Source organism: Mytilus edulis, chromosome 1 (assembly GCF_963676685.1).
Source record: "Mytilus edulis chromosome 1, xbMytEdul2.2, whole genome shotgun sequence".
NCBI lineage: Eukaryota > Metazoa > Mollusca > Bivalvia > Mytilida > Mytilidae > Mytilus > Mytilus edulis.
Genome location: NC_092344.1, coordinates 27573800 through 27645888, shown reverse-complemented (window position 1 = coordinate 27645888; position 72089 = coordinate 27573800). Strand labels below are relative to the sequence as shown.

General features: G+C 34.5%; 1 protein-coding gene across 1 annotated transcript; it reads right to left on the bottom strand.

Moving 5' to 3' along the window:
• Positions 1-39575: 39575 nt before the first annotated feature.
• LOC139528733 (uncharacterized) lies at positions 39576-42422 on the bottom strand. Its single transcript, XM_071324878.1, has 3 exons — positions 41790-42422; positions 41030-41222; positions 39576-40422 (listed from the first exon to the last, which is right to left on the bottom strand). Exons 1-3 carry the CDS (start codon positions 42279-42281, stop codon positions 39668-39670), a joined length of 1440 nt encoding a protein of 479 aa, XP_071180979.1. The 5' UTR covers positions 42282-42422; the 3' UTR covers positions 39576-39667.
• Between the last annotated feature and the right edge of the window lie 29667 nt (positions 42423-72089).

The following is a 72089-nucleotide window of genomic DNA, read 5'->3' as shown; positions in this document are numbered from 1 at the left end:
GAAAAGTGAGGTTCCTTGCAGTATGCTCAGTTTGTTTGATAATATTTCTGTGGTGAATTGGTCTTTGCCCAGATCTCGCACGATTTTGTGTTTGTGTAGAAAGTGCATGTAGCTGTAGCGATAGGTCTTTCAAATGTTTCTGTTCTTCTAACTGACTCTTAAATTGCTAGCTCCTTAAAAATAGATCTAAGATTACCAAGAATCCAATCGGTTGAACCGTGTTCACTTGTTAAGTTTTTTCCTATTTCACCAGGCATTTTATTGAGTATGACTGGTACTTATAACGAGCCGTACGAGTCTTGAGCTTGTCCAAGTGATTTTAGTCCTCGTATGTGTGTTTCGATTCTATCGTAGTAGTTCTAAGGTGCGTACGCGTATACTTTGGTGCAGGTGTCTCTAGTAGTGCTTGCATGTACGATTGAATGATCCAATGCTTTTGTCCGAATCTTTCATGTATAAGTTTAATAGCTTTGTTGTAGTTTGTGTGCGTAAGAGCAAATCCGGCAATGGTGTATGACGCTTCTCCCTCTAGTTAAGACTTTAGGTAATTGAACTTTTGAACGTCGGTTAGTGTGTTGTTGTGGTGAATTGCCGGATCAAAAGAATCCAAAAATATTGCCATTTAAGTACGTTTCCATCAAAAGTAGGTAAATTCAATTTCGGTATTTACTATTGACGCTTGAATTTGAACGTAAAGAGTTGAAATTAGGGCCAGTATTTTGTGAGTCATTTCTAAAGCTATATGCGGGGCCAACAATTTGAATGAGTGGCAGTGTCCCATTATTTGGCAAAAAAAATTCTAGCGGCTGCATTCAAATCAGATATTTCAACGTTAATGAATTTACGAATTTTGAGAATTTTCGTCTCTAAGTTAAATTTATATTCATCTTTGTCAAGTATCTCTTGCTCTATATCCTCCTCCTGTACACTTTCTAAAATGTTCTTATCCAAATCCTCCAGAATATCTTGCTTCTCCTTCAACGTATCAAAATGTTTCCAACTCGTTCTCTTCCGGATTTTCTTCTGATTCACTCCTTTCGTCAAATCTTGTTAAAATTCTAAAAACTGCGCTTCTGTGTCCCGCTCGGATAGATTTAAGATTTGTAGTCATCTTCTTCTAGTCACGGTACCTACATCGTTAAATGGTTTTACTTAAACTGCATATGTAATAAGAAAGACGTCTAAACTGTATGAATTTGTATTGATGACTGAAGTACAAGATAACGTCACAAGTAAACGATGTTGGATATACAATAATGCCGCGTTAAGTTGACGTTCTCTTCTGGGCGTGATTTCCAACAAAAACATTCAACAGGCCTTGTCTACTTGAAATACACATCATCTCTACCTCAAATACAGACTGATTGAATTTAGTTTAAACATATTTAATTATAGTGGATTGGGAAACAAGTTTTGCAACTTATATTAATCCCTTTCCACTTTGCGGGTGCGAGTGCTGCCTTGTAGCGTCATTAGCCTGCTCTTTTGCGAAATCTTACAAGGGTGTCTTTAACGTGCAAGAGATATGGCTCTCTCTCTTAACACTGGTCAGCCATTTATCGTCCCCTTCCGACGGACTATCATCGTTTCATCAAGACCATACTCGCAAATGGTGTCAAGGGAGTGCCGAAAATTCAGCCCCTGAAATTTTCATCCCAGACGGGAATCGAACCAGGAACCTTTGTGTTAGTAGATCGATGCACTAACCACTACACCACGGCGACTGATTGAATCGACATACAACCAACGCTGATGAATACTGATAATCGTTACCATTAACACTCTCGACAGGCTTGGTCTACTTGAGGTAGACATCAACTGTACCTCAAATACAGACCAATGCAATCTACATAAACCAAAACATAATGAATACTGATGTTTATTACCATCAAAACTTTCGACAGGCTTTGTATTCATCAAATGAAAACATTAATCTTGCTTTAAATGGACAACAAATTATAGAAAGTACATGTGAAAAGGTTCTAGGTGTTTTTATTGATGCATCTCTATCTTGGTCTTCTCATATCGATTATATAATCAAAAAAGTTAACTCTTCTTTAGCTTTACTAAAAAGGATAAAGAAATATTTAAATCTCAAAGCTAGACAAATGTACTATAACGCTTACGTTTTACCTCACTTAGATTATTGTTGTTCAATATGGGGTAACTGTAATAACTTTCTATTAGATAGTTTACTAAAACTGCAAAAAAGGGCAGCAAGAATAATTTTAGACGAACATGATTACACCAAACCTTCAAAAGAATTATTTCACGAATGTAACATTGTGCCAATCACACAAAGAATACTATATCACAAATCATTACTAGTGTATAAGGCAAAACATGGCTTAGCTCCAGAATATATGTCCAATCTTATTGTATCAGCTTCTGCAAACCAAAAATATAATACCAGATTTTCATCCTCAGATAATTTTATTATTCCAAAACCAAATTCACAGTTGTATAAGTCTAGTTTTTCGTACACTGGACCAAAAGTGTGGAATGCTCTTCCTAATTCAATAAAGAAATCAAATACAGCATCCGAATTTAAACATAAATACAAATCTATGTACTTTTAACATTTATACCATCATATTTGTACTGTAATGCCATATCATAATTATTGTTTATTGTATTTTAAATTGTATATAATCTTTATTTATCATTATTATTGATGCATTGCTTATTTTTAATGTAATTATTATTGTATTAAGAGAGCCTTATTGAAAATTGGTGTAATCCAAATAAGTTACTCTCTCTAAATAAAGATATTATTATTATTATTATTATTATTATACTGGAGGTTAACATCAACTGTGCATCAAGTACAGACCAATTCAAATCTATATACACCCAAATATAATGAAAATTTATGTATATTACATCAAAACTTTTCACAAGCCTGGTCTACATGAAGTTCACATCATTTGTACCTCAAGTGCAGAACAAAACAATCTTCATACACTTGAATCAAATGAACAGGAATTTCAATTACCAACAAAGACCATCTACATTTAGATAAACCAAAATCTAAGAAATATTAATGTGTATTACAATAAAAAAAAATATCGACAGGCTTTGTTTTTTGACGCGTACACAATAACTGTAACTCAAGTGCAGACCGATTTATTCGACATACAACCACACCTTATGCATACTAATGTGTGTGACCAATAAATCTTTCGAAAGGGTTTGTCTTTCTGAGGTTAACATCACCTGTATCGCAAGTACAGACCAATTCAATCTACATACACTCAACCTTTACGAATGTTAAAGGCCTTACTGTGACTTTCAAATTTTAACACCAGACTGTTTCTACATGATCACTGCGAACAAATTTAGTCATTTAATCAGTAACCAACAGAAAAACAATAAATATTTTCGTGACTATATGCTCTTGAATATTGTTTTTTAATCATAGAAAAGCATCTGTAACATTTATATTCCATGAAGGTTTGACACAATTATTGAAGACTAATAAACTTTAACCCGAGACTTCATATAAATGTTAATTGCAAAAAACTAAGTCAATTTATCAGTAAAATATGGAAAATTCGTAAGGGTTCCCCGGAACACATGCAGCGTCTCGCCTACTTTTGCTATTAATCGCACACTAAACAAAAATGAGGGGAAAAAATCAATAAAAATATTTTTCTCGATACTCTCTTTGTAAGAAGCTTCAGTGCAAGTTTGGAAAAAAATCTGGGATATTTTCTGAATCTTATAAATGTTTTAAAAACTTTAATTCCAGACTGTATGTAATGTTTAATGAAAGAAAAACTAAGTCCATTTATAAATAAAATACGGAAAAAAAGGATTTTTTTACAATACATTTGTATTTACTACTGGATACTATCTTATGATCAGAAACAACCCGGCTCTTTAAGTTTGGTAAACAATCCAGGATAGTTTAAAAAAGTTATTAAGATTTTAAAAACTTTAACAAACAAAGTGAATGTAATGTTTCCTGGCAGAAAAACTAAGTCCAGTTATAAGTAAAATACGGAAAAAATGGAAAACTATTTTTACAAAATTTAGATACTATCTTATGATCATAAAAAAGCTTCTGTCCAAGTTTGGTAGAAATCCAGAATAGTTTAAGAAAGTTTATCATTTTAAATTTTTTAACCACAGAGTGAATGTAATGTTTCGTGGCAGAACAACTAAGTCCATTTATAAGTAAAATACGGAAAAAAGGAATTTTATTTTTATTTTTACAAAATTTACTTCTGAATACTATCTTATGAACATAAACAAGCTTCTGTCCAAGTTTGGTAGAAATCCAGGATAGTTTAAAAAAGTTATTAAGATTTCAAAAACCTACACCACAGAGTGAATATTTGTGGACGCCACCGCCGACGACGACGATGACAGCGACGCCGACGGAATGTAGGATCGCTATGTCTCGCTTTTTCGACTAAAGTCAATGGCTCGACAAAAATGAAAACAAAAATGTTTTAATATTACTGTCTTTTTGGACATAAAAAGCTTCTGTAAAAATTTAATAAAATGAAGTTTTGCAAAGTAAATGATGTCTGAAAAACCTTAATCCACAGACTGAGCATAATGTTGACGCCGTCACTGACGATGATGGAATATAGGATTGTTATGTCTCGCTTCCGCTACATAAATGTTGCAGGCTGATCAAAGGAAAAGGTAATATCTGTACATTTACATTACTGACATGAATTGTGTCTATGTTGAATCCCAGCTGATTATCATATGAGTAAAATAAATGCTCAAATTAATGGCTTTCTCATCTATGGAATGAGACAATAAACTGTCTTAAATTGGTATAAATCAAATCTGGTTTTGGCACCCAATTTGAGTCGAAGAATTCCTGTAAACCCTTATGGAACCCTGTTTAGAAGATATAAACAACAACCACCAAGGAATCTTCTGACTAAAAGTTCAGAAATGATTATTTATGAAAAGATTATTAAACAAGTTCTGTGTTGGATAAAAGTATAGAATTTCAAATTAATCACCAGAGTTGCATTCTAAAATTGGGAAAACTCTTCCATGTTGATCTCATCAAGTTACTGTAATGCCATGAAATAACCCAGAAGGAAAAAAAAAGAAAAAAAAAGGAAACATCTTAAAGTATTACTGTAGCACTATAATTATATAAATATGACACATTCCACATGTATCTACAATTGGTAATATGCATTTTGTAACATAATCTCTTATTCAAAATAAAATACATCATTAAAAAACCATCAGTCCTAAAGGTCTTGAACATATCATTTTACATAATAACAATCATTTAGATAGCTTCTTTATATATACATTTATGCATTTAATTTAATATGTTAACAAGTATATGTTACATACAATTATGACAAAATTATAATCATTTATAACATGTACAACAAGATACAAAATAGCCCACAACTGATGCTTACAGTAAATCAATGCAATACAAATGACGTATTGTTAGCTTTGACAAATGCTGTGTCATTTTTTGGTTCAAATAGTTGTGTAGCAAAAAGTAAGAACTTCATATACTTTATTATTTCCCTAGAGCATAAAAAATAAAAGCTGCCTTCACAAATGTCATTTAAAACACTATTATTATCTGTTTCTACGTTTGTTTATCTTACTTCTTATTTTTCATAACCGAAAATTGAAAAAGAACCAAGGACATTCGTTTATCTTGTATTGTATTTTTATAGTATATTTCTTTTTTTACATTTAGGCAGAATATAAATACAACTAATGCTCTTTATGGTGTATGCCTTTTATCTATTTATCACATGAAGAGATATTTCTTGTGTCATACTACTGCATGGAATGTGATACGAAAATTGTGTAATTTGATTGACTTATTCAGCATCTTGAAGCAATATTGCGGCATTTCTATTGGCTATTCATTGGGTCATTAATGACTTTGAAAGGTCAAAACGATCCACATATCCTCCATGGCAAAGGAGATATGCGATTTTCCATCATGTACAAAATACTCGCACTTTTAACCTGCAAATATTATTTTTGTCAAATTTTATTACATTCTGAAGGGTACAAAAAGTTTTAAAATGTCAATAGTTCAAGTTTGATGCCAGAACAGGATATATGATGTAATGTTGGTACATCAATTATGTGCAAAAAACTATCTATATATTAGGGTTGTCAACGAGTACTCGAGTACTCAAGTATTGCTCGGTAGTACTGACCATCGAACACCAAAAAGGATACTCTACTTATCAGTTTCCTGTTAGAACACCCGTTTTATATAAAATTAATTTTCCTGTGAATGCCCATCTGACAATTAAATAGTAATCAAAGATTATTCATAGTTAGAATACGTTTTGTTAAGCATGTTTGTGCTTAATTGTCATTTAAAATGGCCCCAAGAAGAAGTCGTCTATACACAAGGACAGTTTCCCTAACCTAACATTTTAGTCAAAAATGTTGACCTTTGCCTATCCGCTACAACCGTGCAATTAAAGCAGACATTTTCGTCTGCAGGACTGTTTGTTCAAAAATTGTGAACCAAGCTTTCAGAAATAGTTGGCAATAATATTACTTAATAAACACAAATTTGTAGCACCCTCTTGTGGCCCCCAATGAATGTATAATCACACATTTTTTAAATGATCAAAGATTTTTCTTTATGGTTACCAAATACTGTTGTTTAATCTGGTTTGACTTTGACCCCACCATGTATACATTTTAAATTGGTTATTTCAATTAAACGTTCAAGCAATCTTTCTTAAATAACCACCACCCACTAAATTGTAATAACAGTGCCGTCCTTCCTACCCCCCCCCCCCCCCATACAATTAATTCTTGTTTTTTTTTGCCTAAAAAAGTGGATATACCTTATATCTAAATAAAGTATGTCCATCATTAAAATGGTCTGAATAAGCTGTTTTTTAGGCATCAATTATATTATTGTAATCAATTGCATTGCACCAAGTAAATGCTAACACACAATGATAATGCACATGTACCAATACACCGTATATCATGTTACTTTTGCATCAAATTGTGTATGCAGTTTGGGCCTTTGAAAAGTTAAATAATCACTGCTTTTATTTTTTTCTCCTTTCATGGCCAAGTACAATCCATTTCAATGAACAAAAACATTGGGGTACAATAACTACCGATTAAGTTGCACAATATTTCCAGATATACAGTATAATTTTATATTATTTGGTGAAATAAAAACATGTCTATTTCTATTCAATATTGTTTAATCTCATAAAGCAGTCAATTAAAGTGTTTCTATCATTAACATACATGATATCAAAAGGTCTGGAGTAATAAATAACAGCTTTGTCACTTTCCTCAATTCGTTGTTGATTTTTTAGTTTATCAATTTAAGTGATCCTGCGACATTTCCAACATGTTAGTATCACCTGAAACAAAATAACAATAATCAATATATATGTACATTTCAAAAAAAAAATATGAGGGTAAATTTGGTAAATATGAATAACATTTTTATAGGTCCAAGGGCAAAAACTAAAAAACAATTTATTTTTTTGTACTTTAAAACGTTTTGTAAATATCTTATAGAAATGTAAGCTTTGGAATGCTTCAGTGCAATTTTCAATGTAATTGATATTTTCAAGAGGCATAACTCTTTTAAAAACAATTGATCGGCACTGATTATCGAACTTATCTGAGACATTGCTAATATAAGTTTCATAAAAATCTGGCAAGAATTGTATACAAGATAGCGCTAACAATGCAACTTTCCATGTAATTAATTCCAAGGGGCATACTTCTTTTAAACATAGTAGATTTTCAAACTTGTCTAAGACATTGCTGATATAAATCTATGATATAAGATTCATAAAAATCTGGCAAGAATTATACACATGAGAGTGCTAGCAATGCAATTTTCCATGTAATTAATATTTCCAAGAGACATAACTCTTTTAAAAATAGTTGATCGGCACTGATTTTCGAACTTGCCTTAGACATTTCTGATATAAACCTATGATATAAGATTCATAAAAATATGGCAAGAATTATACACATGAGAGTGCTAGCAATGCAATTTTCCATGTAATTAATATTTCCAAGGGACATAACTTTTTTTTAAATAGTTGATCGGCACTGATTTTCGAACTTGTCCTAGACATTTCTGATATAAACCTATGATATAAGTTCATAAAAATCTGACAAGAATTGCACATGTGAGAGCGCTAACAAGACCTGACAGACAAACGGAAGGACAGATGGACAGACGGACGCCCGATATTTCTATGTCCATTAATACAACCAATTTTTCAAAGTGTCATCTCTGATTAGTGAGCAATAAAGCTACAGTAAATTAAAAGAATATTTATTAAATTCAGGGCCAAACCCTTGAATTTAGGTTAATGGAATAGCTTTTGCAAGAGGAGCAAGGCAAAACTTGCATATTGTGTATGCCATGAAAGGGGGGGGATGAAGCCACCCCTGTATTTTTCTGATACAATATCCAGTAACTTTTAGAAATTATTTAGAAATAAACCATGAGCAACACAAAATTGAAAATGTATGTGGCTCTTACAAGGTGATGCCTTCAAACATTTGTTGCTATTATTCACATGTCTCGAATGTGTCAAGCAATTTTTAGGATTTTTTTTAATAACATTTTATACTGCATATCTTGCTGATCTGATTCATATCTTTTATATGTCATTGAAGGTGTTACCTAACACTACAGGGATATAACTCTGTAAAATCAGCTAAACATTTATTCACGTTGTGTTGTTAAGGAAATATTTAGCTTCTCAATGATCAAAATTATTGTTTGTCAAACTGCTATGTAACCATTGCATTTTTCTGATAAAATGGTTGGTTCAATTTTTTATTTTTTTTATGTTTTTGTCAAAGAGTCAAAGTAAATGCTTTGTCAAAATTTTATGACAATTAAACGAATCAAATTAATTTTAGTGAAGGTGTTGGGTATCACCATTAGGTGTATACTTAATATTTACATCTGTTTTGTTTACTTTAAGGCGGTATGGGTGTCTTCCTCCATCTTGGATTGTAAAAAACAGAGAATCAAAGGTCCAGATTTTCCATCAAGTGAGAAAATTTGATGCAGGAATGCAGATGTTTAATGTATATTTTATTTAAAAGTACCAATTTATAAGAATATAACTTCTAAATATTGATATTTTTTGCAAATGTTAATTATTTTTGGTTGTTTTTATTTTTTTTCAAATTGGCATTTTAAGGGGAGGTAACTCTAAAAAAGTGCATTATCTGAAGGATTCTGTATGGAATTTTCCTATTTTGTATTTTAGCCGGAAAAAACGTACGGTGACCCTATCTTTTCTTTTGATATTCTCAAAGCAGTGTCTGAAAGCTATCTTTTCCTGAAGTATTTATCAATTCTATCATTTTGTTTAGTTTCTAATCACAAAATGGTGTTTTTTCCTGTATAATCCATACAAAATGTGTCATTTTGTCCCGTCCTGTAGCTTGAGAAATGCGCGGTGACCTATCATTTTTATTATATTTTTCAACATATATCAATAGATACAACGTTTTGGCAAAGTATGAACAAATTCTATCATTTTTATTTTAGACTCCCATACCACCTTAATTCCAAGTATCGTAAGTTTTGTCATTTTTAAGGTCTTTCCTCTACGCGAGGAAAGACCTTATTGTTTTTCTAATGTTTTTTTTTTTTTTTTCTTTTTCTTTTTTTTCTTCCAACATTTTTTTGACATGCCCGCATCTTGTTTATTTTGAAGTTATGAATACCAAATAGTAACCATCGATAGACCTCATCATGAAGTATTACCAGATGACATTGTTAAGGATTTCATCATCCCCTTATGAAGGTATCTCCCTTTTATTGATTTTTTTTCAACATAGCCCCCCCCCCCCTCGTTGTTTTTAAAGATATCATGACCTTATTTGTCTCATCATGATGTATTACCATATGAGGCTGAATAGGATTTCATCTTCCCCTATGAGAGTTATATCCCCTTGAAACGATTTCTTTCCTTTGCATTTTTCTTAAAAAGTATTAGAGATAGAATCGATTTGTAAACGGCAACATGTACAGGAACAGAGAGCAATGTTAATGCACATATACAATTATTTTGTTATTAACCCTTATAAGGAGTTATTTCCCTTGATAAATTGTACACAATTTTAGAAAAAATCTATTTCGAGAACCGAAAGTCGTAGAGACTTGGGACCTTCACCAATAATCTTAAATGCATGTGACCTTCAATAGGCACCCAAGGTCAATTTATAGCTTACATATTAGGAAAACGATAAGACTTGGCTGCCTACATACAGCGTATAAAATGTTCCTCTCGACGAGCTCTACATTTTATATAATTCGTCCAAAAATGTCCGACCGTCTGTTCAAAAGTTACAACGGCATGATTCTTATAAATATAGTATTTTGTGTATATCTTTTTAAAGGTAACAGATATCAACCTACTACAAACTGCAAAGATGATCAGTAATTCAAGACCTTCAATTTGAGGTCGATGTCAGGTCATGCTGAAATTTCACCTTGACCTTCACATTAGACTATGACATTGACCTTGTAATATTTGAAAGGTCAAGTGGTCCTGAGTTGAATGGTGATAGTCCCATGTCTCTACGATTTCCGGTTCTTAAGTTTTGTATTGCATCATATAGTTGATGGTTAATTGTGACCTTGGTGAACTTTGAAATTTTCCAAATTCTTTTTCTATAATGTTGTCATTTAACTGTAGAGCATTTACCATTTAACAGATTTGAGATATCTATTGTCGTTTTAGAGATAATGCAGTTTGAAATTTTGCAAGCGGCGGCATCTATTTCTGAATCAACAACAGTTTACCACTTAAAATGTTAAAGAAATGGAAGAGGTTCACATATTTATATGTTTGACCAAATACCAAAAACATTCCATGGAAAAAACACCAAAAAATCATTTTGAAATTTTCATGTTTTGCATTGACTTTGTAAGTTTCATAACTTCTATTTATATCGTTGATATTGCATCATTTTTGACACTTTGTCAAATGGGGTCAACTGATATATCAAATTGAAGGTCTCAATAAACTCTGCTTAAAAATGAAAATTTTAAACCTCTTTTTCATCCCAGGGGGAAGGGTGGGGTCATTTAGTGCAAAAATTCAAATTTCTCAGATGGAAAAGTTGTCGCATATCAAATGAAAGAACATAAAGCATACATTTCAAATTTCAAATTGACGTACCGGTAAAATTGGTATGATGGGGTCATTGAGTGTAAAAATTAAAATAAATCTTTTACGATTGGGTTGTTGTTTATCAAATAAAAGGTCATGATGTGTACATAAGAAATATCAAATTCCCGACCTCCAAAAATTTAGTGGATGGGGTTATTAAGTGCAAAAATCAAACTTTCTAGAACATGGCGTTGTCGCATATCAAATTAAAGCTCATCTATACTGTGTTACATACATCATACTTCCGATCTCAAAAATGTAGGCTGATGAGGTTATTAAGTGTAAAAAGTGAAAAGTTTCAGAAGGTATGCTTGTCGTATATCAAACGAAAGGTCGTACAAAGTACATTACGAAAACATAACTTTTACAGGAAAGACCTTTTAATTGTTTTACAAACAATTGAGATACTAGTATCACATTTCTTTGTTAATTCGTGTAGATTCAGAAGTAGTTCCCCAGCATGCTGTCCAAAGACTCTTGGATGAAAATACTCCTCAATTCTAGTTGTGTTTTTACTTTTGAAATAGGTAAAAGAGTCTGAATCTAGACTGGTACTTTCAAAATTATCAGTCATGGAATCAATACCAGATAATGAAGAGTCTTTGTTCACCTAAAAATTAAATAAAAATGTGGTAACTATGAAATCTATATTTGAAATTTCTAAACAAATGTAATTAATGAAAAAGTTTGTGAAAAATTATCCAACTCCAACCTATCTTTAAACCCTAAATTAAATAACTCACACCAAACGACCCAGAATTAAAATGCAAACTTAAAAGCCCATACTAAAATGTTGATCTTACATCATAGATAATTTCAATTACAAATGTTTAAATTACGGCAGGTTAGTGAAAAAACAAATCACAGAAAAAATTATACACTGAAAACCATCCACAATAGGTAATTATACATTTGCCATTATGCCATTTGCAAAATGAAAATAAGTATGTCAAAATGGGGCAGCTCTGATATACTGTCACCCATATGTCTGATACCTCATTAATCGTACACCCTAGTTGTAATCTAACAGCACAACAGACCATCACTTATATAAAGATCAAGGATTTAAAAATAGTATGACATTTGAAACAGAATGCCCTCTCCATTGTCTTAACAGTCAACACAAGTTATCAAGTAAATGTGAATTTATGAATTAGTGCTAAAATTGGATTTCATCCCCCTCTCAACACATAGTATGATAGAGACACTGACCTCATGTCAATGTGACTAAAAACAAATATAATTGGTGTCATTGCTAATATATCTAGAGGCTCTAAAGAGCATGTGTCCTTCATTACCTAGGTTTATGTAAATCTTCAACAATGAACACTCTTCAACATTGTACACTATAATATAATACATGACAAAAATCTTTTTGTTGATCTTCTATTGCTGATAATTTTTTCTGTTTACATTTCATCTCTATATTCAGTGTTTGCCCAAAACACAAGAAAGGGTGAAAAAAATTGTCATTTAAGTGCAAAAACTCCTATAAAGAGTCAACTCACAATTTCGGCATACTTTGACTTATTTGCAGACCTCTTCTTGCTTACCATTGCTATTTAAAGTGTCTATCTATCTTACATAGTTATCATTAGACTTACACATATATTAGACTTAAATGCAAAGAAATGGCAAAAATCATCATTTCAGAGCTCCCGCATGAAAAAATGGCGTCTGAATTCTGTCTGACCAGTATTCTTATTTTTTCTTATTTTTTTCTGAATAATGTCTGAATGGCTAAAATAATGTACATTTACGAAAATGTCTGAATTTTTGCTGGATTTCGGACTTTTAAGGAAAAATTCAGAATTGTCATACGAACATTTAGACAAAAAAAACAGAATAGCATTCAGACAACATCAGAATAATGGAAGAATGATTTAAGTCATTATTTAGAATGAATTCAGAAAAATTCTGAACTTAATCAGAAAGATTAAGAAATAATCAGACAACATTCAGAAATATCAAGAAATATCCAGACAACATTCTGATGGATTCAGATGGATTCAGACAGATTCAGGATGATTCAGATACATTCAGAAAACATTCAAAATGATTCAAAATGTGGATATCCATACAAAACTTTAAAACTTATTACAACAGAAATTCCCATAAAAACATAAAATAAAGTTCTTGAAGTTGAATGGAAATCAATGTGCTTACACATTGATGATGGTCAAATATCCATAGCCTCTAAACAATAATAAAAAAATTCACATTTTGAGGAAGTTTGTAAATTAATAGTTTCAATAACATAAAATTCAAACTTTAAATTTTCGATTCAATTTTATTATCTGATATGGGTCTGTGATTGCCTATTATTTTCATTTCCTGCCTCTTGGAGTCTCTAGCTTCCTTTTCTGTATGGGTAAATTTCCTTCAAAATAGAATGGGATCATTTCACATGAAAAATTATTAGGTACAGGTATCTTGTGACCTGAGTAAATAAAAAAACGATATGTATTTTATTAAAATATGGTTTGAATTGCACATATGGTAATATGGTAACACTTAAAAGACAAGATCGACAGCAGCTCATTATTTCTATGTCTCCTAGCAATGCATCACACAGTAGAAAACAAAACATTTGAGTGGAACTTTGCTGACACCAAATATACAACATCCCGTACCAAAAAAAATCATATTTGAGTTAACATTAATTATAAATGGCCATATATCTAAGCACTTGGTCAATCCCATAAAAGAAATACATGTTTTTTATTAAGCACTTGGAAACCACTTTTTTGAACTAATTATGTCTATTTTTAAAATCTTTGACCTTGACCTCAAAATTAGTTGTTGGGAATGCTTAAGGAATCTATAATCACATGGTATGCGATTTTTTTATTTATAGTACAATGTATTATCATGTATATGCAAATACTGTAGGAAGTCATATGTATTCTAGTGTTTTATATTGTCATCATGTGTAATGAATGTGTTGGCGTTATAGCTAAATTTAAGGTATTGGCTTTGCTTGTTATTAAATTTAAAGAATGTATGGTGACCTATAGCTAGTATTGCTCTCATCTACATTTGTAAGGCATTTATATAGTAGATAGTTGTCTCATTGGAGATCATTCCACACTTATAGCTTATTTTTATACTATCAAAACTACAGCTTTTTTTTTACCAGATTTTGTATAAAAGTGACACCTAACATCCACGTATTCCATCATCAATCCGAATTCCGATAGCAAACAATCTTATTCGGAAAACTCCGTAGACATATTATAAGAACTTCATTGTAAATATTACAAAATATTGATCACATGATGCTAGTATTACTAGACTTGCAATTGCTGTACATCAATCCGACACTAATTTAGTTTTTCTGCGGTTTTTGTATTATATGCTAATGATAAATGTATAACATTTATGAAAGGGTTTAAGCATTTTATGCCCGCCATCATCAGGGATTTACCTATATCAATTTATTTCAATGTTGTCGTTGTCAATAGGTCTGCAATATTTTTATGTTTTTTATAAGCTATTATTGGTTTGCTTGAAAATATTTCGTTGCAAACTGCATCCTGTTTTAGTAGATCTCAATGTTTACTAATGCATTGTTTTAATTTATGAATGCATGGATTAAATTTCGTTGCCAATACTAAAGGAACTTCCATTTTGTTTTGTTTGGCCTTTTTTTCTGACTAAATCAGATCTATTACATGATAATGCCTCAGTTATGTACTTTTCGATTGCAATATCCTTGTATCCTCTCTTTATTAAGGTCAATCTTAACTGTAACAAAATATATTGTAAATCAACATCATGATTTGTTGTTCTAACGTATCTGATAACTTCGCCCTTGATAAACCCTGCAAACACATGTCTACTGTGACAGCGTTTACGATCTAGATAAAGGAAGGCATTTGTCGGTTTAAAGTGTGTTTTCACATCCAAAATAATTTCATTAGAAAATTTTGTTCCTTTGAAAATATTAACATCAAGAAAAATTTATTTTTTCTATGTTCAAACTACGAAAGAATTTCTTTCATAATTTTATACATGAGTATATTACAGATTTCCGTGCTTGGCACTACTCCTATCACGGCTCCTATTTTTTGCTTATAAAGCCGTCCATAATTTTGTTCTCTAAAATTGATCTAAGGAAATAGATTAAATCATCCGTAGGTGGGCATTTGATTTTGTAATCTGATTTATCAAACTGATCATACGAAATTCTAACTGCCGATAATAATTCATCAATCGGGCAATTAGTGTACAGTGAAACTACATCAAAACTACACAGCCAGCAATCTGCATTAGGCTTAACTCTTTCCAACTTGTATATTAGATTAGACTTATCCTTTATATACGTATGTTGTTTTTGTACCATAGGTACTACAACATAATCGATATCGCATCCAATAGATTCTGTGACAGTACAAATCTGAGATATGATTGCCCGACATGGTGGCATTATGTTATCAATGTTAAACCCATATTTATTGATTTTTACTTATCCCGATTCATTTAATAGGTGTATTTTAGGCAAGATATGCATATACCCAGGCCCATACTCAATTTGATTACCATTATTAAGGTAACTAAATGTGGCGTAATCTATAACACCTTTGGTGTACATCCCTTTGACATATGTATTGATAATACATTTAAGTGCTTTTAGGTCAAAGTTTTCCAATTTGGTGTAATGTTGCGTATTTGATTGGCGATCGCCTTTAAGATGGGAATTGACCTTATCTAAAATAACATCATTGTTACTTTTATCGGCTTTCTTTATGATTAATGCCTCATCATTTTACAGAGAAAAAATGCCGAACCTCTGTGAAAGATTGTTTCGAAATTTTCGAATTTGCATTGAAGATAGTTCGTGCTTACCCTTACAGATAGGTTAATAAAAACAATGTTCTACGCAATACTTTTGTCCGCACTAGGTGCAAAGGGAAGCTGGATAGCTGATGTCTACTTGATAAATAATCCAGGGTGTTGTTCGGCTTAATTTTTTTTTAACTAGGTTGAAAGTTGAGGTCGGACACCCTATCCCCCCATCCTTATGGAAAAGTTAATAAAACATGTTCTACGACAACACTTTTGTCTGCACTAGGTGCAAAGGGAAGCTGGGCAGCTTAGGTCTACTTAAAAAAAAAATCCAGGGTGTTGTTCGGCTTAGTTTTGTTTGTAAGTAGGTCCACAGTTGGGGTCGGACACCTTTACCCACCCTTACAGAAAAGTTAATTAAAAATGTTCTACTGCAATACTTTTGTCTGCACTAGTTGCAAAAGGAAGCTGGGTAGCTGATGTCTACTTGAGAAAAAATCCAAGGTGTTGGTCGGCTTAGTTATGTTTTTAAATAAGTCCACAGATGGGGCTGACACCCTAACCCACTCTTACAGAAAAGTTAATTAAAAATGTTCTACGGCAATACTTTTGTCTGCACTAGCTATATAGGAGCAAAGGGAAGATGGGCAGCTGAGGTCTACCTGAGAAAAAATCCAGGGTGTTGTTCGGCTTAGTTTTTTTTTTTTAAATAGGTCCACAAGTGGGGTCGGACACACTAACCCACCCTTAGAGAAAAGTTAATTAAAAATGTTCTACGGCAATACTTTTGTCTGCACTAGTTTCAAAGGGAAGCTAACTAGCTAAGGTCTACTTCAGAAAAAATCCAGGGTGTTGTTCGGCTTAATTTTATATTTTTTGACTAGGTCCAAAGTTGGGGTCGCACACCTACCCAACCCTCACTAAAATTTTTAATAAAAATGTTCTACGGCAATAATTTTGTCTTCACTAGGTGCAAAGGGAAGCTGGATAGCTGATGTCTACTTGATAAAAAATCCAGGGTGTTGTTCGGCTTAATTTTTTTTCTTGGTCCAAAGTTGGGGTTGGACACCCTATTCCACCCTTACAGAAAAGTTAATAAAAAATGTTATATGGCAACACTTTTGTCTGCACTAGTTGCAAAGGGAAGTAAAGTAGCTAAGGTCTACTTGAGAAAAATCCAGGGTGTTGTTCGGATTAGTTATGTTTTTAAGTTGGTCCACAGTTGGGGTCTGACACCCTAACCCACTCTTACAGAAAAGTTAATTAGAAATGTTCTACGGCAATACTTTGGGCTCAACTAGGTGGAAAGAGAAGCTGGGTAGCTGAGGTCTACTTGAAAAAAATCCAGGGTGTTGTTCGGCTTAGTTTTGTTTGTAAGTAGGTCCACAGTTGGGTCTGACACCCAAACCCACCCTTACAGAAAAAGTTAATTAAAAATGTTCTACGGCAATACGTTTGTCTGCACTAGTTGCAAAAGGGAAGCTAAGTAGCTGAGGTCTACTTGAGAAAAAATCCAGGGTGTTGTTCGGCTTAGTTTTGTTTGTAAGTAGGTCCACAGTTGGGGTCGAACACCCTAACCCACCCTTACAGAAAAGTTAATTAAAAATGTTCTACGACAATACTTTTGTCTGCACAAAGTGCAAAGGGAAGCTCAGTAACTGAGGTATACTTGAGAAAAAATCCAGGATGTTGTTCGGCTTACTTTTGTTTTTAAGTAGGTCCACAGTTGGGGTCGCACACCCTAACCATACCTTACAGAAAATTTAATTACAAATATTCTACGGCAATACTTTTGTACGCACTAGGTGCAAAAGGAAGCAGGATAGCTGATGTCTACTTGATAACAAAAATCCAGGGTGTTGTTCGGCTTAGTTTTTGTTTTTAAGTAGGTCCACAGTTGGGGTCGGACACCCTAACCCATCCTTACAGAAAGTTAATTAAAAATGTTCTACGGCATAACTTTTGTCTGCACTAGTTGCAAAGGGAAGTTAACTAGCTGAGGTCTACTTGAAAAAAAATACAGGGTGTTGTTCGGCTTTATTTCTTTTTTTAACCAGGTCCAAAGTTGGCGTCGGTCACCCTATCCCACCCTTACAGAAAAGTCAAAAAAACATGTTATACGGCAATACTTTTGTCTGCACTAGCTATATAGCTACAAAGGGAAGCTGGGCAGCTGAGGTCTTCTGGAGAAAAAAATCAAGGGGGTTGTTCGGCTTAGTCTTGTTTTCAAGTAGGTCCACAGTTGGGGTTGGACACCCTAACCCACCCTTACAGAAAAATTAATTAAAAATGTTCTACAACAATACTTTTTTCTGCACAAAGTTCAAAGGGAAGCTAAGTAACTGAGGTATACTTGAGAAAAAATCCAGGGTGTTGTTAGGCTTAGTTTTGTTTTGAAGTAGGTCAACAGTTGGGGTCGGACACCCTAACCCTACCTTACAGAAAAGTTATATACAAATATTCTACGGCAATACTTTTGTACGCACTAGGTGCAATAGGAAGCAGGGTAGCTGATGTCTACTTGATAACAAATTTAGGGTGTTGTTCTGCTTAATTTGCTTTTTACTAGACCCAAAGTTGGGGACGGACACCTTACCCCACCCTTACAGAAAAGTTAATAAAACATGTTCTATGACAACACTTTTGTCTGCACTAGGTGCAAAGGGAAGCTGGGTAGCTGAGGTCTACTCGAGAAAAAATCAAGGGTGTTTGTTCGGCTTAGTTTTGTTTTTAAGTAGGTCCACAGTTTGGGTCGGACACTCTAACCCACCCTTACAGAAAAGTTTATTAAAAATGTTCTACGGCAATACTTTTGTCTGCACTAGTTGCAAAAGGAAGCTGGGTAGCTGATGTCTACTTGAGAAAAAATCCAAGGTATTGTTCGGTTAAGTTATGTTTTTTAAGTTGGTCCACAGTTGGAGTCGGACACCCTAACCCAACCTTACAGAAAAGTTAATTAAAAATGTTCTACGGCAATACTTTTGTCTGCACTACGTGCAAAGGGAAGCTAGGTAGCTCAGGTATACTTGAGAAAAAATCCAGCGTGTTGTTCGGCTTTGTTTTGTTTTTCAGTAAGTCCACAGTTGGGGTCGGACACCCTAACGCACCCTCACAGAAAAGTTAATTAAAAATGTTTTACGGCAATACTTTTGTCCGCACTAGGTGCAAAAGGAAGCTTAGTACATGTAGCTGATGTCTACATGATAAAAAATTCAGGGTGTTGTTCGGCTTAATTTTTTTTTTTTTGACTAGGTCCAAGGTTGGGCTCGCACACCCTAACCAACCCTTACTACAAAGATTATTTATAATGTTGTACGGAAAAACTTGTGTCTGCACTACGTGCAAAGGGAAGCTAGGTAGCTGAGGTCTCCTTGATAACAAAATCAAGGGTGTTGTTCGGCTTTTTTTTTTTGTTTTTAAGTAGTTTCACAGTTGGGGTCGGACACCCTAACCCACCCTTACAGAAAAGTTTATTAAAAATGTTCTACGGCAATACTTTTGTCTGCACTAGTTGCAAAAGGAAGCTGGGTAGCTGATGTATACTTGAGAAAAAATCCAAAGTATTGTTCGGTTTAGTTATGTTTTTTAAGTAGGTCCACAGTTGTGGTCTGACACCCTAACGCACTCTAAGAAAAAAAGTTAATTAAAAATGTTCTACGGCAATACTTTTATCTGCACTAGGTGCAAAAGGAAGCTTAGTAGCTGATGTCTACATGATGAAAAATTCAGGGTTCGGCTTAATTTTTTTTTTTTTTACTAGGTCCAAAGTTGGGGTCGCACACCTACTCAACCATCACTAAATTTTTTTATTAAAAATGTTCTACTGCAATAATTTTGTCCGCACTAGGTGCAAAGGGAAGCTGGGTAGCTGATGTCTACTTGATTAAAAGTAAAGGGTAATGTTCGGCTTCATTTTTTTTTTTTTGAAAATAGATCCGAAGTTTGGGTCTGACATCCTATCCTACCCTTACAGAAAAGTCAATAAAAAATGTTCTACGGAAATACTTTTGTCCGCACTAGGTGCAAAGAGAAGTTGGGTAGCTGATGTCTACTTGATAAAAAATCCATGATGTTGTTCGGCTTAATTTTGTTTTTTAACTAGGTCCAAAGTTCGAGTCGGACATCCTATCCAACCCTTACAGAAAAACTAAAAAAAAAATGTTCTACGGCAATGCTTTTGTCCGTACTAGGTCCAAAGGGAAGCTGGATAGCTGAGGTCTACTTCCTAAAAAATTCAGGGTGTTGTTTGGTTTAGTTTTATTCAAAGTGGGTCCAAAGGTTGGGTCGGACACCCTACCTTTACCCTTTCAGAAAAGTTAATAAAAAATGTTCTGCGGCTAAACTTGTGTCTGCACTAGGTGCAAAGGGAAGCTGGGTAGCTGAGGTCTATATCAGAAAAAATCCAGTTAGTTCATCGCTTAGTTTTTTTTTTAAAGTAGGTCCAAAGTTGGGGTCGGACACTTTACTCCACCCTTACCATGCTTAAAGTAAAGTTTAAAACAAAATGATCTACGGCAATCCTTTTATCCGCACTAGGTGCAAATTAAAGCTGGGTAACAGAGGCCTACTTGAGAAAAAATCCAGGGTGTTGCTCGGCTTATTTTTTTTTAAGTGGGTCGAAATTTGGGATCAGACATCTTACCCTACCCTTACAGAAAACATAACAAAACATGTTCTACGGCAATACCTTTGCCCGCATTAGATGCAAAGGGAAGCTTCGTAGCTGATGTCTACTTGATAAAAAATCCAAGGTGTTGTTCTGCTTAATTTTTTTTTCAACTAGATCCAAAGTTGGGGTCGGACACCCTAACCAACCCTTACTAAAAAGATTATTTATAATGTTGTACGGAAAAACTTGTGTCTGCACTACGTGCAAAGGGAAGCTAGGTAGCTGAGGTCTCCTTGATAATAAAAATCCCGGGTGTTTTTCGGTTTAGTTTTGTTTTTAAGTAGGTCCACAGTTGCGGTCGGACACCCCACTCCATTCTTACAGAAAAGTTAATAAAACAAAATGTTCTACGGCAAAACTTTTGTCCGCACTAGGTGGAAATACAGCTGGATAGCTGAAGTAAAAAAAATCTAGGGTGTTGTTTGGCTTAGTTTTTTTTTTCTTTTAAAGTAGGTCCAAAGTTGGGGTCGGACACCCTACTCCGCCCTTTCAGAAAAGTTAATAAAAAATGTTCTACGGCAATACCTTTGTCCGCACTAGATGCAAAGGGAAGCTGAGTAGCTGATGTCTACTTGATAAAAAATCCATGGTGTTGTTCGGCTTAGTTTTATTCAAAGTAGGTCCAATGTCGTGGTCGGACACCCTACCACATCCTAACAGAAAATACAATAAAAAAATGTTCTACAGCAATACTTTTGTCCGCATTAGATGCAAAGGAAAGCTTAGTAGCTGATGTATCATTGAGAAAAAATCAAGGGTGTTGTTCGGCTTATTTTTTTTTTAACTAGGTCCAAAGTTTGGGTCACACACTCTACCCAACCCTTACTGAAAAGTTTATTAATAATGTTGTACGGAAAAACTTGTGTCTGCTCTAGGTGCAAAGGGAAGCTGGGTAGCTGAGGTCTACTCGATAAAAAAATCCCGGGTGTTTTTCGGTTTAGTTTTGTTTTTAAGTAGGTTCACAGTTGGGGTCGGACACCCCACCCCAACCTTACAGAAAAGTTAATAAAAAAAACTGTTCTACAGCAATACTTTTGTCCGCACTAGGTACAAAGGAAAGTTGGGTTGCTGATGTCTACTTGATAAAAAATCCAGGGTGTTGTTCTGCTTAATTTAATTTTTTTTTAACTAGATTCAAAGTTGGGGTCGGACACCCTACCCACCCCTTACTAAAAAGTTTATTAATAAAGTGTACGGAAAAACTTGTGTCTGCACTAAGTGCAAAGGGAAGCTGGGTAGCTGAGGTCTACTTGATAAAAATTCCAGGATGTTCTTCGGCTTAGTTTTGTTTTTAAGTAGGTCCACAGTTGCGGACGGACACCCCACCCCAACCTTACAGAAAAGTTAATAAAACAAAATGTTCTACGGCAATACATTTGTCTGCATTAAGTGCAAAAGGAAGCCGGGTAGCTGAGATCTACATGAAAAAAAATCCAGGGTGTTCATCGGCTTAGTTTTTTTTTAAGTAGGTCCAAAGTTGGGGTCGGACACCCTACCCCACCCTTTAAGAAAAGGTAATAAAAATATGTTGTACGGCAAAGCTTTTGTCCGCACTGGATGGAAATGCAGCTGGAAAGCTGAGGTCAACATGAGAAAAAATCTGGGGTGTTGTTCGGCTTAGTTTTTTTCTTTTAAAGTAGGTCCAAAGTTTGGGTCGAAAACCCTACCCTTACTCTTTCAGAACAATTAATAAAAAATGTTCTGCGGCTAAACTAGTGTCTGCATTAGGTGCAAAGGGAAGATGGGTAGCTTAGGTGTATATCAGAAAAAATCCAGTTAGTTCATCGCTTAGTTTTTTTTTAAGTAGGTCCAAAGTTGGGGTCGGACACTTTACTCCACCCTTACCATGCTTACAGAAAAGTTAAAAACAAAATGTTCTACGGCAATCCTTTTATCCGCACTAGGTGCAAATGAAAGCTGGGTAACTGAGGCCTACTTGAAAAAAAATCCAGGGTGTTGCTCGGCTTAGTTTTTTTTTAAGTAGGTCCAAATTTGGGAGTAGACATCTAACCCTACCCTTACAGAAAACATAACAAAAAATGTTCTATGGCAATACCTTCGCCCGCAATATTTGCAAAGAGAAGATGGGTAGCTTATGTCTACTTGAGAAAAAATCCAGGGTGTTCTTCGGCTTAGTTTTTTGTTAAAGTAGGTCCAAAGTTGGGGTCGGACATCCTACCACACCCTTACAGAAAAAGTTAATAAAAAATGTTCTACGGCAATCCTTTTGTCCGCACTAGGTCCAAAGGGAAGCTGGGTAGCTGAGGTCTACTTGATAAAAAAATCCAGGGTGTTGTTTGGATTAGTTTTATTCAAAGTAGGTGCAAAGTTGGGGTCGGACACCCTACCCGAACCTTACAGAAAAGTAAAAAAAAATGTTCTACGGCAATATTTTTGTCTGCACTAGGTGCAAAGGGAAGCTGGCTTGCTGAGATCTACTGGAGAAAAAATCCAGGGTGTTCTTCGGCTTAGTTTTTTTTTAAAGAGGTCCAAAGTTTGGGTCGGACACCCTACCCCACCTTTAAAGAAAAGTTAATAAAAATATGTTGTACAGAAAAACTTTTGCTTGAACTAGGTGGAAATGGAGCTGGATAGCTGAGGTCAACATGAGAAAAAATCCAGGGTGTTGTTCGTCTTACATTTATTTTTAAGTAGGTCCACAGTTTGGGTCGGACACCCTACCCCACCCTTAGAGAAAAGTTAATAAAAAATATTCTACGGCATAAATTGTGTCTGCACTAGGTGCAAAGGGAAGCTGGGTAGCTGAGGTCTACTTGAGGAAAAATCCAGGGTGTTTTTCGGCTAAGTTTTGTTTTTAAGTAGGTCCACAGTTGGGGTCGGATACCCTACCCCACCCTTTCAGAAAAGTTAATAAAAAATGTTCAACGGCAAAACTTTTGTCCGCACTAGGTGCAAAGGGAAGCTGAGTAGCTGATGTCTACTTGATAAAATATCCATGGTGTTGTTCGGCTTAGTTTTATTCAAAGTAGATACAAAGTCGTGGTCGGACACCCTACCCCACCCTTTCAGAAAAGATAATAAAAAATGTTCTACAGCAACACTTTTGTCTGCATTAGATGCAAAGGGAAGCTTAGTAGCTGATGTCCACTTGATAAAAAATCCAGGTATTGTTCTGCTTAATTTTTTTTTTAACTAGATCCAAAGTTGGGGTCGGATACCCTACCCAACCCTTACTAAAAAGTTTATTTATAATGTTGTACGGAAAAACTTGTGTCTGCACTACGTGTAAAGGGAAGCTAGGTAGCTGAGGTCTCCTTGATAAAAAATCCCGGGTGTTTTTCGGCTTAGTTTTGTTTTTAAGTAATTCCACAGTTGCGGTCGGACACCCCACCCCAACCTTACAGAAAATTAGATAAAACAAAATGTTCTACGGCAAAACTTTTGTCCGCACTAGGTGGAAATACAGCTGGATAGCTGAGGTCAAAATGAGAAAAAATCTAGGGTGTTGTTCGGCTTAGTTTTTTTCTTTTAAAGTAGGTCCAGAGTTGGGATCGGACACCCTACCCCGCCCTTTCAGAAAAGTTAATAACAAATGTTCTACGGCAATACCTTTGTCCGCACTAGGTGCAAAGGGAAGCTGAGTAGCTGATGTCTACTTGATCAAAAATCCATGGTGTTGTTCGGCTTAGTTTTATTCAAAGTAGGTCCAATGTCGTAGTTGGACAGCCTACCCCATCCTTACAGAAAAGATAATAAAAAATGTTCTACAGCAATACTTTTGTCCGCATTAGATGCAAAGGGAAGCTTAGTAGCTGATGTGTCCTTGAGAAAAAATCCAGGGTGTTGTTCGGCTTATTTTTTTTTTTTAACTAGGTCCAAAGTTTGGGTCACACACCCTACCCAACCCTTACTGAAAAGTTTATTAATAATGTTGTACGGAAAAGCTTGTGTCTGCTCTAGGTGCAAAGGGAAGCTGAGGTCTACTTTATAAAAAATCCAGGGTGTTTTTCGGCTTAGTTTTGTTTTAAAGTAGGTTCACAGTTGGGGTAGGACACCCAACCCTAACCTTACAGAAAAATTAATAAAAAACTGTTCTACAGCAATACTCTTGTCCGCACTAGGTACAAAGGAAAGCTGGGTTGCTGAGGTCTAATTGATAAAAATTCCAGGATTTTTTTCGGCTTAGTTTTGTTTTTAAGTAGGTCCACAGTTGCGGTCGGACACCCCACCCCAACCTTACAGAAAAGTTAATAAAACAAAATGTTCTACGGCTATACATTTGTCTGCACTAGATGCAAAAGGAAGCTGGGCAGCTGAGATCTACATGAAAAAAAATCCAGGGTCTTCATCGGCTTAGTTTTTTTTTTTAAATTAGGTCCAAAGTTAATAAAACTATGTTGTACGGCAAACCTTTTGTCTGCACTAGGTTAAAAAGGGAAGCTGGGTAGCTGAGGTCTACTTGAGAAAAAATCTAGGGTGTTGTTCGGCTTAGTTTTTTTCTTTTAAAGTAGGTCCAAAGTTGGGGTTGGACACCCTACCCTGCCCTTACAGAAAAGTTAATCAAATATGTTATACGGCAATACTTTTGTCTGCACTAGGTTAAAAAGGGAAGCTGGGTAGCTGAGGTCTACTTGAGAAAAAATCTAGGGTGTTGTTCGGCTTAGTTTTTTTCTTTTAAAGTAGGTCCAAAGTTGGGGTTGGACACCCTACCCTGCCCTTACAGAAAAGTTAATCAAATATGTTATTCGGCAATACTTTTGTCTGCACTAGGTTAAAAAGGGAAGCTGGGTAGCTGAGGTCTACTTGAGAAAAAATCTAGGGTTTTTGATTTAGTTTTTTTTCTTTGATAGTAGGTCCAAAGTTGGGGTCGGAAACCCTACCGCAGACTTACAAAGAAAGTTAATAAAAAATGTTCTACGGGAATACTTTTGTCCGCACTAGGTGCAAAGGGAAGCTGGGTAGCTGATGTCTACTTGATAAAAAAAACATGGTGTTGTTCGGCTAAGTTTTATTCAAAGTAGGTCCAAAGTCGGGGTCGGACACCCTACTCCACCCTTACAGAAAAGTTGATAAAAAAATGGTATTCGGCAGTACTTTTGTCTGCACTAGGTTAAAAAGGGAAGCTGGGTAGCTGAGGTCTACTTGAGAAAAAATCTAGGGTGTTGTTCGGCTTATCTTTTTTTCTTTTAAAGTAGGTCTAAAGTTGGGGTCATACACCTTACCCAACCCTTACAGAATAGTTAATAAAAAAAATGTTCTATAGCAATACTTTCGTCCGCACTAGGTGCAGTGGAATGTCTACTTGATAAAAAATCCAGGGTTTTGTTCGGATTATTTTTTTTTTTATAAGTAGGTTCAAAGTTGGGGTCGGACACCCTTTTACCACCTTTACAGAAAAAGTTAATAAAAAAATGTTCTGCAGCAATACTTTCGTCCTTACTAGATGCAAATGGAAGCTGGGTAGCTGAGGTCTACTTGAGAATAAATCCAGGGTGTTCCTCGGCTTAGCTTTTTTTTAAAGTAGGTCCCAAGTTGGGGTCGGACATCCTACCCCAGCCTTAGTGAACAGTTAATAACAAATGTTCTACGGCAATACTTGTGTCCGCACTAGGTGCAAAGGAAACTTGGTAGCTGGGGTCTACTTGATAAAAAATCCATTGTGTTGTTCGGCTTAGTTTTCTTCAAAGTAGGTTCAAAGTTGGAGTCGGACACCTAATTTCACCCTTACAGAAAAATTGATAAAAAATGTTCTACGGCAATACTGTTGTCCGCACTAGGAAAAATGGAATCTGAGTAGCTGAAGTCTACATGAGAAAAAAACCATGGTGAATTTCGACTTACTTTTGTTTCTAAGTAGGTCCACAGTTGGGATCGGAAACCTGATCCCAACCATACAGAAAAGATACTAAAAAATGTTCTACGGCAAAACTTTTGTCTGCACTAGGTGCAAAGGGAAGATATGTAGACGAGGTCTACTAGAGAATAAATCCATGGTGTTCTTCGGCACTCCTTTTTTTAGGTCAAAAGTTGGGGTCGGACACCCTACCCCACTGTTACAGAAAAGTTAATAAAAAATGTTTTACGGTAATGCTTTTGCCGCACTAGGAGCAAAGGGAAGCTGGGTAGCTGAAGTCTACTTGAGAAAAAATCCAGGGTTTTGTTTGTCTTAGGTTTTTTAAAGTATATCCACGTAAAAAACGCAAATGGTCTTCCTCGAAAAAAAATCGCGGAGATTTTTTTGTTTCTATAATATAGTGTATGCATCTTTCGTTTAAACAAAACAATTAAGCAATAGGTCTAACACTTCTGTCCACAGGATTCCACAATGTAATGGATGATGAAAAAGACTGGAGTAGTTGATAAATGGTTTACGGGAATTGTGGTATTCTGATTGTTACTCAAATTATTATAATTAATATCTGATACAAAATTCGGAACCAAATAATCTGGAGCTTGGTTTAATCTTATAAAAAAAGCTAGTGTTTTAACCTCCCATCTTCTGTTATTTTTTTTCAAATTACGCCTCATTAAGGATACTGTTACCATTATCATTATTTGTTGATCCCGTAACTATTCGAGCAGCCTCGATGTGGTTACACTCCAATCGATCAGAATTTACTTTCTCATTGTTATCCCTAACTTGTGATAAATACACCAGAATTGGACAAATACAAGTGATGTAATTATTCTCCAAATATTCCCTTCTTACAATGTCTAAGTGTAAATTTCCTTTTTTGTTAAATATTAAGCTACTTTGAAGGTTTTTTCCTCAGTTTATCATCATGATTACCCCATTCAAAATCATTACTAAATATGACACCGAGATACTTATGCGTATGAACTGTTTCTAATGTAACATCCTCAAATTAAAAAGAAAAATTACTCTGTATAGTATCTCATATTGAATATCATAACTATTAATAATTCTGTTATATTTGGATAAACTTTACCAGCCTTCTTTTTGACCACTTCCTTAAACAATAACAAAATATTAAATTCCTTAGGTACATTATGATCTATAGGCGTATTATCTGTAAAAAGCCTTTCGCCTCCAGAGTCACCATCAACTCATTGTCAAATCAACCCATATCATTAATATATTTTAAACATCATAACGGCCCTAACACCGAATACTGAGGCACAAATGTGTGTTACTTTTGAAAACATAGTTGTTAATATATTAAATCAAGCCTGTACGAAGAGGGTAATGATTTGTTATTACTTTTAAAAAAGGAAATAACATATGCAAAGTTCTATTGATCGGGAAATAGTGGTTTGGATATTTCATTTCTAACAACAAGTGACATTTTGTCGCTAACGATCTCTTGTCTCACACTCTCATTTGCATCTAGCGTGAACACAAACACATTTAAATCGTGGTCACCTGCAATAAGTAGTGAAAGAAAACAACATAGCGATCTTTAAATTTAGGTAAATCTTTACTAGTATGATCAAATTGAACACTTCTTTTAGTAATAGTAAAAGTTCAATGATAAGTTAGTATTGATATTAAAATACCTCCAAACAAAAAGGGGTGTTTAGGGATTTGAACAGCCCTTTTTGTGAGGAGGTCCTTTAATGTCAATATTAACTTAATCATTGAACGTTTGCTGACTTACAAACCGGCAAAAATATAAGAAAAGTACATAAAAAGCACTTGCATAAACCTAATTCCCCTGAACTGGACGAGTCTATATATGTTCAACTTGAATGATAGTTAAACAGTACTCAGACGGATATATGCAATTAACAGTAACAAAATTGAAATGAAAACGGACGGATTTAATGGCATAACATCATATAACTATTTATTTATGATAAAAAAAATAGCTTCTAAATAACAGCAAATGATAGTTTTATAAAATTAGGGGGTAAATTTATACTTTTTTTGCCAACTTTTCAAAATAACGATTTCTTATTTAATAAATCACGCAATCAAAACCCCATACAAACCTCATTTATAACTGACCAATGAATCATAGTATGCCTCACAACTTCATGCTATATATACTTGATGTTTTTTATCTGTCAGTAATCATGAAATAGATTCATAAAAATCATACCTTATAAAACAGTAAGTAAACTCTTCCAACAATTAGCTTTTTAGACAGCTTGTTTCAAAACTTCTAATCGGACAGACCTAGATGCATAAGGTCCTTCACAACATTCATCCGGTAAATGTTCCTTTTGTTTCTGATTTGGTAATTTAGTAATTTTCCTACATTTTTACATTACGTTAAAATGCAAAATAATTAGTTTTGTCTATTCAGTCCAATTAATTAATAGATCTTACTTTATTTGTGTTTTTTTTAAAATAAAAACTATGTATGCAAACTTCAATGAATAAAACCGTATTAAACTAGGTTTCACTGGCCGATCAAAACGTGTGAGGTGAGATATATTCGCAAGTTCAATGCATTATATGAAAACAAACTCTTTAATATAGTCGTCCGTTATTCCTTTTTCATGTCTAAATGAAGCACAAACACCTGAAAAAACTTTTTATGTTTTTTAGTGTTATCCTTGCCTGACAAAAAAAATTCATATGTTATAAATCGTATCAAATCAGTAGATAAGAACCATAGTGAAAAAATATTTAAAACTTTTTAATAAGCAGTCAGTTATGTGATAAACTGAAGAGAACCCCTCCCAAAAGAAACAACAACATACAAATATAAATGTAAATTGTAAATTATAGCATTTTACAAGATCTTGTCTTTGTGTGCTAAGTACTAGTACAGAGAAATCAATTACACTGATTGATTGTTGTTTGCTTTACGTCCAGTAGCAAATATTTCATGCATGTTCATGACTATAACACATAAATTTTAAATGCAATAGGTAGGTCGTACAATAAAAGGTCGACAGTGAGGTTGAACGTGAAACTTAAAATACCCCTGGAAAATGAGGATATATTGAATAGGGGAAATAATTTAGACTTGAAACAGCTGGCAATATTCGGACCACTCAAATAATAGGTGCAAGCGTTTTTAATTTGCCGAGAGCGTTGATCCATAAAATCTACCCCGAAGTCATAAATATAGGAAGATGTGGTGTGAGTGCCAATGAGACAACTCTCCATCCAAATAACAATATATAAAGGTAAACCATTATAGGTCAATGTATGACCTTCAACACGGAGCCTTGGCTCACAGCGAACACCAAGCTACAATAAAGGGCCCCAAAATTACTAGTATAAAAACATTCAAACGGGAAAACCAACGTTCTAATCTATATAAAAAATGAGAAACGAGAAACAAGTATAAATTACATAAACAAACGACAACTACTGGACATCAGATTCCTGACTTAGGACAGGTGCAAACATTTGCTCCATGGTTACGTGTAGGTAACAATATAATTTCACGCATCCAATTTAGGTTAGATACTTTTAGCTCGCTTTTGTAACTGTGAGAATTCTGTGAAGGTGTATTGTGTATTGTATTTTAGTTTTTGGTATGATATTCTGTATTACCGATCACAACTGTCTCCTGGTTGGTCTCGTGTGGGGGTGTTCGCCTCGAGAGCGTGAGGTCATTTGTTCGAATCCCAAACGGGTCAAACCAAGACGTTAATTAAATTGGTATTCTATTTCAACGCTAAACACGTGGCATCTTAGAGTAAGAGCACAGACTGGCCGGCTCAGAGTCGGAAATGTGTCTGTGTCGGGTGACCTTTCTTCCTGCGAACTAAGGGTGCTATAAACAGTTTCGTATAAAAAACTAGGAGTTATTCCCCAACTAAAAATAGACATGGAGGGAAGTCCCTTTTTATCAACATAATTTGTGAAAAAGTATCATGTTTTTTGTATTTAGTTGTAAAGATATGTTAATTAACTTCAATTAAGGCAGGTTGAATGATTAAAATAATTTAAAAAATTAGATTAAATATACCTGTTTTGAGGGGAGACAACACTGTAAACAGTCTGTTTTTTGGCAGTGAAAATTGAAAACTTATTTGCAGCCACTATAGCTCTTTTCGGAGCAGGCGAACGTACCCTGAAGCATAAATTTTTTGAAAGACCAGGTAAAAATCTATGAAATTCATACAACTTTGATTATGAAAAATGTGCAGGTATCATGTCTTCAAGGGTGTGCACATGACCTGATTTCAGGTTTTTTAAACTTAAATTAGGCAATTTTTTCCCCAGTTTCTCTGGATAAAACTTTTTTATACTATTAAAAGTACACTTTTTTTATTCCATTATAAACTAGAGAACATTCTGATTCCAGTGATATCTAGTTTTATACAAGTATCTTTATTAATCAGTCCACCAATAAGGGTCACTTATACATGGTCCCTCAAAATATAACGTCATAAAAAAAAACCTGTTGATTGCACCTTAATATCTTGTGAACTAACACGATAAAAAAAAACGACTCAGCTTGTCAGTCTAGTAAAAAAACGGGATTAATACTCTTATTATATTTACATGTTATCGTCCTGAATATTAATTTTATTTGCCGCTGGTCGTCATCCATTATCATTATTTATTTTACCATTATATTATACGGTGAAGTGTTTTTCTTTTACTGGTTTATATTGCAACTTCTTAAATTTTCACAGATCAAAATTAAATATGGCAGGTAAAATTTTTCAACCAAACACTTGTGATTATCTTTGACGGTAAATAACATTAAATCAAATGTGCCTTCACGGATATATAAGATTTGACGGAAAATACTATTGAATTAACTCCGTATAACTATTATTTAGTCATGGGTCGGTTTTGAGCTTATTATTCTGTATTATATACGCATGATCTTTCTATAAAAAAAAACGAATGTTAACTCTAAATATTTTTATTTATCTGCGTCTTTGGGTTGCTGTCGCATTAATGTATACCTTTATCTCCTTTTATTCAAAACCAAATGATTCACTTCGGTATAGAAATATTGACATGTCTGGAGCTCTCCCGTCCCATACTATACCCTTGCTAAATGGGTGCGTTCGTTTGGCTTATTGGATATATAAATACACAGCTTTGTCCGATCAAAATATAATAGGAATGCATATCCGATGCCTGGTGCAGTGAGAATTTCACGCTATCTATACCTGAAAAAACATTGGACGAAAAACGATCTACTCACGAGTTGAATGATTGAAATGTGTAAACAATAAGAAAGGTCAGCTAAATCTTTTCAAATAAGTCGCATGCCTGATTTTAACAACAATTTTTTGTGACTTTTGCTAGAACAATAGAGGATGAAAAAAATATATAACAAAACCGATCAGCAAGACAATATAAAAAAAATGAAACGTCCAAAATAAGTTGAATTTTTTTATAAATTCTTTTTTTTTTGCTTTTGTGACAGCTATTATACCAGTCTTGAGATACAAATAAACTTGAAACATCAAATGTTGTCACCTAGACGAGACATCCGTCATTGTACGCTTCAATATATGAGTTATTGCCACTCAATGAAGATTGTTTTTTTTGTTCTAGTGCCCTCCCCTATTAGTTTTGTTGGAAATTATACAATGTAATCCTTGATTATTATTCAAATGTGAATAATAATAAAATATATAAAAATTGGAAAACTGTTTTGAGACTATAATCAACTGAGGACATATGATTATACATCACTAAATGAAGCTGATTAATTTATTGTTCCTTTGTGTCCAGTGGCAAATATGTCATGCATATTCACGACTAAAGATGCAAAGTTGATCAATCTGAAGCAAATGCTTACAAATTTAGAGTGGCACTTTTTACAATAAGGCAGAGCGTTCGCTAGAGGTTTAACGAATGCCGTAATAGTATAGATTTGAACCCTAATGATCGAACTCGTAAGTTAAGCTATTAGCCCTCCTTTCCTCTTTTTCTCCACGATAGACGAATGCCATAAACAAATTAAAACGGCATGAATATTTACATTCAATAACGGCCACTATAAGTAAATGAGATATGACTTTTTTATAAATAAATTCCTATTGCAGCCAACATCTCCCGGTTCGGGACAGGTCATTATTTCCACCAAATACCGCCTGATTATTGATCGGAGATATTTAAAGCAACCAAAAGCACTTTGAATCAAACAAATTCTTCAATCGTAAATTAAGGTATTTTGCTGGGTGTTTTTTCCCGATCCTATTTCGGACCCCCTGATTTTAAGAGGGCGTATCTAATTAGTCATGCCCGATTAACTTTAAGAAAATTGAACATCAACTTAAAGACCTACATCGGGTATATAAGTTCGAGGTACAATAAGTAGACAATAGAAATCCTTTGTGATATGAGATCGTCCCAGGTTTCTTAGATAATCATTTTGCATTGAATAACAATGAAAAATGCACGAGCAGGTTTGTAAGGTACAATCAGAACTCCCTAGAGACGCCGAAAGGCACTTGTTATTAACTTGAAAAGCACGAACGTTTTATGGAAACATTTAGTAGTATTACATTGTAAGTAAACATGACACACTAAATACATTGTTATGTAATTATCATTCCAGTCTACAGGAATAACTGAAAATCAAGGGAAATAACACACTTCATATAAATAAAATTTGATACATCATTACGTGTGCTTTACACCTATAATTTGACCGTTCAGCTGGTCATTAGAATATGCAAATAACAGACAAAAATGTCTTAAGAAAATCATGAATAATTATATTTTAATGCACACTAGCAAATCACAAGATATTGTCTTTTCTCAAAGAAAATGTGGAGGGTCAAACCTTTTGGAAAAATAGCGCTACACCTATTCAGCTAATTAAGCTACTTCTGATTGCTCCTCGTAAAAAAGGTTTAAATGAAGGTTTGTAAGCCACAAGGGAGAAGCATCTCTCTTTTTTGTGTTAAACTTTCAAAGATTTTGTTTTCTCTCTTAATAATCATGATACTAATTATACATTTTAATCATATGATAACAAAACCTCAGTAATCTTTAACTCTTATTTCTGTTTCAGACATATCATTGTTATTTAAACTGAGACGGCAAATTAGAGGTTTATAAAAAGTTCTGAATAACTGGTAAGCATTTTGTTTTATTAAGCAAGCTCTATATTGTTTACTAGTGGTATTTATGCAAGTGAAGTAACAGTCAGAATGTTGAAAATATGCTGATATAAAAACTGTTGCTATGGTCTTGATATTATATAAGAAATGCTTAGTTAATGATCTTTTCGGCTCGATATTTCGAGTTAAACCTTGAGGCAACTGTTTCTCCATGCAACACTGCCATCTGTTCTTAGCATTATTTTGATCGGTAGTTATTTAATGACATCGTATTACGTGTGATGTCACAATGTTTCCTTAAAATCATCATGTGCATTTTTCACTGATAAGTGGTTTTCAATGACATACATTAATGTTATGTGAAAGGACAAGTTTGAAAATTTGCACTTCATTGCACTTTATTTATATGATAACAATGACATTCACAGTAGTTTAGAGTGGTTTGACAGGGCCTGTGTATGGTAGTTTGAGGTTATCATCAGATGTTTTGTCCATATTATGACTAGTGAAGGTATACTGAAAGACATCAATTATACGTACACATTATGTTCAGAATAGATAAGTTTAGCAATAAAAAGGGCATTGCCTTATAGTTCTGAAACAACTTTCTTTTTTTCAGAAATGGACAAAAATACACAGATTTGTACACAGATATGAGACGAAATCCGTCAAGATTTGGTTGTTGAAAATTGCGATACATTTCCAGAAGTGAAAATATATTAAAATTGACGGGGTACAACAATCATTAACTAGAAACATTTTTTTTTTTGTTATACACATCAAGGTTGTTTTGTTGCTCATGCTAAAGCCAATATAATTGATAGGGTCATAATCATAAATTAACTGTTAACAAAACTATGAATTTCTGAAATACTTAGGTTTTACGACCTCAGGAATATATTACCTTAGCTACATTTGGCAAAACGTTTAGGAATTATTGGTCCTAAATGCTGTTCAACTTCGTACCTTATTTGGTCTTTTTTTTTTATTCGAGCGACACTGATCAGTCTCTTGTAGACGAAACGCGCGTCTGGCGCAAATACAAAACTTCAATCATGGTATCTAGGATGAGTTTATTGGTGAGTATAACTTCTCAACTACTGAAACAGAAATTGGATGTATAAATATCATTAATTATCTAGTTTGAATAGCGGCAAAACAATTATTTTAATTTTTGTAAACGAATGACCTCACTTTATAATTTATGTTGAAATGTTTTGATTATTGGGTAATGTATTTGACACACAGCTCGGCAGCGAACCCCTACGTTATGGTCGTTGACAGTATAACCACGGTCTGATTTTACAGTCAATGTAGCAGAATTCGCTGCATTAAAACATATCTCGTTTTAAAAATGGTATCTGTCACTACAGATTAACACTATAAGGGGTTTGATACTTCACCTGTGTTCCCACATGGATCAAAATTGTTTTGATGTTATCTTCAGTTACCAGAATATGTGGTAGTCATTTATATGTATTTGTTAGTACGGTTGCCATAATCAGAGATATGCCGGTAACCTCATATTTTCAAATATAACAGTCACGGTTACATTGCCAGCGATATGTGGCAAATACATACATGTATATTGATACTACTTATATACAATATGTATCAATTTAAATAATACTACTTATATACAATATGTATCAATTTAGATAATACTACTTATATACAATATGTATGAATTTAAAATAATAATATCAATATAAACTATGAGTTGTATACCTAAAACGACAAAGTTATTTTTCATTTACCTGTAGATATTATTAAAACCGTTTTTTTTTTCAAAAGTGATTATTTTCGAAGGGTTATATATTTCGCGGTGGTGTTTTGCCATGGCTTTGTTTGGACTTTTTTGTTTACTTTTTGGCTTTGTATATGTGTCCCTAATATTTTATTAACTGTGCATTTGCATTCAGGTATCGCAGATCAAATTTACTCGTTCATAATCTTTTGACAGCTTCCGAAGTGCTATTTTTCAACCTGTTTTACCTGGACCAAATCACTACTTTCCTTTAAAATTCTGGACCCAAACTTTTTTACAGTGTAATTTCACCCCCTGCTTGCAATTTGAGGCATAAAACATGGAGAAATAAATTTGGAAGGGGTATAAAAAGTAATGCCAAGTAACCCACTGTCAACACTAGGGACTATATTTGTGAACAACGAAAATCAAGGGACGACAATGGTGGTCTCGGACCTAATAGGGTAGAAAGAGTTGACAAATCTTTAAAAAACCTTGGTATGACCAAAGCTTGATGAATTATAACACTGCTTACAAAGTTTCATGACAATAGGATGTATATTATAGACATTAAGGTAAGTTCTATACACATCTTTGCGTGTAAAATTTTGACGTTAAAATTGAAAAATTTCAACTATCAACATTTGGGGCTTTAAAAATTAAAATATTGCAAAAAAATACCTTTTAAATGCCTTAATATATAGCTTATCATGTAATAAAAGCAATAGAGTACTCATTTGATTTATCAGACTTGGCATAATTATTCAAAAGTCAAATTTATATGAGCCTGCGCCTAAAAATTGAGGTTTTACAATGAAGGGGGGCCTTACATGAAGATGTAATATTTTCCAGCAATTTTAAATTTGTGAAGCTTTTTTTTAGTATACATGTACAGTCTCTTATTAAAACCATATACATGCATAGTGATTTTATTGTTGTTACGATGACTGATATCGGAGGAATGCGTTTTATTATATATTAATCAAAAACTATATTTACCTGTATTATAGCATGTACACGGCTGGTAATCTACACACGCAGAACATTTGGTTCTGCAATGAAAACCGTGAGAGGATTTTCCGGTTGTGCTTGAGTGGAGTAATTGTCACCGCTTCAAAAGGTATGTACATTTCTAAATCTCAATTTTCTTATTTAACTGATCAAAATATTGAAAATCGGAGAATGCTATGCTGTGGTGAATACTTTAACGAAGAGATACATGTATCATTTACTGTTGTACGTAGTGTTGAACTCCAACAAAATAAGTTGTAAAAAAGTGACATTTCAATTTTGAAATGGTTCTATTTACAGACCTACAAGTTCAAATTTAGTTTTTTTTTCGTGCAATGGGTATGAATGTTGTTTTTGGCGGCGTGTGCGCTGTCCTGTGTTGATAGACGTCTTAATAATTCCAAAAACTACATTTTTTTCATGAAGTGATGCGTGAGGGGATCGGTTCTGAAAATACATTTTGTGTATTATATAATTCGTCTAAACAACAGCCCAACAATTTTAAGTCTGTAAATTTGCGGAAGTATATATGTAACACTCAGAAACGTGTCCTTCCCCCCAAACGTGTCCGATACTCCCAAACGTGTCCACATCAACGTCACTGAACTGCAAAACATGTCTAGTTGTAAAAAGGGCGTCAAAGCGTGTCATTTGTATTATTCAGACGCCTAAACGTGTCCATTTTTAATAAACACCCAAACGTGTCCAATACTTCAAACGTGCCAAATTCCCCAAACTTGTCCTATAACATATTTTTAGGGAAATAAAAGATTGTTTTACTGATATTCCGTAAAAATAAAACTGTCCTTTTTCCGCTCCAAAACAAATATAATTTAATTCCGAGTTATGATTAGTGTAAATTCCTAATAACCGTAAAGTGTAAATTCCCGGAATAATTAAGGTACAATCCAAGAGTTCCGGCAAATATATAATGAACTATTTGCCACTAGACGTAATGTCTCTTGTTTGCGTGTATTTGAGTGATGCTCGAAACCAAAAGTTCATAATATAAAACCTTACTACCACTTTATAATTTTAAGAGGGTTTTGGGAGTGTTACATATATAATGAACTATTTGCCACTAGACGTAATGTCTCTTGTTTGCGTGTATTTGAGTGATGCTCGAAACCAAAAGTTCATAATATAAAACCTTACTACCACTTTATAATTTTAAGAGGTTTTTTTTTCTATTTATTGAGAGAATCAAATAGTTTCTTATTGAAGTTAAATCGGTCTTTACTGGCTCTTTAGAGTTTTAAGTTTAACTAATGTTAATCCCGAATAATCGTAAACAAATTTAGGCCCAGTCCTAAATCCCCGGTATGATAATAAAACTTATGTATATAGTATTTATTGTTAATATGATATCGTTCGAATAATGCATGAAATATTTGGCACTGGACTTATGACTCTTGTTTGTATGTCTTCACTTTAGTAGTGATGCTGGAAACCTAAAATTTATTAAAATACCTGATAACCAGTTTATGATTTGAATATCTTTTAAAATATCAGAACTGTTGAAAAAAAAAGGAAGTCAATTCTTTTAAAAACCCGCCGTTAAGTATTCGCGGATTACAGCTGATTTCTTATTGCTTGCAAAGTAAAACTTTGTTTTGCTTGCTTGCTTTGTTTGTATAATTGTTAATACAAGCTTTGTAAATAAGATTGACATTTTTAAACAATATATATAGGCATTGTTTAACCTGAATATATTATATTTGAATTTAATTGGTTGTTATCCTATGGATTGTACAATATAAAAACCAAGCAAGCAAGCTAACCAAAGTTTTGTTCTACATGCATTAGGAAATTAGCTGTAATATAAAAGGCATCATCGGAGTTTATTAGTACAGAATACTTACATAGTAAACGATTAATTCAACTGAATTAGAATTATTTGTACATGTATGTGCGCTCTAAACGAGCATAATACTTGCAACTAAGCAATTTCAGTCCAAAAAAAAGTTTATTTATATGTTACAGGTTAAATTTGCAATAACAACCGGCATTGAACCAACTTATACTAATAAATGACCACTTCATCAACTGTGTCCCCCATTATAGAATTGTCGTAAACGTTATTGATTTTATTCATGTATTAGCGCTAAAAGACGTGAGACGTCCTGGCGTTTAATAGTGGACACGTTTTGGCGAATAACAATTATCGGACACGTTTGGGGGTTATAAAATCAGACACGTTTGGGGAATATTGGATATTACGGACACGTTTCGGGAGAATAGACATGTTTGGGGGAATCGGACACGTTTGGGGGACAGGACACGTTTGGGAGTGTTACATATATATAATGCATATTCCAAGTGTATAATGCATAAAAACATGACAAACAATGTAAATACAGCATAAACCATTTAAAAGTCAATACAACCATCTGCATGCATTTATCTAAATACTTTATAGAGGAAATTTATTTTCGAAACAAAAACATTGGCGACGCGTCTACACAAAGTATGGACGATGTTGTTCTATGACCGTTACATCTTGATGATGAACGATTGGAATAAATTCATAAAACACGTTCAAAGCGAGCAAGTTGTTATTGTTTGCATTTGTGGTTGTATAGAACATTGGAAGTATGTTCCTATTACAAACAGTATTGCAGACTTGATCACTTTGATAGGCCACTTGTCTTAATATCGCATGTTAAGATAGTCGGTAAGATCAATTCGTTACAGAATGTGCTATTGACCTAATATATATGGGTTCAGTAAATTCCAAATAGGGATTATAGCTTCACTGTCACCCAATATGCAATTTACCGAGCTTCGTTTTCACCCCATATGGAATTTACTGACTCCATATATATCGTATTAGGTCACTACCACACTATGTAACTAAATAATATCAGACATCGACCAGAGATGCTCTATAAAATTGCATACGGAAGTTCGTGTTTCATTAATGGCAGTTCAGTTAACCTAAAAAATCGGAAGATATTGGTAAAGTAAAAATTGCGGAAGGCATCATAATATACATGCTGTTATATATTATACAATTATAGCCTTTGTATGAGGTCGATACGAGGTTATATCGACCCAAGAGAAGCATATCGACTGAGGACGAAGTTCGAGGTCGATATGCTTCTCTTGGTCGATATAACCTCGTATCGACCTCAAACAAAGGCTACAATTGTTATATTATTAATCAAGAACTATTGCATGAATAATATATTGTTTTGCATGTCTTCAAAACCATTATTACTGTAAAATTTTCAAATGTTCATACGTTATAACAGAATCACAACAATCAATATATAGATGTTTGCTTGTTTAATTGAAACAATATATAACAATTAACAGATAAAGTAACAAGAAATTTACAACAAAAACATTTTGTATATGAAGCTATACCTTTGCAGGGTTGTTCACATATGGGTGAACATTGTAATTTATATTAACAGTTACATTGTTACAGTTATTAAGAAATGGCATTTTCATATCTGGTTGTGGTAGGTTTAAAAAATTTTGATTTGTCTTCAATGTCTCGGGTTTCATTATATTTGTATTTGAGGGACCATTATCAATTTCTGTAAGAATTTCATCCAATTGGTTATTAGGCAAAATGTCATTCATTACAGTTTCATTCTGTGAGTTTGATAAAAGCTCTAAATCAAAATTTGCATCACTCAATTCAACAGGAATATTTTCCACCCCTTCATTGGCTTCAACTGTAATTGTACTTTGAGACAAGCAAAGAAAATCTATATTAGATATACATGATTTCTTTCCACATGTTTTTGAGCTTAAAATTTCCGACATATGCCGTTTCTTTTTTTCACAAGTTTTTCCAGAGTAAGTTTTTAGAGATGTTTCTGACTTGTGTCCCGTAACTGTCATTATATGTCTGCTTGGAATATCCGCTTCGTCAAGAAGATGAATAGTTGTTGCTCGGCAGGAATGATTGGTATATATGTGAGAAAGATTTGCCATTTTGCTAATTTCATTCATGAATTGGCCAAGTCTATTATGACCTAGAGGTATATTGTCATAATACACTCCTTCTTTAGGGTATGATCTTGCTTGTTGAAATAATTTTACACATTTAGGATTCAACCTCCTGATATACTTCACAAAAGACTTCACTGGACATCTTTCACCATCTGAAAAAAGCATGTTAAACATTTCTAAATAAAAATACTCCAGATAAAAGTCTTCTGCAGTCAAATAAGTTTTTTTCTTTATATGATCATAGAGTTTATACAATAATTTCTATTTTGTTTTTCGTATATTATCCCATGCATATATTCATTGATATTTGACATATACATTGTATAACGTATTTACCAACTATAAATATCACATTTTCCTATTAATGTTTGATTGTAATATGAAAAAATGGCAAAATAATATTATAAAAATGTCTGCCACTGTGGTTCAAAACACTTGATAAAAAAAAATATGGGATATGTAGCTATATTGGTTGATATTTTTTTACTCACTAATGGTTATTAATTATGAAATGAATGATTTATATTTGTATGAGTTTTAATCAGGTCAATAAATAGTGTGGTTCTGATAACTTAATAAAAAAGGTAGGTCAGTCCATTTGTTTTATTTTTATTTTAAAAATGCAATAGTTTTATGTAGATTGCATCTTTAATATGCATAACATAACTTCTTATAAGTATATATTAAATCAATGCAAAAAAATTAAAGGGTAGTTACTTTGTAGGTCAATATGTACATGTATATATAGATAACAGTTACCTGTAATTTCATACATTCGTCCATCTGAGGATAATTCACTGTCTGACTGGTGGTTTTTTGTTTGCTCATCAATTACTTTGTAGACATACAATTTGTCATCTGCACCACGCTTAACTGCAAAATGCTTTCTTGTAAGACTTGACAGGTTTTCCCTCCCTCTACGACCAAAGTGCAGCATGATGTCAACAAATACCTAAAACAGAAGAAATTTTAATTGAAGTGGACAGTATGCACACAATTAGATAGATACTAAAAACAAACGCAATTTTCAATATTATATGCAAATAATTAGCCATTTTCACTATGAACAGAAGATAAATATTTTATTGACATTGAATAATATTTGTATTTAATTTTGTTATACATCTAATTGTCACATTGACGTGCTGTTCTTATTATAGATTGTTACAGATGATTGTGAAAATTTTCGTCTATAATATTAATATGCATGCGCAATATTAAGCATGTACAAATGTACATGAATAGGTCCATATATACGCATGGAACACCTATATATAGTATGATTTTTTTTGTATACAACCTCCTTTGTAGCGAAGTCATCCTTTAAAATTCACAATATGTTTATTTTTACACTGATAAGGCTTTATGCATGGAATTAAAAAAAATGTGTCATACATTGAAGACATGTTGGTGACCTTCTGCTGTTGTTTTTTATTTGGTCGGGTTGTTGTCTCTTTGACACATTCCCATTTCCATTCTCAATTTTACTAATTTTACATGTATGTGGTATAAAAATTACCTTATACTGCAAAAGCTGTGCATCCTCCAGATTTTTACAAAAATATGAGTACATCTTCTCAATATCACTCTCTTCTATGGAAGGGTGATGTTCTATAGCAGCTAGACCAAGGCGCTTGAGTTCCTTTGTCATACCCTTGAAGGATTTACAGGACTTTTTGAATATTTCTTCATTGCAAATGTCTATATCCCTACATTTCTGTAAGTGTCTGTTTAGACCTTGTCTATAGGCTTGCATTGTTGTTTTTTTATAATGTTTACCCTCTTTGTTTCTCATTTCCAAGTAAAACGATGCCAATGAATCGTCCATTTGCTCTATAGTGTACTGTTCGAATTCTATCGGCTTACTTTTCTCGGTCAAATATTCCCTGAATAGTTTAACTGCTGTGGTGTTCTGCCTTTTTGTGTTTTTTGTTTCAATATTTTCCATTATATAATCCCTATCGTCTTGTCCCAGGGACGCGAATCTACCTTCAGCCATCTGTTCCGCCATGATCGTCTGCAACTACTGCAACAGTCTAGACAGGAAGTCGTTTTGATTGGCCGAGAAGAACATGTGACGATAATTGGGTTTTTTTAAATGTATTTTTAGTAACATGCTGTATGCTCTGTGCAATATGCTGTTTCTGACCTACGAAACGCTAAATATAGCAGAATTAGCGTGCAGCCTGAGTAAATACAAATGAACATGTGACCAAGTCTTAACGAATCACAAATTGCTAAAATAATACGATTAATAATATATATATATATATAATAAACATTAAAAGGAGTCCACAAGGAAAAACTTTAAATTCGAAAAAATATTCGCTATGTGGCAGATTTTAAAACCATTTATCGGTAATTTGTACATTTTTCCTTTGATGTGTTCTCGCTGATAATGTCAGTATTAGTGGACTGGTCGTGATATAAAAATTATTGGGTTAGTACGCAAATGACATGCGCGAATGCAACGCGTAAGGATCTACTTTCCCCTTTCATTCACAAAATTGCTTGTGATTTTTTTCCGCAGAAACGCACGAGATTTTTGACGAATAAAACACAAGAAACTTTCACAAAGTCCATTTAGCCTTTTTTGAACGATTGTTGGGAAAATGTGAACAGAAAATGCATGAAACCCGATAGACTTTTTAAAGAAAAATGCGTTATATGAAGAACAACTACATGTAACATATCGTCCATGATGAGTTTTTATTCATTATTACAATACCAATAACAATACATAGCCTTGTGCTGTTCCAAGTAGTTTTCTTTTTCTGTTTCTTGAGAAGTATTTGTTTTACCTGTTCAGTCACTATAAAGTGTCACAATTCATATTTAAACGCAACACATAAATAGTGACCAAAAAGGTACCGCTATCACATGAGAGAAGCTAGAAAGAAAGAAAATTTGAAATTTACGCAATTTTGACATTTTTGTGGGACCATCATATACAATTTTACAAGATGTGGTTTCATTGCCAATATGACTGATATTCATAGAACAAGGAACAAAAAATTAAAGTGAACCGTGATAATTATAAGCGAATCTATGAGGGTTTGGATGGGGTTAAATAATTAAAGAATAATGCCCTTAAAAATGAAGAATTTAGAGAAAAGCGTGGTCTAATTTTTGGAAGATTAGAGAAAAAAAAGGGTGAAAATTAACTGTTTACAGAATACCAGACCCCCATTCCAGACCCTCATCTATGGATAAATTTTAAAAAGGGGGATAACTGGTGGCACCAAACTATCAAAGTTTGCTTTGACCAGAATTGTAGCCTTTATAAGAGGTGACTGTGACCCGGGTCGCCTACCCCTGAATTCGCTTCTAAATATTAAAGGTATCCGTAGGGGCTTTAAACTCCAAGTTTCATATTTCTGGTCCGTGTTGAAAATAAGTTAACATGACTCTGAAAAAGCAAAAATTATAAGCTAAACGTTTAGTGACGTCTATTAAAATTTTGTGAAAAATAAAGAAATTTGACCTACTGGTATGCTACCATTATATTTGCCATTGATATAGTGTCATGTCCAAAGCAGAATATTAATGAAACGCATGCAATAATTACTTTTTTCACTACTTTGTGCAAGAGAACGCCATGTTTACTGCACTGTGACAAAATTTCGAATGACATAATGCAGCCTGTGACGTCAAGTGTGATTCGCCGTGATTCGACGCGAAAAAGAAGTTCCTTTGTTATTTTCTCTATTATTGTAGTGATTTTTATTGTTTGTTAAATTACCGATAAACAGAATAAAGGACTTTTTCTTTTTGAAACTGACTTTATCACAGAAAATATCAGGCTCGCACTTCGGGCTCACCTGATATTTTACTGTGATAAAGTCAGTATCAAAAACAAAAAGTCCTTTATTCTATATATATTTAAAGTTATGATAACTAGTTTGTATGCATTATTTCTAGCATTTTAACTGTTGCTTACCTCATGCTTTCATTATTTGTTCAGGTTCAGAAAAACACCATCTACCGTTTTAATGGGTTATATGACACTGTTAATTATAAATGTTAAAAGCAAACGAGGGCCAAGCTAACTTCGGGCTCACCTGATATTTTACTGTGATAAAGTCAGTATCACAAACAAAAAGTCCTTTATTCTATATATATTTAAAGTTATGATAACTAGTTTGTATGCATTATTTCTAGCATTTTAACTGTTGCTTACCTCATGCTTTCATTATTTGTTCAGGTTCAGAAAAACATCATCTACCGTTTTAATGGGTTATATGACACTGTTAATTATAAATGTTAAAAGCAAACGAGGGCCAAGCTAACTAGTGTCTGTAATGTGCAAAAGTGCACTTTCTTTTTAACAAATCAAAGAATGAGATGTTATATATACGTGTATTTCAACACCATATAATTGCTAGACACATATAATTGGATGGTATTGGATCACGGAAACGTCGTTACAATTGTGAAATTAAACTGGAGGTGATATGATTTGTTTGCATTGCATTATTGAAGATCTTGCATCAAAGTAAGCATGACTTAAACGATTGAAAATTTAAATGAAACTCGAATATCATTTAGTTTTGTCATCCATCACTTCAATTGGATTTCAAACAAGTGTAAACATTTCAAATTGTTGACGTTATACGTTCCTATCTAATTAATTCGAATGAACGATGGCTAGACTGCAGGTCCTTTCAACGTGACATATTAATTGTTTTCGTTTAATTTAAATGTCGGAGTCCTAAGGACGTGATGATAAAAAATAAACAAAGATAAAGCCATAACTAACAACGGACGTATCTAAGTTGTAATGTTTAATGGAGTTTACATGTATATTACGAGAATAACGATATGTCGTTGTAAAAAACATTATGATAGATTCCTTAACTGGACTTAAGCTGGCAGCCTCTTTTAGCAGCCAATCAAGTAAGCAGCCACTTTTTTCTAGCAGGCAATTTTAATGATATTCCAACAAAAATATAAAAACAAATATATCAAACTCAAATGTTCCAAAAATCCCAAAATCTTACTTTAATATACATGTAATAACACGTCCTTTGACAGCAGAATTCGACATTTTTACGGCTTGTCGTGATCCTCAAAAGTCGTTTTATATACGCATGATGCTAGCAACCACTTAATTTTTTGAGTACACTCTTTGTTTATTAAAACATGGTACAATTTAAAATCGTTTTTTTTCTATTCTTTTTCTCGTTTTTTGATTCCTTGTGATTGTGAGCTAAACAAACAATTTACATGTAGTTATAAACTACCATTCTTAATAATATTGGTTTTAAGTAATATGTGTGGAATCGTGTCATATTTCCAGGAACTGAATAAAATATTTGCAATGTACGACCAAAAGTTACATACATACTTTCCATACACTAGGCATCCTTAAATATCAAATTTGTCAGTTGAATTTTGTATCAATGTCTATTCCTGTACATATGAAATGAACAAAAATCGATATACACGTAATGTTAATCTCTCTGCAACAGGCACAAAGGGAAGCTGTGTAGCTGTGGTCTACTTGAGAAAACACACAGTGTGTTCTACGGCTTAGTTTATTGTTTTTTAAGCAGGTTCAAAGATTGAGTCGGACAGTCTTATTACCTTACAGTCTACCTTACAGAAAAGTTAATAAAAATGTTTCAAAATATACATGTAAACTCCATTAAACATTACAACTTAGATACGTCCGTTGTTAGTTATGGCTTTATCTTTGTTTATTTTTTATCATCACGTCCTTAGGACTACGAAAAAATGTTTTCGTTTAATTTAAATGTCGGAGTCCTAAGGACGTGATGATAAAAAATAAACAAAGATAAAGCCATAACTAACAACGGACGTATCTAAGTTGTAATGTTTAATGGAGTTTACATGTATATTACGAGAATAACGATATGTCGTTGTAAAAAACATTATGATAGATTCCTTAACTGGACTTAAGCTGGCAGCCTCTTTTAGCAGCCAATCAAGTAAGCAGCCACTTTTTTCTAGCAGGCAATTTTAATGATATTCCAACAAAAATATAAAAACAAATATATCAAACTCAAATGTTCCAAAAATCCCAAAATCTTACTTTAATATACATGTAATAACACGTCCTTTGACAGCAGAATTCGACATTTTTACGGCTTGTCGTGATCCTCAAAAGTCGTTTTATATACGCATGATGCTAGCAACCACTTAATTTTTTGAGTACACTCTTTGTTTATTAAAACATGGTACAATTTAAAATCGTTTTTTTTCTATTCTTTTTCTCGTTTTTTGATTCCTTGTGATTGTGAGCTAAACAAACAATTTACATGTAGTTATAAACTACCATTCTTAATAATATTGGTTTTAAGTAATATGTGTGGAATCGTGTCATATTTCCAGGAACTGAATAAAATATTTGCAATGTACGACCAAAAGTTACATACATACTTTCCATACACTAGGCATCCTTAAATATCAAATTTGTCAGTTGAATTTTGTATCAATGTCTATTCCTGTACATATGAAATGAACAAAAATCGATATACACGTAATGTTAATCTCTCTGCAACAGGCACAAAGGGAAGCTGTGTAGCTGTGGTCTACTTGAGAAAACACACAGTGTGTTCTAGGGCTTAGTTTATTGTTTTTTAAGCAGGTTCAAAGATTGAGTCGGACAGTCTTATTACCTTACAGTCTACCTTACAGAAAAGTTAATAAAAATGTTCTAAGGCAAAACTTGTGTCTCCACTAGGTGCAAAGGGAAACTGGGTAGCTGAGGTGTACTGGAGAAGAAACTCGAGGTGTTCTTCGGCACAGTTTGTTTTCAACGTAGGTCAAAATTTAGGGTCAGACACCCAACCCCGCTACCTTACAGAAAAGTAAATAAAAAGTAGTGTACGTCAATACGTTTGTCCGCACTAGGTGCAAAGGAAGGTCGGGTAGCTGTGCTTTACTTGAGAAAAAACACAGGGTGTTCTTCGGCTTAGTTTATTTTTTTTTTAAAAAGTGCAAAATTGGTGTTGGACAGCCTATCCCATCACCTTACAGAAAAATTAATAAAAAAAATATTGACGTCAAATAATTGTCCGCAATAGGCACAAAGGGACGCTGTGTAGCTGTGGTCTACTTCAGAAAAAACACAGTGTGTTCTACGGCTTAGTTCATTGTTTTTAAGTAGGTTCAAAGATTGAGTCGGACAGTCTTATTACCTTACAGTCTACCTTACACTTACAGAAAAGTTAATAAAAAATGTTCTACGGCAATACTTGTGTCTGCACTAGGTGCAAAGAGAAGCTGGGTAGCTGAGGTATACTGGAGAAGAAACCCAAGGTGTTCTTCGGCACAGTTTTTTAACGTAGGTTCAAATTTAGGGTCAGACACCCAACCCCGCTACCTTACAGAAAAGTTAATATAAAAAATATTGTACGGCAATACTTCTGTCTGCACTAGGTGCAAAGAAAGGCCGGTTGCTATGGTTTACTTGAGAAAAAATATAGGGTGTTCTTCGGCTTAGTTTATTCTTTTTAAAAGAAAGTGCAAAGTTGGAGCCGGACACCCTACCCCAATACTTTTGTCCGCACTAGATGCAAAGGAAGGTCGGGTAGCTGTGGTTTACTTGAGAAAAACACAGGGTGTTCTTCGGCTTAGTTTTTTTTTTTGAAATAAAGTTTAAAATTCGTGTCGGACACCCTGCCCCATCACCTTACAGAAAAATTACTATGAAAAAAAAGTATTGACGTCAAATTCTTGTCCGTAATAGGCACAAAGGGTAGCTGTGTAGCTGTTGTCTACTTCAGAAAAAATACAGTGTGTTCTACGGCTTAGTTTATTGTTTTTTTAAGCAGGTTCAAGGAATGAGTCCGTCAGTCTTATTACCTTACAGTCTACCTTACACTTACAGAAAAGTTAATAAAAAATGTTCTACGGTAATACTTGTGTCTGCACTAGGTGCAAAGGGAAGTGGGTAGCTGTGGTGTACTGGAGAAGCAACCCAAGGTGTTCTTCCGCACAGGTTTTTCTACGGAGGTGCAAATTTAGGGTTAGACACCCAACCCCGCTACCTTACAGAAAAGTTAATAACAAATATTGTACGGCAATACTTCTGTCTGCACTAGGTGCAAAGAAAGGGCGGCTTCCTACGGTTTACTTGAGAAAAACACAGGGTGATCTTCGGCTTAGTTTCTTCTTTTTAAAAGAAAGTGCAATGTTGGTGCCGGACAACCTACCCTACAACTTTACAAAGAAAAATAATAAAAAATGTTCAATGTCAAATCAATGTCCACAATAGGCGCAAAGGTGAGCTGGGTAGCTGTGGTCTACCTGAGAAAAACACAGTGTGTTCTTCGGCATAGTTTATTGTTTTTCATGTAGGTTCAAGGATTGAGTCGGACAGTCTTCTCACCTTAAAGTCTTCCATTCAGAAAAGTTATTAAAAAATGTTCTACGGCAAAACCTTTTTCTGCACTAGGTGCAAAGGGAAGCAGGGTAGCTGGGGTAGACTGGAAAAGAAACCCAAGGTGTTCTTCCGCACAGTGTTTTTGGAACGTAGGTCCAAATTGATGAACAGACACCAAACCCCGCTACCTTACAGAAACGTTAATAAAAAATATTGTACGGCAATAAATTTATCCGCAATAGGCGCAAAAGGAAGCCAGGTAGCTGTTGTATTCTTGAGACAAAAAAACCAGACGGTGTTCTTCGGCTTAGTTTATTATTTTTAAAGTAGGTTCAAAGATTGAGTCGGTCAGTCTATATCACTACCTCATAGAAAAAGTTATCAAAACTGTTCTACGTCAATACTTTTGTCCGCAATAGGCGCAAAGGGAAGCTAAGAAGCTGTGGTGTACCTGAGAAAAAACACAGGGTGTTATTCGGTTTAGTTTATTCTTTTTAGTAGATCCATAGTTGGGTCGGACACCCTACCCCACTACCTTACATAATTGTTAATAGCAAATGTTCTACGTCAATACTTTTGTCCGCACAAGGCGCAATAGGAAGCTGGGTAGATGTGGTCTACTTGCGAAAAAACACAGGGTGTTCTTCGGCATAGTGGATTTTTTTTAAATAGGTCCAAAGATTGAGTCGGACAGTCTGCTTCACTACCTTACAGAAAATTTAATAAAACATGTTCTATGTGAATAATCTTGTCCGCACTAGGCGCAAAGGGAAGCTAGGTAGTTGTTGTCTACATGAAATAAAAAAACACAGGATGTTCTTCAGCTTAATTGTTTTTAAAGTAGGTCCAAAGTTGGGGTCGGACACCCTACCCCAGTACCTTACAGTAAAGTTAATAAAACTGTTCTACGTCAATACTTTTGTCCGTACTAGGCGCAAATGGAAGCTGGGTAACTGTGGTCTACTTGAGAAAAAAACAGGGTGTTCGTCGGCTTTTTTTGCTTTTTTTTTTTAATAGGTCAAATGATTAAGTCGGACAGTCTGCTTCACTTCCTTACAGAAAAGTTAATAACACATGTTCTACGTCCATTCTTTTGTCTACACTAGGCGCAAAGCATAGCTGGATAGCTGTGGTCTACTTGAGAAATAAAACAGGGTGCTCTTCGGCTTAGTTTATTTTTTTGAAAGTAGGTCCAAAGATTGACTCGGACAGTCTACTTCACTACCTTACAGAAAAGTTAATAAAACATGTTTTACGTCAATTCTTGTGTCCGCACTAGGTGCAAAGAAAGGCCGGTTGCTATGGTTTACTTGAGAAAAAATATAGGGTGTTCTTCGGCTTAGTTTATTCTTTTTAAAAGAAAGTGCAAAGTTGGAGCCGGACACCCTACCCCAATACTTTTGTCCGCACTAGATGCAAAGGAAGGTCGGGTAGCTGTGGTTTACTTGAGAAAAACACAGGGTGTTCTTCGGCTTAGTTTTTTTTTTTGAAATAAAGTTTAAAATTCGTGTCGGACACCCTGCCCCATCACCTTACAGAAAAATTACTATGAAAAAAAAGTATTGACGTCAAATTCTTGTCCGTAATAGGCACAAAGGGTAGCTGTGTAGCTGTGGTCTACTTCAGAAAAAATACAGTGTGTTCTACGGCTTAGTTTATTGTTTTTTTAAGCAGGTTCAAGGAATGAGTCCGTCAGTCTTATTACCTTACAGTCTCCCTTACACTTACAGAAAAGTTAATAAAAAATGTTCTACGGTAATACTTGTGTCTGCACTAGGTGCAAAGGGAAGTGGGTAGCTGTGGTGTACTGGAGAAGAAACCCAAGGTGTTCTTCCGCACAGGTTTTTCTACGTAGGTGCAAATTTAGGGTTAGACACCCAACCCCGCTACCTTACAGAAAAGTTAATAACAAATATTGTACGGCAATACTTCTGTCTGCACTAGGTGCAAAGAAAGGGCGGCTTCCTACGGTTTACTTGAGAAAAACACAGGGTGATCTTCGGCTTAGTTTTTTCTTTTTAAAAGAAAGTGCAATGTTGGTGCCGGACAACCTACCCTACAACTTAACAAAGAAAAATAATAAAAAATGTTCAATGTCAAATCAATGTCCACAATAGGCGCAAAGGTGAGCTGGGTAGCTGTGGTCTACCTGAGAAAAACACAGTGTGTTCTTCGGCATAGTTTATTGTTTTTCATGTAGGTTCAAGGATTGAGTCGGACAGTCTTCTCACCTTAAAGTCTTCCATTCAGAAAAGTTATTAAAAATGTTCTACGGCAAAACCTTTTTCTGCACTAGGTGCAAAGGGAAGCAGGGTAGCTGGGGTAGACTGGAGAAGAAACCCAAGGTGTTCTTCCGCACAGTGTTTTTGGAACGTAGGTCCAAATTGATGAACAGACACCAAACCCCGCTACCTTACAGAAACGTTAATAAAAAATATTGTACGGCAATAAATTTATCCGCAATAGGCGCAAAAGGAAGCCAGGTAGCTGTTGTATTCTTGAGACAAAAAAACCAGACGGTGTTCTTCGGCTTAGTTTATTATTCTTAAAGTAGGTTCAAAGATTGAGTCGGTCAGTCTATATCACTACCTCATAGAAAAAGTTATCAAAACTGTTCTACGTCAATACTTTTGTCCGCAATAGGCGCAAAGGGAAGCTAGGAAGCTGTGGTGTACCTGAGAAAAAACACAGGGTGTTATTCGGTTTAGTTTATTCTTTTTAGTAGGTCCATAGTTGGGTCGGACACCCTACCCCACTACCTTACATAATTGTTAATAGCAAATGTTCTACGTCAATACTTTTGTCCGCACAAGGCGCAATAGGAAGCTGGGTAGATGTGGTCTACTTGCGAAAAAACACAGGGTGTTCTTCGGCATAGTGGATTTTTTTTAAATAGGTCCAAAGATTGAGTCGGACAGTCTGCTTCACTACCTTACAGAAAATTTAATAAAACATGTTCTATGTGAATAATCTTGTCCGCACTAGGCGCAAAGGGAAGCTAGGTAGTTGTTGTCTACATGAAATAAAAAAACACAGGATGTTCTTCAGCTTAATTGTTTTTAAAGTAGGTCCAAAGTTGGGGTCGGACACCCTACCCCAGTACCTTACAGTAAAGTTAATAAAACTGTTCTACGTCAATACTTTTGTCCGTACTAGGCGCAAATGGAAGCTGGGTAACTGTGGTCTACTTGAGAAAAAAACAGGGTGTTCGTCGGCTTTTTTTGCTTTTTTTTTTAATAGGTCAAATGATTAAGTCGGACAGTCTGCTTCACTTCCTTACAGAAAAGTTAATAACACATGTTCTACGTCCATTCTTTTGTCTACACTAGGCGCAAAGCATAGCTGGATAGCTGTGGTCTACTTGAGAAATAAAACAGGGTGCTCTTCGGCTTAGTTTATTTTTTTGAAAGTAGGTCCAAAGATTGACTCGGACAGTCTACTTCACTACCTTACAGAAAAGTTAATAAAACATGTTTTACGTCAATTCTTGTGTCCGCACTAGGCGCAAAGGAAAGCTAGGAAACTGTGGTGTATTTGAGAAAGAAGACAGGGTGTTCTTCGGCTTAGTTTATTTTATTTTTTTAACAAGGTTCAAAGTTGGGGTCGGACACCCTATCCCACCTTTACAGAAAATTGAATTAAAAATGTTCTACGGCAATACTTTTGTCTGCCTTAGGCGCAAATGGAAGTTGGGCTGCTGAGGTGTACTTGAGAAAAAGTCAAGGGTGTTGTTCGGCTTAGTTTTGTTTTTAAGTAGGTCCACATTTGGGGTCGGACACCCTATCCCATTACCTTACAGAAAAGGTAAAAGAGAATGTTTTACGTCAATACGTTTATCTGCACTAGGCGCAAAGGGAATCTGGGTAGCTGTTGTCTACTTGAGAAAAAACACAGGGTGTTCTTCGGCTTTGTTTTTTTTTTTTTTTTGAAATAGGTCCAAAGATTAAGTCGGACAGTCTACTTCACTACCTTACTGAAAAGTTATTAACAAGGTTCTACGTCAATACTTTTGTCTGCACTAGGCGCAAAGGGAAGCTGGGTAGCTGTGGTCTACTTGAAAAAAAACACACGGTGTTTTCAGGCTTAGTTTATTTTGTTGAAAGTAGGTGCAAAGATTGAGTCGAGACAGTCTAATTCACTACCCTACTGAAAAAATAATAAAACATGTTCTATGTCAAAAAAATGTATCCGCAATAGGCGCAAAAGGAAGCCAGGTAGCTGTTGTATTCTTGAAAAAAAACCAGACGGTGTTCTTCGGCTTAGTTTATTATTTTTAAAGTAGGTCCAAAGAATGAGTCGGTCAGTCTACATCACTGCCTTACAGAAAACGTTATCAAAACTGTTCTACGTCAATACTTTTGTCCACAATAGGCGCAAAGGGAAGCTAGGAAGCTGTGGTGTACCTTAGAAAAAAACACAGAGTGTTATTCGGCTTAGTTTATTTTTTCTAGCAGGTCCAAAGTTGGGTCGGACAGCCTACCCAACTACCGACCCTACCCAACTACCTAACATAATTGTTAATAACAAATGTTCTACGTCAACACTTTGTCCGCACAAGGCGCAATAGCAAGCTGGGTAGATGTGGTCTACTTGCGAAAAAACCAGGTTGTTCTTCGGCTTGGTTGATTTTTTTTTTAAATAGGTCCAAAGATTGAATCGGACAGTCTACTTCATTACCTTACAGAAAATTTAATAAAACATGTTCTATGTCAATAATCTTGTCTGCACTAGACACAAAGGGAAGCTTAGTAGCTGTTGTCTACATGAAATAAAAAAACACAGGGTGTTCTTCAGCTTAGTTGTTTTTTCAAGTAGGTGCAAAGTTGGGGTCGGACACCCTAACCCAGTACCTTCCAGAAAAGTTAATAAAACAGTTCTAAGTCAAAACGTTTGTCCGCACTAGGCGCAAAGGAAAGCTGGATAGCTGTGGTCTACTTGAGAAAAAACTTAGGGTGTTTTTTGGCTTAGTTTATTATTTTTTTTAAGCAGGTGCAAAGATTGAGTCGGACAGTCTAATTCACTACCTTACAGAAAAGTTAATAAAACATGTTCTACGTCAATAAGTTTATCCGTAATATGCACAAAAGGAAGCCCGGTAGCTGTTGTATTCTTGAAAAAAAACAGACGGTGTTCTTCGGCTTAGTTTATTATTTTTAAAGTAGGTTCAAAGATTGAGTCGGCCAGTCTACATCACTACCTCACAGAAAAAGTTATCAAAACTGTTCTACGTCAATACATTTGTCTGCAATAGGCGCAAAGGGAAGCTACGAAGCAGTGGTGTACCTGAGAAAAAACACATGGTGTTATTCGGCTTAGTTTATTTTTTTTAGTAGGTCCATAGTTGGGTCGGACACCCTACTTCACTACCTTACATAATTGTTAATAGCAAATACGTTTGTCCGCACAAGGCGCAATAGGAAACTGGGTAGATGTGGTCTACTTGCGAAAAAACACAGGGTGGTCTTCGGCTTAGTTTATTATTAAAGTAGGTACAAAGATTGAGTCGGTCAGTCTACATCACTACCTTACAGAAAAGTTATCAACACTGTTCTACATCAATACGTGTGTCCGCAATAGGCGCAAAGGGAAGCTAGGAAGCTGTGGTGTACTTGAGAAAAAAATACATGGTGTTATTCGGCTTGGTTTATTTTACTTTTTTAACAAGGTTCAAAGTTGGGGTTTGACACCCTATCCCACCCTTACGGAAAAGTTAATAAAAAATGTTCTACGGCAAGACTTTTGTCTGCACTAGGCGCAAAGGGAAGCTGGGCAGCTGAGGTGTACTTGAGCAAAAATCAAGGGTGTTGTTCGGCTATGTTTTGTTTTTAAAAAGGTCCACAGTTGGGGTCGGACACCCTAACCCACCCTTACATAAAAGTTATTTAAAAACGTTCTACGGCAATATTTTTGTCTGCACTAGGTGCAAAGGATTAGCTAAGTAGCTGAGGACTACTTGAGAAAAAATTCAGGGTGTTGTTCGGCTTAGTTTTGTTTTTATGTAGGTCCAAAGTTGGGATCGGACATCCTATCCCATTACCTTACAGGAAAGGTAAAAGAGAATGTTCTAGGTTAATACGTTTGTCTGCACTAGGCGCACAGGGAAGCTGGGTAGTTGTGGTCTACTTGAGAAAAAAGACACGGTGTTCTTCGGCATTGTTTTTTTGTTATTTGAAATAGGTCCAAAGATTAAGTCTGACAGTTAACTTCACTACCTTACAGAAAAGTTAATTACAATGTTCTACGTCAATACTTTTGTTCGCACTAGGCGTAAAGGGAAGCTGGGTAGCTGTGGTCTACTTGAGAAAAAACACAGGGTGTTCTTCGGCTTAGTTTATTTTAATTTCAAATAGGTCAAAAGATTGTGTCGGACAGTCTACTTCACTACCGTACAGAAAAGTTAATAAAACATGTTCTAAGTCATAACGTTTGTCCGCACTAGGCGCAAAGGAAAGCTGGATAGCTGTGGTCTACTTGAGAAAAACATAGGGTGTTTTTCGGCTTAGTTTTTTTTTTTAAAGTAGGTGCACAGATTGAGTCGGACAGTCTAATTCATTACCTGACAGAAAATATAATAAAACATGTTCTACGTCAATGTCCGCAATAGGCGCAAAAGGAAGCCAGGAAGCTGTGGTGTACCTGAGAAAAAACACAGGGTGTTATTCGGCTTAGTTTAATTTTTTTAGTAGGTCCAAAGTTGGGTCGGACACACTACCCATCTACTTTACATAATTGTTAATAACAAATGTTCTACGTCAATACGTTTGTCCTAACAAGGCGCAAAAGGAAGCTGGGTAGATGTGGTCGACTTGAGAAAAAATACAGGGTGTTCTTCAGCTTAGTTAAATTTTTTTTAAATAGGTCCAAAGATTGAGTCGGACAGTCTACTTCACTACCCTACAGAAAATTTAATAAAACATGTTATATTTAAATAATCTTGTCCGCAATAGGCGCAAAGGGAAGCTAGGTAGCTGTTGTCTACATGAAAGGAAAAAACACAGGGTGTTCTTCAGCTTAGTTTTTTTTTAAGTAGGTCCAAAGTTGGGGTCGGACACCCTACCCGAGTACCTTACAGAAAAGCTAATAAAACTGTTCTACGTGAATACTTTTGTCAGCACTAGGCGCAAAGGATAGCCGAATAGCTGTGGTCTACTTGAGAAAAAACACACGGTGTTCTTCGGCTTAGTTTATTATTTTTAAAGTAGGTCCAAAGATTGAGTCGGTCACTACCTTACAGAAAAGTTATCAAAACTGTTCTACGTCAATACTTGTGTCCACAATAGGCGCAATGGGAAGCTAGGAAGCTGTGGTGTTATTCGGTTTAGTTTAATTATTTTTTTAAGTAGGTCCAAATTTGGGTCGGACACCCTACCCCATTACCTTACGTAATTGTTAATAACAAATGTTCTACGTCAAAACTTTTGTCCGCACTAGGCGCAAAAGGAAGCTGGGGAGATGTGGTCCACTTGAGAAAAAACACAGGGTGTTCTTCTGCTTATTTTTTTTTTATAGTGGGTCCAAAGTTGGGGTCGGACACCGTACCCCAGTGACTTACAAAAAAGTTAACAAAACATGTTCTACATCAATACTTGTGTCCGCACTAGGCGCAAATGAAAGCTACGTAACTGTGGTCTACTTGAGAAAAAACACAGGGTGTTCTTCGGTTTAGTTTATTTTTTTTGAAAGTAGGTACAAAGATTGAGTCGGACAGTCTACTTCACTACCTTACAGAAACGTTAATTACACATCTTCAACGTCAAAACTTCTGTCCGCAATAGGAGCAAAGGGAAGATGGGTTGCTCTGGTCTACTTGAGAAAAAACACAGGGTGTTCTTCGGCTTAGTTTATTTTTGTGAAAGTAGGTCCAAAGATTAACTCGCACAGTCTACTTCACTACCTTATAGAAAAATTAATAAAACATGTTCTACGTCAATACTTTTGTCTGCATTAGGCGCAAAGGAAAGCTGGGTAGCTCAGGTCTACTTGAGAAAAAAATACAGGGTTTTCTTCGGTGAATTTATTTTTTGGAAAGTAGGTCCAAAGATTGAATCGGACAGTCTACTTCCCTACCTTACAGAAAAGTTAATAAAATATGTTCTACGTCAATACCTTTGTCCGCAATAGGAGCAAAGGTAAGCTAGGTAGATGTGGTGTCCTTGAGAAAAAACACACGGTGTTCTTCGGATTAGTCTTTTTTGTATTTTAAAATAGGTGAAACTATTGAGTCGGACAGTCTACTTCACTTCCTTACGGAAAAGTGAATAACACATGTTCTACGTCAATACTTGTGTCCGCACTAGGCGCAAAGGATAGCTGGATAGCTGTGGTCTACTTGAGAAAAAAAAAAAAAACGGTGTTCTTCGGCTTAGCTTATTTTTTTGAAAGTAGGTCCAAAGATTGAGTCGGAAAGTCTTCTTCACTACCTTACAGAAAGGTTAATAAAACATGTCGTACATCAATATCTTTGTCCGCAATAGGCGCAAAGGGAAGCTGGGTTGCCGTGGTCTACTTGAGAAGAAATACAGGGTGTTCTTCGGCTTTTTATTTTCTTTCAGTAGGTCGGAAGTTGGGGTCGGACACCCTACCCCATATCCTTCCAGAAAAATTAATAGAGAATGTTCTACGTCAATACTTGTGTCCGCACTAGGGGCAAAGGGAAGCTGGGTAGCTGTGGTCTACTTGAGGAAAAACACAGGCTGTTCTTCGGCTTTATGTTTTTTTAAAGAGGTTTAAAGATTGATTCGGACAGTCTACTTCCCTACCTTACAGAAAAAGTTAATTAAAATGTTCTACGTCAATACTTTTGTCCGCACGAAGTGCAAAGGAAGCTGGTTAGCTGTGGTCTACTTGAGAAAAAACACAGGGTGTTCTTCGGCTTAGTTTTTTGTTTTTGTTTAAATAGGTCCAAAGATTGAGTCGGAAAGTCTACTTCACTACCTTACAGAAAAGTTAAAAAAACATGTTCTACGTCAATAATTGTGTCCACACTAGGCGTAAAGGATAGCTGAATAGCTGTAGTCTACTTGAGAAAAAAAAAACAAAGGGTGTTCTTCGGCTTAGTTTTTTTTTTTTTAAATAGGTCCAAAGATTGAAATGGACAGTCTACTTCACTACCTTACAGAAACGTTAATAAAACATGTTCTGCGTCAATACTTTTGTCCGCAATAGGCGCAAAGGGAAGCTAGGTAGATGTTGTGTACTTTAGAAAGAACGCACGGTGTTCTTCGGCTAGTTTACTTTTTTGAAAGTAGGTCCAAGACCTGTACAAAGGGAAGCTGAACAGCTGAGGTCTACTTGAGAAAAAATCAAGGGTGTTGTTCGGCTTAGTTTTGTTTTTAAGTAGGTCCACAGTTGGGGTCGGACACCCTAACTCACCCTTACATAAAAGTTTATTAAAAATGTTCTACGGGAATACTTTTGTCTTCACTAGTTGCAAAGGGAAGCACAGTAGCTAAGGTCTACTTGAGAAAAAATCCAATGGGTTGTTCGGCTTAGTTATGTTTTAACGTAGGTCCACTATTGGGGTCGACACCGTAACCCACTCTTACTGAAAAGTTAATTAAAAATGTTCTACGGCAATTCTTTTGTCTGCACTAGGTGCAAAGGGAAGCCGGGTAGCTGCGGTCTACTTGAGAAAAAATGCAGGGTGTTGTTCCGCTCAGTTTTGTTTGTAAGTAGGTCCACAGTTAGGGTTGGACACCCTAACCCACCTTTACAGAAAAGTTAATTAAAAATGTTCTACGGCAATACTTTTGTCTGCACTACTTGCAAAGGGAAGCTTAGTAGCTCAGGTATACTTGGGGAAAATCCAGGGTGTTGTTCGTCTTAGTTTTGTTTGTAAGAAGGTCCACAGTTTGGGTCGGACACCCTAACGCACCATAACAGAAAGGTTAATTACAAATGTTCTACGGCAATACTTTTATCTGCATTAGGTGCAAAAGGAAGCTTAGTAGATGATGTTTACTTGATAAAACAATTCAGTGTGTTGTTCGGCTTTTTTTTGTTTTTTTTTCGACTAGGTCCAAAGTTGGGGTCGCACACCTACCCAACCCTTATTAAAATTTTTATTAGAAATGTTTTACGGTTATAATTTTGTCCGCACTAGGTGCAAAGGGAAGCTGGGTAGCTGGTGTCTACTTGATAAAAAATCCAGGGTGTTATCAAGGTTAATTTTTTTTTACTAGGTCCAAAGATGGGGTCGGACACCCTATCCCACCCTTACAGAAAAGTTAATAAAAAATGTTCTACGGCAATACGTTTGTCTGCACTAGTTGCAAAGGGAAGCTGGGCAGGTAAGTTCTACTTGAGGAAAAATCAAGGGCGTTGTTGTTCTTAGTTTTGTTTTTAAGTAGGTCAACAGTTGGGTCGGACACCCTAACCCACCCTTACAGAAAAAATAATTAAAAATGTTCTACTGCAATACTTTTGTCTGCACTAGTTACAAAGGTAAGCAAAGTAACTAAGGTCTACTTTGAAAAATTCCAGGGTGTTGTTCGTGTTAATTTTGTTTTTAAGTAGTTCCACAGTTGGGGTCGGACACCCTAACGCACCCTAACAGAAAAGTTAATTACAAATGTTCTACGGCAATACTTTTGTCCGCACTAGGTGCAAAAAGAAGCTAAGTAGCTGATGTTTACTTGATATAAAATTCAGGGTGTTGTTCGGCAATTTTTTTTTTCTTTGTTGACTAGGTCCAAAGTTGAGGTCGCACACCTACCGAACCCTTACTAAAAATTTTATTAAAAATGTTTTACGGCAATAATTTTGTCCGCACTAGGTGCAAAGGAAAGCTGGGTAGCTGATGTCTACTTGATAAAAAGTCAAGGGTGTTGTTCGGCTTAATTTTTTTTTTAAACTAGGTCCAAAGTTTGGGTCGGACATCCTATCCCACCCTTACAGAAAAGTTAATGAAAATTGTTCTACGGCAATACTTTTGTCTGCCCTAGGTGCAAAGGGAAACTGGGTAGCTGATGTCTACTTGATAAAAAAATGCAGGGTGTTGTCAGGCTTAATTTTTTTTTACTAGGTGCAAAGTTTGGTTCGGACACCCTATCCCACCCTTACAGAAAAGTTAATAAAATTTTTTATATGGCAACGACTTTTGTCTGCACTAGTTACAAAGGTAAGCAAAGCAGCTAAGGTCTACTTGAGAAAAATCCATGGTGTTGTTCGGCTTAGTTATGTTTTTAAGTTGGTCCACAAATGGGGTCTGACACAGAAAAGTTAATTAAAAATGTTCGACGGCAATACTTGTGTCTGCACTACGTGCAAAGGGAAGCTAAGTAGCTCAGGTATACTTGAGAAAAAAATCCAGGGTGTTGTTTGGCTTAGTTTTGTTTTTAAGAAGGTCCACAGTTGGGGACGGACACCCTACCCCACCCTTACAGAACAGAGAACTGGAGAAGAAACCCAAGGTGTTCTTCGGCACAGTTTTTTAACGTAGGTTCAAATTTAGGGTCAGACACCCAACCCCGCTACCTTACAGAAAAGTTAATATAAAAAATGTTCAACGGCAATACTTTTATCTGCAGTAGGTGCAAAGGGAAGCTGGGAAGCTGATGTCTACTTGATAAAAAATCCAGGGTGTTGTCAAGCTAAATTTTTTTTTTACTAGGTCCAAAGTTGGGGTCGGACATCCTATCCCACCCTTACAGAACAGTTAATTAAAAATGTTCTACGGTAATACTTTTGTCTGCACTAGTTGCAAAGGGAAGCTGGGCAGGTAAGTTCTACTTGAGAAAAAATCAACGGTGTTGTTCAGCTTAGTTTTGTTGGTAAGTAGGTCAACAGTTGGGGTCGGACACCCTAATCCACCCTTACAGAAAAATTAATTAAAAATGTTCTACGGCAATACTTTTGTCTGCACTAGTTACAAAGGTAAGCAAAGTAGCTGAGGTCTACTTGGGAAAAATTCAGGGTGTTGTTCGTCTTAGTTTTGTTTTTAAGTAGGTCAACAGTTGGGATCGGACACCCTAACGCACCCTAACAGAAAAGTTAATTAAAAATGTTCTACGGCAATACTTTTGTCCGCACTAGGTGCAAAAGGAAGCTTAGTAGCTGATGTTTATTTAATAAAAATTCAGGGTGTTGTTCGGCTTAATTTTTCTTTTTGACTAGGTCCAAAGTTGGGGTCGCACACCTACCCAACCCTTACTAAAATTTTTATTAAAGATGTTTTACGGCAATAAAAAAATATAGGGTTTTTGATTTAGTTTTTTTCTCTTATAGTAGGTCTAAAGTTGGGGTCGGAAACCCTACCGCAGACTTACAAAAAAGTTTATAAAAAATGTTCTACGGGAATACTTTTGTCCGTACTAGGTGCAAAGGAAAACTGGGTAGCTGATGCCTACTTGATAAAAAGTCAAGGGTGTTGTTCGGGATAATTTTTTTTTAAACTAGGTCCAAAGTTTGGGATGGACATCCTATCCCACCCTTACAGAAAAGTTAATAAAAATTGTTCTACGGCAATATTTTTGTCTGCCCTAGGTGCAAAGGGAAGCTGGGTAGCTGATGTCTACTTAATAAAAAAATCCAGGGTGTTGTCAGGCTTAATTTTTTTTAATAGGTCCAAAGTTTGGTTCGTACACCCTATCCCACCCTTACAGAAAAGTTAATAAAAAAATATCTGATGGCAACACTTGTGTCTGCACTAGTTACAAAGGAAAGCAAAGCAGTTAAGGTCTACTTGAGAAAAAAACCAAGGTGCTTTTCGGCTTTGTTATGTTTTTAAGTTGGTCCACAGTTGGGGTCTGACACAGAAAAGATAATTAAAAATGTTCCACGGCAATACTTGTGTCTGCACTACGTGCAAAGGGAAGCTAAGTAGCTCAGGTATACTTCAGAAAAAAAATCCAGGGTGTTGTTCGGCTTAGTTTTGTTTTTAAGTAGGTCCACAGTTGGGGTCGGACACCATGCCCCACTCTTACAGAACAGTCAATAAAAATATGTCGTACGTCATAATTTTTGTTCGCACTAGGTCGAAATGGAGCTGGATAGCTGAGGTCAACATGAGAAAAAATCCAGGGTGTTGTTCGGCCTTGTTTTCTTTTTAAGTAGGTCCACAGTTGGGATCGGACACCCTACCCTTAGTTGCAAAGGGAAGAAGGGTAGCTTATGTCTATTTGAGAAAAAATCCAGGGTGTTCTTCGGGTTAGTTTTTTTTTTTTAAAGTAGGTCTAAACTTAGGGTCGGACACCCTACCCCAACTCACAGAAAAGTTAATAAAAAAAATGTTCTACGGCAATACCTTTGTCTGCATTAGTTGCAAAGGGAAGCTTGATAGCTGAGGTCTACTTGAGAAAAAATCCAGGATGTTGTTTGGCTTAGTTTTATTCAAAGTAGTTCCAAAGTTGGAGTCGGACATCCTATCCTACCCCTTCAGAAAAGTTAATTAAAAAATGTTCTTCGGCAATACTTTTGTCAGTACTAGATGCAAAGGGAAGCTTGATAGCTGAGGTCAACTTGAGACAAATCCAGGGTCTTGATCGGCTTAGTTTTATTCAAAGTAGGTTCAAAGATGGGGTCGGACATCCTACTCCACCCTTACAGAAAAGTTAATGAAAAATGTTCTACGGCAATACTTTTGTTTGCACTAGATGCAAAGGGAAGCCGGGTAACCTAGGTCTACTTGATAAAAAATCCAGGTTCATTTTGGAACAGTGATAAAAGCTTTTTAAAAAAGGGAGAAATAACGTTCAACATGTAATATAATATAATACAGTTCATATTTTAATCAAATGTAACCTTGGGCAAGCATTTGCAAGGACAGAACTGTTCTTCAAATTTCAAAACAAATTAATCAAGAATTTCTACAATTAACCATTTAAGAAATCATAATACAAATCAAGAAACTTACTGCAAAGGTTTAAATCCAACATGCTAGGACTTCATTTAATAGATTTTGTTTTACTTCAATAACGAACAGTATTACCTGTGTAACATGATACATTTGAATGACATAATGACAGTATGAAGACAAACCCCCTTTGCACTTTTTAGTTTTGCACTGTATGACACGATGTCGTTGTCGAGAAAAGAAAACACTTTTCTACTTTGTCATCCTGTTAATCAGCATTCAACATTACAAAACGGACATGATCGTTATCCATGGACAGACTGTAAATGTTATCAAGTAACCTTAATAATGGATAATATTTCTTTTTTCTCAAATTGAAAGAAAAACAACAACAAAAAAGACTAAATTCCGAATATTCTCTTTAAAATATAATCTATAATAATATTTCATTTATGTAACATATAGTTATGGTTAAAATTGACAAAGTGATCAGCTGTACGTTTTACAACTTAGTAAAGTATTTTCCGAAGCAATAAGAAAATTACACATCTATAAATGAACGCATTATATATTCTATACGAAGAAAATAGCAAAACATAACGACATGAAGCTTAAATGAGACTGTTCAAACTAACCAATGGATTTTTATCAAGTGCATTTTATTTACAATATAAATAAAAATAAGCCCGCCGATTTTCCAGTGTAAAATTTTTAGATGCGCAATCTAATCTTGTTGAGATATAGCTTGTTCATACTCATAATTCTACATGTAATATACACGTTTTTTTTAGAAAGGATATACACGAAACAGCGGTAACTATTAATTAATTCGTATTCTTCCATTAACATTCAATGAATTGTTATCGGTAACATAATATGATAGTAATTATACTTCAATATCATTCGGTTATAGCCCTTATATAGAAATATTTTAATCGCATGTATTGTTTACAGGGAATTTCCGTTATCAACGCACAGAAAAACGTTCGGTATTTTTATATACTTTTGAAAAGACAGACACTTAACATAATTTTCTTCAGTACTCAACGCATCACCCCGACAAAATAGTAAATCGATTGTAATATCGACATTAAAAACACTTGTAATTTTATTTGAATATAGATTTCTAGGTGATGAAAAATTAATACAATAAATTAAATAGTGGTCGATATTTTCTTTGATTAAACCACAGGAACAATTAATACTTTGTATCAAATTTGATTTGATAAAGACAGAATGCAGAACGCTTCATCTGATGTAAAAAACGCAAATGGTCTTCCTCGAAAAAAAATCGCGGAGATTTTTTTGTTTCTATAATATAGTTTATGCAACTTTCGTTTAAACAAAACAATTAAGCAATATGTCTAACACTTCTGTCCAAAGGATTCCACAATGTAATGGATGATGAAAAAGACAGGAGTAGTTGATGAATGGTTTACGGGAATTGTGGTATTCTGATTGTTACTCAAATTATTATAATTAATATCTGATACAAAATTCGAAACCAAATAATCTGGAGCTTGGTTATTTAATCTTATAAAAAAGCTAGTGTTTTAACCTCCCATCTTCCGTTAATTTGTTTTCAAATTACGCCTCATTAAAGATACTGTTCCCAATATCGTTATTTGTTGATCCCGTACCTATTCGAGCAGCCTCGATATGGTTACTCTCCAATAGACCAGAATTTACTTTCTCATTGTTATCCCTAACTTGTGATAAATACACCAGAATTGGACAAATACAAGTGATGTAATTATTCTCCAAATATTCCCTTCTTACAATGTCTAAGTTTAAATTTCCTTTTTTGTAAAATATTAAGCTACTTTGAAGGTTTTGTTTTCCTCAGTTATTATCATGATTCAAAATCATTACTAAATATGACACCGAGATACTTATGCGTATGAACTGTTTCTAATGTAACATCATCAAAATAAAAAGAAAAATTACTTTCTATAGTATCTCATATTGAATATCATAACTATTAATAATTCTGTTATATTTGGATAAACTTTACCAGCCTTCTTTTTTACCACTTCCTTAAACAATAACAAAATTTTAAATTCATTAGGTACAAAAGTAAGATCTATAGGCGTATTATCTGTAGTCACCATCAACTCATTGTCAAATCAAACCATATCATTAATATATTTTAAACATCATAACGGCCCTAACACCGAATACTGAGGCACAATTGTGTTTTACTTTTGAAAACATAGTTGTTAATATATTAAATCAATCCTGTAGTGAGAGGGTAATGATTTGTCATTACTTTTGAAAAAGCGAATAACATATGCAAAGTTCTATTGATCGGGAAATAGTTATTTTATAGTAATATTTTATTTCTAACAAGTGACATTTTGTTGCTAACGATCTCTTGTCTCACACTCTCATTTGCATCTAGCGTGAACACAAACACTTTTTAGTCGTGGTCACCTGCAATAAGTAGTGAAAGAAAACAACATTGTTTAAATTTAGGTAAATCTTTGCTAGCATGATCAAATTGAACACTTCTTTTAGGCACAATCAAAACTCCCTAGAGACCGCGAAAGGCACTTGTTATTGACTTGAAAAGCACGAACGTTTTGTGGAAACATTTAATAGTATTACATTGTAAGTAAACATGACACACTAAATACATTGTTATGTAATTATCATTCCAGTCTACAGGAATAACAGAAAATCAAGGGAAATAACACACTTCATACGAATAAAATTTGATAAATCATTACGTGTGCTTTACATCAATAATTTGACCGTTAATTATAAGCTGGTCATTAGAATATGCAAATAACAGACAAACATGTCTTAAGAAAATCATGAATAATTATATTTTAATGCACACTAGCAAATCACAAGATATTTTCTTTTCTCAAAAAAAATGTGGAGGGTCAAACCTTTTGGGAAAATAGCGCTACACCTATTCAGCTATTAAGCTACTTCTGATTGCTCCTCGTATAAAAGGTTTAAATGAAGGTTTGTAAGCCACAAGGGAGAAGCATCTCTCTTTTTTGTGTTAAACTTTCAAAGATTTTGTTTTCTCTCTCAATAATCATGATACTACTTATGCATTTAAATCAAATGATAACAAAACCTGAGTAATTTTTAACATTTATTTCTGTTTCAGACATATCATTGTTATTTAAACAGAGATGGCAAATTAGGGGTTTATAAAAAGTTCTGAATAACTGGTAAACATTTTGTTTTATTAAGCAAGCTCTATATTGTTCATAGGGGTATTTATGCAAGTGAAATAACAGTCAGAATGTTGTAAATATGCTGATATAAAAACTGTTGCTATGGTCTTGATATTATACAAGAAATGCTTAGTTAATGATCTTTTCGGCTCGATATTGCGAGTTAAACCTTGAGGCAACTGTTTGTTTCTCCATGCAACACTGCCATCTGTTCTTAGCATTATTGTGATCGGTAGTTATTTAATAACATCGTATTACGTGTGATGTCACAATGTTTCCTTAAAATCCTCATGTGCATTTCTCACTGATAAGTGGTTATCAATGACATACATTAATGTTATGTGAAAGGACAAGTTTGAAAATTTGAACTTCATTGCACTTTATTTATATGATAACAATGACATTCACAGTAGTTTAGAGTGGTTTGACAGGGCCTGTGTATGGTAGTTTGAGGTTATCATCAGATGTTTTGTCCATATTATGACTAGTGAAGGTATACTGAAAGACATTAATTATACGTACACATTGTGTTCAGAATAAATAAGTTTAGCAATAAAAGGGGCATTGCCTTATAGTTCTGAAACAACTTTATTTTTTTCAGAAATGGACAAAAATAAATACACAGATTTGTACACAAATTTGAGACGAAATCCGTCAAGATTTGGTTGTTGAAAATTGTGATACATTTCCAGAAGTGAAAATGAATTAAAATTGACGGGGTACAACGATCATTAACTAGAAACATTTTCTTTTTGTTATACACATTAAGGTTGTTTTGTTGCTCATGCTAAAGCCAATATAATTGATAGGGTCATAATCATAAATTAACTGTTAACAAAACTATGAATTTCTAAAATACTTAGGTTTTACGACCTCAGGAATATATTACCTTAGCTGTATTTGGCAAAACGTTTAGGAATTCTTGGTCCTACATGCTGTTCAACTTCGTACCTTATTTGGTCTTTCTATTTTATTTTTATTCGAGCGTCACTGATCAGTCTCTTGTAGACAAAACGCGCGTCTGGCGCAAATACAAAATTGCAATCATGGTATCTTGATGAGTTTATTAGTGAGTATAAATTCTCAACTACTGAAACAGAATTTGGCTGTATAAATATCATTAATTATCTAGTTTGAATAGCGGCAAAATAATTATTTTTAATTTTTGTAAACGAATGACCTCACTTTTGAAATGTTTTGATTATTGGGTAATGTATTTGACACACAGCTCGGCAGCGAACCCTTACGTTATGGTCGTTGACAGTATAACCACGGTCTGCTTTTACAGTCAATGTAGCAGAATTCGCTGCATTAAAACACATTTCGTTTTAAAAATGGTATCTGTCACTACAGATTAACACTATAAGGGGTTTGATACTTCACCTGTGTTCCCACATGGATCCAAATTGTTTTGATGTTATCTTCAGTTACCACAATATGTGGTAGTCATTTATATGTATTTGATAGTACGGTTGTCATAATCAGAGATATGCCGGTAACCTCATATTTTCAAATATAACAGTCACGGTTACATTGCCAGCGATATGTGGCAAATACATACATGTATATTGATATTACTTATATACAATATGTATCAATTTAAATAATACTACTTATATACAATATGTATCAATTTAAATAATACTACTTATATACAATATGTATCAATTTAAATAATACTACTTATATACAATATGTATGAATTTAAAATAATAATACCAATATAGACTATGAGTTGTATACCTAAAACGACAAAGTTATTTTTCATTTACCTGTAGATATTATGAAAACCTTTTTTTTTTCAAAAGTGATTATTTTCGAAGGGTTATATATTTCGCGGTGGTGTTTTGCCATGGCTTTGTTTGGACTTTTTTGTTTACTTTTTGGCTTTGTATGTGTGTCCCTAATATTTCATTTACTGTGCATTTGCATTCAGGTATCGCAGATCAAATTTACTCGTTCATAATGTGTAAATTTACATTTTTTGATTGAGTTAAGCCTTCCAATTGATATTTTATCGTGTGGTTTTCTATGTTGTGATGTTATGCTATTGTTTCAGAAAAAGGGAGAAGGTTTGGTATCATTAAAACGTTTAATCCCGCTGCAAATGTATGCACCTGTCCTAAGTCAGGAATCTGATGTGCAGTAGTTGTTGTTTGTTTATGTAATGTATACGAGTTTCTCGTTTCTCGTTTTTTCATATAGATTAGACCGTTGGTTTTCCAGTTTGAATGGTTTTACACAAGTAATCGTGTGGCCCTTTATAGCTATTTGTTCGGTGTGAGCCACGGCTCCGTGTTGAAGGCCGTACTTTGACCTATTATAATGGTTTACTTTCATAAATTGTTATTTGGATGGAGAGTTGTCTCATTGGCACTCACACTACATCTTCCTATATATATATATTGTGGCCAAATACTGCCAATTTGATGTTGGGTAGTAACAAGCATCGGGGAATATATCTTGTGTAAATATCCGTTGAAAATAAAAAAAATAATCTTGGCTATCTAAAAAAAAACTATCATCAAATAACGAACGGTAAGCCTGTTTTACCAAAATACAAATCTAGTTCTTGATAAAAAGTCAGAGAACCAGAACACGATAAAACGAGTTGTAAAACAGCCAAAGTGAAATAAAATTTGATGGGTCCTTTGTTAGATAAGCAATATATTGCATGGACTTTTACATATTCAAATTAGGCCTTGAGTTGAAATGTGGAAGAGGCATGAGTATTTACTCTCTATTGATCGCACGGCCTTGAATACAAAATGAATTGCTAGTTTCATTCTTAAAATGTCAGTGTTATATTAGATTTGTTATTCTCTGTTCAATGACCTTGCTCTGTTTACTTTTTCTCTAAAATTCTTCATTTAACAAAAAACGTCATACATATGTTTGCATAAAGTAAAGAAGCAAAAATACTGCACTCCAAGGAAAGTTCAAAACGAAAGTCTTTTACCAAATGGTAAAATCATAAGCTCAAATTCATCAAACGAATGAAAAACAACTGTCAAATTGTTGCAAACTGGTAACAAGTATATGACGAACAACTGAATACGAAGCCGTCAAAGAATTTCCCTTTTTACATAGGGATCACCTTTATATCGTATAAAAGAGGCAAACGATACCAAAGCGACATTCAAACTCATGAGTCGAAAATAAACTGACAACGCCATAGATTAAAACGAAAAAGACAAACAGACAAACAACTGTACGCAAATCTCAACATAGAAAATTTCAGACCGAGCAACACGAATTTACGACATCCTTTCCTATTTGTTTTCCACGGGGGATTTCATATGGCAAATAGATCTTTCAGTATAGTTTAATTTTTCGAAGTTGATATAAATTTTCCTCCATTTAGTAATCCATAGATTGAAGTAGACGAATTAGTCAGTCCAAAAAATGTATAAATATTTATTATTAATTCAATATATTATAAAAGTAATCCTGCTGGGGTTTAATTTATGTTTACCTGTTAAGTACGACATTACATGAAGTGAGTTCGTTTTGGCTTTCATACGAATCTCTCGCTATTTGACATATTTGACTAACAATGACATATTTCAATTTCAAATTATTATCTTCAATGTTGACGACAATGTGGCTAAACTTTATGTGAAAATAAAAGAAAGAAAATATATGTTATGCTCAAAAGAATGATAGTTCAAATAAGTCTAACAACTGTGTAATAGTCTCGAAAATAACCCTTTCACTCCGGTACAAGTGAAATGCAAACATTTAATTAAAGTTGTTTAGTAAATTTATCACCTTGACGTATCAGACTGTTAGATCACGAAGGCAGGTATCCATTTCGATTGATACAAAAGGTGTAAATGTACTGTAGAGATATCTTAAATTACAAGTTGCGGACTTGTTATATGAGTTGTTAAATGCTAGTTCTTTTTTCGACAGGTTAATCTTATCATTATTCTTTAGAAGTGTAATAAAAAGTTATTTACATTTCGCTTCAAAATAAATAGTATCTTTATTAGTACGTCTATTAAGTCAAACAAAATGAATGAACACAATTATCATTCCTGTTAGCTTTATAAAATATATCACCGTGCAAAAGATCACTAACTGTCAAATTTTTTGTGTGAAAACCTTTTATAAAACTTGGTATTAATTTTACAAAGTTGTATAAATAACGAAATCTTAAATGAACATTCGTATCAAAACCAACATTGATATCAATAATAGGTGAGGCGATGTGGATCAGTTTAACATGTTTAAATTATATATTTAGGCCAATCTGAAAAAAGAAAATAAAGACAATGTATTTTGGGTTCATATGGTTGATATGTATAATAATGTTGACAACTGTAATGTCTCCTAAAGAAATGTATTTTGAATTATTCGACGGTTTTCTATAATGTAGAATTGTTGTATTGGTAAGTCAAGGGGATATATGTAGTGATTTTTGTGTATTTCTGGTTAGAAAAAGCTCGTTTTCATTAACAACGTACATTTAAAAACGAGTTAACGACTTTCTCTTCTATATGATACACTTAAACAAAGTTAATACCTATATAACCTACTTCAATTACGTTAACACGGTCAAAATGGAAATTTCTAATGTCTACCCGAGTAAATGCGCGTTTACTCTGTGTCCGTTTAGTTAGTAGTAAACGGGCGTTTACTTCAGATTTCACAAGTTTATTTTTACGTGCATTTAAAAGTAAAGGGGCGTTAATTACAGATTTCACAAGTGTATGTATGCATGCACTTGAAAGTATACGCGCGTTTACATGTTTACTTTTTGCGTTAACTGATTGTGTACATTAAGAAATAAACTGTGTGTTCATTTGTACATTTTATTTTATTAAAACGACTTTTGTCTTAATAGTATACGTATATGTGTTTCAAACCAGAACAATTCAAAAACACTTTTAATTCGAAATATTAACTTTTATTAATTACAAACAATCAGTCCCAATAACATGAATAACTTTACTGAACAGCAGATTTGCTATATTTTCTTTTTTTTGTACAAATATCGAGGCGGATAGACAGGTTATCCAACACATCGGAGAACTAACTTTATATGACGGGATATAAACATCATGGTTTACGTTGCTTCGTTCCCCATTTTTAGCAATCTCTTCCTAAATAAAACTTTATACATTCAATGCAAGGATTTTAATTGTAATTCACCTTGTTTGCCTTTGATTTACATGATTTGAGATTCTGTTTTGAAAAATGTTCAAACAAAAATTGTACAGTGTGTGTATAGGGATATTATTAAGGTGTTGTATAAGTATGTACATGTGTACCATCTCGTCAATGTATACACACTTATCCATAACGATAATAAATGATAACTGGGACGTCCGAAAATATACTCGTTCTGAACATTTGCCCCTGGACGTAACACTACAAACAAAATCAGTCAAGCGACATAATATATTTACAGTACACTAATCCAAGAAAAGAACTTCTCTTACTTTTCACTCGACTTTTCATAATAAAATACATGAATCAGTCATATCAGTGTTTGGTGATGTCATTAAAGAGCTTTGTTTTAAACTGGTGGTGGGTACGACAGGCAGTGTTAATATCATTTATACCAGTATCTTGAAAAATTGATTTATAGGCGTAATTATACTGGTTTGTGCATCGATTATATTCACTGTAATTTATTCCTGCACATGCAAACAGTTGCTGATAGTAAAAGTTGTTTATCCGTGCTATATTACAAAAGTAGTGGTACTCCAGATATAAGAGGAAATAACAAAGAAGAAGAAGAATACAAACCATCCCAAAATACTGACTTTAGTGACTGTTCATTATTTTGGATACAGAGAGGAAATGATGGCACTCTAAATTGATGTGGACAGTATTTTGTAGTCATTGTGTTCAAATATTGCTGTCATCTTTATTATACAATATGTCCTGACATAAGAATATTACTATATTACTGATTTACGATGAAGCCATATATTTCGGGACTGTTTCTAGCCGACAATACGGTATGTTTTTTTTTACTTTTGAAGGCCGTACGGTTACCTATAATTGCTTCAATTCACTTCATTTAAACGTTGGTGGAAAGTTGTCTCATTGGCAATCACACCATATCTCCGTATTTTATATAGAGAAAATATTTGTTTTATGACCCCACATATCGGTTATCCAATATATAGGAGTACATCTGAGCCGCTGCTTTCAAATCTTGTGTCAGAACAAACTTAAAGTTTAACCCCAGTGTAAAGTGCCGTCTGTTATAGTTGATGATTGCTTTAATTTGTAGCAGAACTGTGTTCGAGCATTAGTATACATGTACAGTCTCTTATTAAAACCGTATAAATGCATAGTGATTTTATTGTTGTTACGATGACTGATGTCGGAGGAAAGCGTTTTATTATATAATCAAAAACTATATTTACCTGTATTATAGCATGTATAGGGCAAATGAAATGTTTTATTTTGGCGCAAACGAAATATAGTTTAATGCGCAAATAAAATGCCAATTGGCGCAAAATC

What these genes read in the sequence shown, in the direction of transcription:
- LOC139528733 (XM_071324878.1), bottom strand. Translation starts at nt 42,281, where the DNA reads ATGGCGGAACAGATGGCTGAAGGTAGATTCGCGTCCCTGGGACAAGAC. An exon ending in CACAGCTTTTGCAGTATAAG is followed by an intron (nt 41,223 to 41,789) that starts GTAATTTTTATA and finishes CTTCTGTTTTAG; the next exon opens with GTATTTGTTGACATCATGCT. An exon ending in ACGAATGTATGAAATTACAG is followed by an intron (nt 40,423 to 41,029) that starts GTAACTGTTATC and finishes TGCTTTTTTCAG; the next exon opens with ATGGTGAAAGATGTCCAGTG.